General features: G+C 34.6%; 5 protein-coding genes across 5 annotated transcripts in view; 4 read left to right on the top strand and 1 right to left on the bottom strand.

Annotated features, from left to right (window-relative positions):
• The first annotated feature begins 17,506 nt into the window (after positions 1-17,506).
• Positions 17,507-18,643, top strand: LOC118739618 (D-3-phosphoglycerate dehydrogenase). Its single transcript, XM_036471049.1, has one exon. The coding sequence runs from the start codon at positions 17,621-17,623 to the stop codon at positions 18,617-18,619; it is 999 nt and encodes a 332-aa protein (XP_036326942.1). The 5' UTR covers positions 17,507-17,620; the 3' UTR covers positions 18,620-18,643.
• A 4,004-nt stretch (positions 18,644-22,647) lies between these two features.
• On the top strand, positions 22,648-23,533 carry LOC118739617. The gene is made up of 2 exons (XM_036471048.1): positions 22,648-22,783; positions 22,848-23,533. Exons 1-2 carry the CDS (start codon positions 22,648-22,650, stop codon positions 22,997-22,999), a joined length of 288 nt encoding a protein of 95 aa, XP_036326941.1. The 3' UTR covers positions 23,000-23,533.
• A 3,618-nt stretch (positions 23,534-27,151) lies between these two features.
• LOC118739615 (mediator of RNA polymerase II transcription subunit 1) lies at positions 27,152-40,298 on the bottom strand. The gene is made up of 5 exons (XM_036471047.1): positions 39,941-40,298; positions 37,633-38,813; positions 37,392-37,524; positions 35,373-37,327; positions 27,152-28,747 (listed from the first exon to the last, which is right to left on the bottom strand). Exons 1-5 carry the CDS (start codon positions 39,978-39,980, stop codon positions 27,314-27,316), a joined length of 4,743 nt encoding a protein of 1,580 aa, XP_036326940.1. The 5' UTR covers positions 39,981-40,298; the 3' UTR covers positions 27,152-27,313.
• A 1,518-nt stretch (positions 40,299-41,816) lies between these two features.
• Positions 41,817-43,741, top strand: LOC118739614 (NADH dehydrogenase [ubiquinone] 1 alpha subcomplex subunit 9, mitochondrial). The gene is made up of 4 exons (XM_036471046.1): positions 41,817-42,005; positions 42,135-42,573; positions 42,644-43,009; positions 43,062-43,741. The coding sequence occupies exons 1-4, from the start codon at positions 41,966-41,968 to the stop codon at positions 43,453-43,455; spliced, it is 1,239 nt and encodes a 412-aa protein (XP_036326939.1). The 5' UTR covers positions 41,817-41,965; the 3' UTR covers positions 43,456-43,741.
• Positions 43,742-45,681: 1,940 nt separating this feature from the next.
• Positions 45,682-72,089, top strand: part of LOC118739613 — a 37,220-nt gene continuing 10,812 nt past the window's right edge. Inside the window, exon 1 of the mRNA XM_036471044.1 lies at positions 45,682-46,176. Coding sequence (XP_036326937.1) covers positions 45,882-46,176 — 295 coding nt within the window. The 5' untranslated portion in view covers positions 45,682-45,881. The remainder of the gene's footprint in view (positions 46,177-72,089) is intronic.

Raw genomic sequence — 72,089 nt, 5'->3', positions numbered from 1 at the left:
GGGTTGTTTATTTTTTTTAGTTTTTAATACACTTTTAAGAGTTTGCTATAAATTATCCTGAGATTATTCGTTTCTAAAATTATCATACTCTTGTAAGGCAAAAAAGGCTCATCAGATAATGGTTTGTCGGGGGAAGAAGATCGCCCTGAAACTCAGAACTACAATATTATGAAATGCGCGAGGTAGAAAAGAACAAGAAGGCTAACACACTGATTCTGCACTGCAATGAATTTTTTGATAAATGTATTTTGTAGATATTTTATATTTACATAGAAAATTGTCAATGAGCAACTTTGTTGAATTTAATATTTGGCAGTATTTACATTACTTTTATTAAAAAAATACTGTACTGTAAAACTTGCTTTTTTCGCAGCAATACCAACACAGCGCACTAAGGGTAATTCGCTCATTTTCGTGGCTAAAATTAATTATGACCAAACAGGTCTTTTTAACGTTTTAACCCCTTGACGACCGAGGGGTCAAATGCGATCACTTTTTAGTTTGCGGTTTTATTGAACAAATTTGAATGCAGTTTTTTTTCAGTTTTAAAAATGAGTTACCTCATTTGTCTGCTGAAAAGTTAAAAGGAGCAGCCTTTTCAGGAACAAAGTGGTAAACAGCCTTCTGTTTCCTCTTTTAATTTAGTTCTGCCCTTCACTATTGACCTACAAAAATAGATATTTCTCGGAAAACGCAACACTCATCATTTTACATGTTCTTGATAGTCTAAACACCGCCAATTACGGCCAACATTTCAAAATCTTATTAAAAAAAAGATTCTACAAAAAAACGTTATAGATCTTAAAGGAAGTTACTTTTCTCTTTAGTCTCTAAATTTTTGTTAATTTTAAATATTTTAAATAGCTAAACAAAGAGAACACAAAATCAATTCCAAGCACCTGCTAAGCAGTTGTCGTTGGTTTAAAGTTATTTTTATCAAATACCAAAGACAATAAATTTTTTTTTTTTTTGTTTTGTAAATACGAATAGCGAACTTTGCCCACATAAACTGATCAAATTACCCATAGTGCACTGGTTTGTCCGAAAAAAGATACGAGCGTAACGTATGAATAAAGATATATACATTTTTATAAGGATCAATAAAGCCAAAAAAAAATTGGAGAACTTTGGTCAGAATTTTTCTTTTTTCATATAATAAACTTCTTCTGCAAAGGAAAAAATAATATAAACAAAATTTCCAGAGTTCAAACTTTCACAATTTTCTGGCTTTTACAAGTTTATTTATTGAATTAGTTACAAAAAATGGGTCTGGTGTCGATTTAAACGTAATATTTATGGGGTATTAAAAAAATAATAATTTTAATATAATTTTTCATTACATTTTAAATTGAAAATATTTTTCATGACTAATCTTATTCGTACTTTTTGACTATAAAAATTATAGTTATTTTTCATTACTCTTCTACATCACATAACTTTTATGGGATTTCAATCATTATAACGACTAAACGAAACAATTTAATTTGTACAAACACACAAAAAATCGGTTAATCTTTTTGATTGCTTCGAGTAAAACATCACAAATTCGTTTTATTATTTTTTTATTGGACTGCGTTCAAAATTAAGCACATACATACATACATAAATATATGTATATGTATATATGTACGATTAGATGTACTTGTATCTATATCTTATAAATTCCACTGCTCAATTTTCAATTGGCCAATTGAATGTTTCTGCTTAAATGACAAAGCAGCATAGCAAAGACAAATTGTTGTCAGTTAGACATACTTCCCGTAAATGTCTTTAGTCGATATTGCCCACTGAATTGTGTCTAAGTATGCGGCGCATTGTTGTCTTTGAATGGACTTTGACTCTTCAACTCTCAACTTCAAATTAGAGCTTCTTACCATCATCACTACATAGCATTCGCCGCATTATTTCCTCAGTCAATCCAGCAGTTACCTTGTTCATCACAGTTCCAGCTCTTTGTATTGTTTTCGAATTGAGCCACAGCAACTAGTGTAAGTGGTTGCTTTTGTTCCAGCCAGCATTGTGTTAAGCAGTTGACTGTCTTCTACATATATGTACATACATACTTATGTGTATGTGCGTGTGATATTTAGATATGATTGTCCGCTGCAATTGCTCTCGACTTTCCAAGAGTTAACAAGCAAAACAGCTTCTGTCTACCACAAACTCTTTCGGTCTGGCTGTTTATCTGTCTGTAAAATGCTGGTATTGTAGTGGGAACTTTTTCGGTCTTCTTGTTTTCTCACTACTCTTGTAGCGTTATTTTCACTCACTGTCAACTTTTTTCACACAAACTTTTTTTTTCTTTTGCCCTCAATTTGTAGTTGAAGTGATGCCTTCGCCTCTTTGCGGCGTTGGTTGTGGCGTATACGTAATTTTATTTTAATTGTATTCCCTTTTAATTTTATTTAACACTTATTCTTTATATATACTTTTTCAAAGTTAAACACCAGGACGCGGTGGCTGCTTGAGTTTGTTTAATCGGGTTTATGTAAGGCATTTTTCGTGCTTCATTTGCGCGCCTCTCCTTGGGACTTTGGGAGACTCCTTCACTTGCGTGTTTAAATATACGCACACACATACATATGTATGCATATACAGAGATAATATATGTATTTTTGGATGCTTTGGCTTTGGTGATTTGTTTAACTTTAATTTAATTAAAATAAGTTGAGTTGCTGCTGATGTGGGCGAGATTAATTACTGAGGGTATTGTAGTGGCTTTTTTCTTAATTATGCACCATTTGGAGTGGAGAAATTTAATAACGGAAAATTACCGAAATCAACGATTAAGCAGCTCATCAACAAAGCAAAATGTTGGTTCCCCAATCGTTTTTTTTTTTTAATTTGAATTTGTTGGTATAAGGCACTTCTTAAATCTTGCTAGTGATTGATAACATAATTGTGGTGGCACTTTATATCAATTTCCACACTGAAATGGTGATGTGGTAGTTGTTGTACTCAATTTTTAATAGCCAGTTGCAGGGCCGGCCAAATAACCAGAGGCGTTTGAAAAAGTATTTTTTATCCATACAACTTATAATTTCTTTTTTCGCCGCTTCGGCTTTCATGTTGCATATTTTTAGGCAAAACAATTTTTTATTTAGCAATAAAAAGGTCAAATTCGCTGATGTCAGAGGTGGACAAGCCCTAGCAATTTACCAATGCACCAAAGAGCAAAGAAAAAGGTGTTAGGCATTTAAGAAGTAAAAGAAGAAGTACATAAAACCACACTCTAAAAGTCGCTCCTAGTGGTTGTAACATGCTTGGATCGTAAGTAACGGATATTGACAACATCCAATCAGGCTGTCCTCGAAGTAATCGAGAGAAAGAGTTTGTGGAAGATTTATGGGCCTTTCATATAAAATTGATTTATGTGAGCTTTGCAACAGCTTAGACGTAGTGCAGCGTATTAAAATACAACGGCTACGCTGGATTGCCCATAACCAGTGTTGCCACAGTTTATGCAAATGTAACGAAGGGATTTTTGGAAAATTAAGGTATTTTCAAACTTAATTTCGCGACCCAGCCTAAGGTATAGATATATGCATGTACATATGTATGCACGTATATGTATTTCTCCTTCAAAGAGATGAGGCGTAGGTCTTGACTGATTATTTCTAATCATAAATACGTAAGTATCAACACCTTTTCAATTCCGATATTTCCCAATAACGACTTCATTGTAGGAATTTAAGTAGGAAGAAAGTTAAGGACGAGTTTTAGAATTCAGCCTATCCTCTATTTTCGTCAGTTATTTAAAATCGGAAAGTGTTAAACGAAATTTATTTCTCTCTGATTATACGCATCCAGAAGATAATTTAAGTGGGAATTTTTAAATAAAGCCATCTTAATGGTTTACCCAAGGAATACTTCCATTAATGTCTTATGGAAGCCTTTTTGTAGATAGCGCAAGCAGAAGACTTTAAATTTGTGCTATTCTAAACAAAATGGAAAGGAGTAATTAAGGCAGAAAGGAAGGCCGTTGTACGGACTTTTGGCACCTAAAATTATCGACTGGGCAGCTCATGAGTATGTAGTGATAGTGGATATGAAAAGCCGCGGGCTAGGAGTCTTTATAATGCACTTATAATGAACCTTTAAGGAAGTCTAACTAATTTGTTCCAAACTTTGATTAATGCAACAAAGTTGTACGATGACAATTTTTTGAATTTGTTTGAAGTGTCTACAAAGTTTCGTTGATTTTTGAAGATTTTTATTTTTTTTTTGCTGACGGTGTCAGGTATTTTCTTCTATGAAAGTTCCCATGATTCAATAATACAAGGTTGTGTAATTTGTGACAGCTAAAATTTGACACTCCTTTATCTAGATTTGTATTTTGGAAGTAGGAGAAAGGGGAATAGTGTGATCGCCTTTTGAAAAAACGGTAGTAGAAAGGTACTACAAAAAGTACGCAAGGTATACAATTAGAAGTAAAGGTGTATTATTAATTCTATGCGAATTTGCAATATATTTGGTGTTTTAATGGAAATACTAAACAATACATAAAAATATACATTTTTGATTTAAGTTATTCGTCATTTCCGGGAAAAAATCTAGAATACCGACCGTTCAGCTATGCAAAAACGAAAAATGCAGATCTATAGAACTTTTTATGCTCACTTCAACCATGCCAAAATTATTTGGCGCAAGTGAAAAGTGAATACGTTCTAGAAGGTTAAATTTCAGTTCTTAGATTTTTTAAATATTAATATCTTATGAACTATATAACCGATTAAAAACTTAGTGACGTCACCACCAAGATAATTGATTTGTCTTTCAGCTGATGCACATAATTTTGTAGCTTTTTGTATTTTTAAACCAAAACCACTAAAAAACGAACAAATGTTATTTTTTCATGAAATAACCTTTTTTGAAAAAACTGCATAATTAATGGTAAAGAAATTAATATTATTTAGAAAGTACAAGTTATTACCTTTATTTCGATATTACATGTTTTGTCACTATCTACTTTTGGGTTTCAACAATTTAGTGATAATAAAAAATACAAATAAATAAAGCAAATAAACCTCTTATATCTTCTTTATTTATTACCTGCGCCGAATAAATTTGGTATCGTTCAAATCAGCGTAAAAAGTTCTATCAATCGGTATATTTTGTTATTTTATAGCTAAACGGTCGCTATACTACACTTGTTTTAGAAAATTACGCAAACGAAGGTGATGCTCAAGAATATTTAGTATGAAGAATTTTTGGTTTTACTACTAATATCATTAGAAACTGTAGAGTAAGCAACATTCTGCACAAGTAAAGGAGCCGATTTTATGTGTGCAAGCGAGAAGACTGTTTTATTACAAAACCTTTCTATTATTGAATCATGGAATGTTCCTATGTTCGACAATTTTTATTTTTATTTTTGTATGGAAGAAAATAATAACAGTGTGGGCAAACAAAAATTATAGAAAATCAACGCGAATTACTAGCGGCTTGAAACTTGCACTTTATTATATAAGGATTTAATGGGCTACCAAACTGCGTACATATAATTTTTCTTAAAATTATCAACAATTTTTTTTTGTGCGTATGAATGTAAAAACAAAATGTATTACTTAATTGTTACTAAAAATGATCTCAATACTAAGTATTTTTGTTTCGTTTTCATTGTTATTCAGTTATTTCATAAGGTTTTTAAATTTTTTTAAAGCTTTGGCAACTTTTGTTAATACAATGTAAAAATCTTGCTAAGGAAAACTTCAAATTAAGACTTTCTTCTCTTTAAAAAAAAAGTTGCGCAACAAACGTTTTTAGTGAATAGAAATTCTGCCAAAATCCACAATAAAACCTAAATTTTTTAACTTTGGTCCAAAATTTTATAAGCCCATTTCTAGAAAATTCCTCAACTCTAAATCAATGTTGCAGAGCAAATGTTGTTGGCGAGGGGATATTCTGCCAAAATCGCCACGCCCATTTCTAGGGGTTTGTGGCCTTAAGTAAAAATTTTCACGAGGAAAAATTTTCCAAAAACCGTCACGCCCATTTCTAGGGGTTTGTCGCCTTAAGAAAAAATGTTCGGTAATAAACATTTTCACTGGATGGGTATTCTACCGGAATACACAATAAAATTTACATTTTTACAAAAACACGGTTTTTGGCACCTTGCTAATTGCACTTAATAAAAATCATGACTATATAAAGAATTCAAAAAAAATATGGCTCGCTCAAATAATGATGGATTTCCACCTGGCATTAAATGGCATAATGACAAACTTGGGCATTAAAAAAATATTCGTGTCATTACTTTAAAAAAATTGTTGGTCATTTCAATGCCTAGTGGAAATTCGGCATAAGCGTATTTTATCAGACGAAAATGTTAATTTATGAGTGTTTTTCCTAAAAATTATGTATATATGTATGTATGTATGTATGTACTTATGTAGGTCATGATAATACCTATGCAAGTATAAATATTTATGCCTCGCTATCAAAATATTCCAAATTTTAATACATATCCAATAAGTAGCTCTTGTAGAATTTCCAATATTTAATTTTCCCCATTCATGTACGCATTTATGTTTGTATGCACTCACATTAACTTCCACCTACATTTTTATAATAAAAAAATTCAGCTTTCACAGCACTTTCACGCTGCCAATTTCAATAAAGACACATCCACCCAACTAAAAACCACTCATTTCAATCTGGCAACTGTGTCAACACAATCTAACCGCCTCTTTGCCAAAATATCAACACAGGCGTCGCTGTGCTACGCTGAATTGATTTAAATGCTAATGCATTTTGCTGGCAATGCATTGATTTGCAAGTACGCGTTTGCATTGCGCGCGTAAATATTTTCCTGCTTCTATGTGTACTTATAAATCTGTTTATTTATGCACACATAAATTCATATATTTTGAACTACATAACTATACACATACTACATTTGTAAAAGTGCATAAAATTAGTTTTTTGCAAAAAAAAAAAACAAAAAAGAGAACCGTGTCACTCGTTATCATTAAAGTAAACTTGCTGATGTCGGATTATTTGCAATGCACTATTGCATATGCCGTGGCGCAAAAGCGTATTCAACAAGCAATAATTAAAAGCGTTAAATGTTATTATTTTGTTTTTCGACTAAGCGTTGTTAAATTTTTTTTCCTTCGAAGATTTAATGAAGACGTCTATCCTTCAAGGCTGAGAGATTTTCTTAACATTTCAAGATTTTAATTATTTATAAATACATTCTTAAAAAATATCTATATGTATGTGTAGCTGGCACGAAAAAGTTAACAGCTGGTAGTGATGCCCCATTTTATTTAACGTAGCGCTGCCATATTAGGAGTACCGTCCTACAGTGCGTATGAGCAACATGAGACTTAGCAGTAAAAGAGGCAACGCTAAAAATAACTTTGGGCACTGTTAAAACATCGCATGAGCGCAGTAAGTTCGATTTGAGTGAAAATTTTTGTGAGAGGCAACAAGCAAGGGAAAATTATTCACTCATTTTTAAAAGATAAGCGAAGCTGTTAGCAAGTACCGAATCTAAAAAAAAAACATAAAAAATTAAGACAAGTTTTTATTAGTGGTTAATAAAAAAAGGAAAAAAAACCCGACGCCGCACCATCGAACGGCTAAATTTTTTGTAGTGTTATTTCTTTCAATTCGTGTAATATACGTTCTAAATATTAACCATGTTGGGGTTTCCAAATATCTCAACTCCTGCGCCACCTATCGGGGAAATTTTTTAGAGGTTTAATTCATACTTCACATTGCATTTTCATCTGGTTCTGAGCTAAGTTTCAAGTCTCTAGCTCATCGTGAAGTTGATCCGAAATCGATTGAAAAATTTGATTAAAAACAAGTGAATCGTACTAAAAGATTGTAAGAAGAACTTCTAAGCATTGACTCTATAAATACATATAGTACATACATATATATGGGTCATTCCATGTAAAAGAGGAAAACGACATAAATTTAAAATACCTTAATTTTCCCAATCTCTTAATAAAATGATTGCATTTTATTAATCTGTTGCAAGACATTACAAAAAATATAAAAAGCTGTAATTTTTGTACAAGCAACGGTCCCACCGGTCACAACTTTAAATATTTTTGAAGTGAAACTTCTTTAGCGGCGGTTGGTTTGTTGGGAGTAAATTGGCAAATTCAATGGAAATTGCACATGGAAATTGTGCAACGGAAATGGCTGGGGCTGAAACAAGGGCTTCTTGAGTGTATGAACATGGTATGCATTTAGCATGCATAATAAAAGGTTAAAGAATAATAAATATAAAGAAAGATGTGAGGATGAGGATACCGATAAAAGTAAAGATAAAGATAGAAGAAGAAGGAAAATAAAGGTAATTATAGAGAAAAGGATATGGATAGAGTCACAGTGACTCAATCTGGGAACTATTTTGGGATTTTAGAGATTTTCGGGTTTCTCGGTATTCTCGTGACTTATCGATATTTTCGGAACTTATCAATACAATAATCGATTTTTTTATCGAAAATTTTATCTATTTTGCTATCGATATTTTCGGATCGAATACACACTCAGCTACGGCCGTTCTGTAAATTTATCCTCAAATGTCAGCTTCCGATTGTGACAAAAATGAAGTAAAAGTGTCAAAAAATCGCGCTTTTTGCAATAAGGAGTAAAATTACGCCCACATTTTACATAACGGTAAATTTCAGAAATACCGAAACTTCGATATTTCGAAATTTAAGGACGCTAATTTACTTAAGGTTTTTACGCACAATCTCTTAAAAGAAATAAAATTATTATGGAATTTTGGAAAATAAGCGTGGCATTGCCAATTTATGACTACAGAAGTTTATCTCGTTAAGTCAAACTAAGATGTTTGAAATGGAGGTACCATGTAACGGTAGCTTTCGGAAATATGAAAATACTACATATATTAAATACGTGCGCTGGACATTTAATGTTCGGCTTTGCCAGAACTTAGACTTCTTTACTTGTTTATTTGAAGTTAGCCTTCCGAAAAACCATTTACCGGTATCACAATTGACAATTAATAAATATCAATGTTTGTCTCTTCCAGGCTGACAGGTAACCTAACCTAACCTTAGAGTAATAGTGACACAGCACAGACGTATGTACATCACTCTGATGAAAATTAAATGCTTCCAATTAGTAGTTCAACTGCCTTAAAACTATGTGAATACAATTTCCCACAACAGTTGATTTCCCGCTTGCTTTTTTTGCGACACGTGCGACAAGCTTAGAGATACAAACATGTAGTGGATTTACTTATGAAGGCATGAACGTACATAAATGTTCACATGTCAACTTGATAAATGTGCATTAGGACATTTCTATAGCTACAAATACATACATATGTATCTACGGTTTTAGCGACAAAAGCACTTATACATACGTATATGGTAATGTATGTATGTATTTATACTCGTATATAAGCAATAGATATTTCCATTACAACTGTCAGAACTGTCCAAACTAAGCTGTGGGAGTCTTTCGAATTCACTGCTGAGAAGGGTTGGCCAAAAGGAATTTATACCTATGACACGTGTTTTTTGACGCACTACGCAAATGTACGCTGATTTAAGTAGCTGGTGGTTAGGGGATTTTTCTCTTCTTATTTATGCCTACCTTCCGCGGAGGCTAACCAAAATATTTATAGGTAGTTGAATTCTTGAGAATCTCAGCAAGTGATTTTGGTATTTAAAATTCCCTAAAAGTGGGTGAACGCGCTGACGCACAGACACATAGTAATATTTATGTGTAGTACTTATGTATGTGTCTTAATTTGTTACCATTCAGAAAATATGCAAAATAAATAAAAAGCTTGGGTTGTTCTACATGCGCTTAAAATTTATGGAATGACGAAATTTACTTATTCGAGAGTTGATGAAAAGATTGTTAAAAATGCTTGGAAGCAAACCACAAACATACATAGTAAGTGCATATGTACACACTGGAGAAGAGAAGCTTTATACGCATACAGGTTAAAACACGGAAACGGTAGCCACTTGCGAAAAAAATTATAGTTAGTTAGTATAGAAATAGTTTGAAAAGGGTTTATTTCTCAACTACATGTAGGAGGGTTGCCACTTATTTAAAGAATTATATACAACTTGAATAAGGTGAGTTAGGTAAATAAAATATGTGTCTCAATATGAGTGTGAGACGAAATAGGTTTAAGAAAGTTGTAATTGGAAAATATTTTGGTCAGGGTTGCCACGTGGTTAAAAAGTGAAATTCAAATTACTTAATAGCTTTAATGAGCTATTCAAATATGGGTATCAATCGAATTGGTTTTAAAAATACTTCATTTTTAAACTACTTTAAAGAGGGTTACCACCTTTTTAAAAATTTAAATTGAGCTTCAATTAAAATAATTAGGTAATTGAAACATGTGTTACAATGGCTGTCAGGCGAAGAAGGTTTCAGCTTACAATATTTTGAACAGGGTTGCCATCTGCTTGAAAAGTCGAATTTAATTGAAATTCGAGTTGCCGCCTGTTTAAAAAATAAAATTCAAATTACTTAATAAGTTAAATGAATTTTGAAAAGGCTCCATTTCTAAATTAAATGCAAAAGAGTTGCCACCTGCTAAAAAGTCAAACTCAACTTGAATTAAGGGTCTCGCGTAATTGAAATACATATGTATCACATTATCGGTGTAAGCCGAAAGAGGTTTAAAAAGGCTAAACGAGAGAGGGCAAACTAGTGCTGTACATATAGGTGCAAATTAACCCGTAGACACATTTTCAGTTTTAGCTTATTTCTGTCATTCAGTTTGAATTTTCAGCTTTGGTGTATTCAGATACTTATAGCAGAATCCTACGACATACATACATATATTTTTTTAAACATTTCAACCCGCTATAGTTCTGTTTTAAGCAAATTTTTTTGTTATTCAGGCTGTTACAAACAAGCGTTATGTGAATAACGTTATAATACCCTTGTGCACAAGTGCGCTCTGATATTAAAAGTAATATTAAGTATACCGGTCAATGAAGTGGGAACTAAAACGGTATATGAGGCAGGCATGGGAAGTGATGAAATAAGAACATAGAGTCCGAGGTACGTGAGTGCCAAGGGCTTGTGATGTTGACCAACAGGACCGAAATATGCAATGGCTGGAGTGCTTAAACGGAGACAAGAAACTGAAGTCCTTAGGCGAAAAGGTAATGTATCAACCAATGACAATGAATGTATTTAGTTGTTTTTCTTTTTAGAAAATTTTTATCAGCACTTGGGCACCCAGGTATATAAACAAAAGGTCAAAGCCAACTAGGTAGTCATTTTAACAGCAAAAGTCATTGAGCATTAAACAAAAACTGTTTATTTGTTCTTTTGTACATTTATTTTTGAACTTGTATTTCCGAAACGATTTTCTTCTCAAAAAAAAAAACAAAACATACTAACAGAAATGTGTCCTTTGGACAACGCAGAAAGATATTTTGCTAAGGTGCGCGCCAAATATCGTGGAATAGATAAGTTCCTCATTGAAGTCTTAGCCAACAGCCGAACTCCAGAGGACGCTCTAAGCCTGGGAGATGTGAAAGGTGTGTATTCAAAAAAATTACAAAAATGGTAAATTTAAATGTTGTACTATCGTAAACAGTAAATTAAAAATACAAATTAATTACAGTTGAACTTTCCTGAAGTTAACTTCTATACAATGAAGCCCTCTCCATTATAAATTGATTTGAAGAACACCGCCTTTTCGTTCTACTTTGTGTGTATTTTAGTCTCCTTATAATAAATTTCTATATAGTGAAGTTTTCTCTACAGTGGGTAAAAGTGGACGAAATGACCAATCACAATCGGCACGGGCTAATACAGATTTTAATTTCTTTGAATTGCGCTGATATTTTTTAATCATTCCAACCAAACCAACAAAACCAAAAAAATATTAAAAAAAAAACACACAAAGTAATCAATTTACTCACTAGGGGAAACTAGGGGCCAAGTATGGTAAAATTGCGCTTTGAGTTTTTCTCTCGATAGGAAAGTTCGACTGTATTAGTTTTTCTTCAGTGTGGCAATTGCTAAAATTTATTTCCCTTTTGCAGACATGTACAGAATTTATGCGGAAATTAAATTTCCACCTGGCATGTGCATAATACGAGCGCGAGAATTTCTGTTGACTATACCATATATTGCATGCTATTCTAATGAAGATGGAGTTCCATTCTTTTATAGCATGCGCTAGTTATGTATGTATTTAAAGATATTTTTGCTACTAAATTTATTGAATATTTTTGTACTATCCTTTAATATATTTATTTAAGCTATTAAACATTTACATGTTACTAAAATATATCAGACTGTTGGAATTTATATGGGTATTCATGGAAACCCGTAAATGCCTCGTATCCGCGTAAAACTCGTAAATAATTCGATTTTTCATGCAAAATTAAGTAAGTTTACGAGCTTTACATGAATACGAGGCATTTTTGCGTTTTGATTAATTTCCGTTATATAAAATCTGTCGTATGTGTGAATTCAAAACCGAAGCAGTTATGTGAATCGTTATTAAGAATTATCCAATGGTTAAAAATTTTCCAGAGTGGTTGATGGCCTTCAGCCTTTAATATGAACCCACAGACATTTCGTCGAAAATCAAAAGCTCCGTATCGTGACGTTTCTGCCTTAACGTCGTAGGTGCAATTGAGTGAGTCTAGAAAAAAAAATCTTATTTTCTTCCACCAGAATATAATAACGCATTTTTTTACTTCATATTTCCGGTTCTACTACTACTAATTACCACCCACATTAAGTTTTTGTTTTATTTTCAAATAGTCTGACGCTTAAACTGTGGTTATAAGCAGAAATCGTTTCTCTTCTGTGCCAACTGACCCCAATTGGAATGCTAAGTCCTTCTCTATCTGGTCTTACCAGCATTGCGACCCGCATTGGATACATTCCCAACTGGAGCGACTCTGTCCGTTCGAACGACATAATCTAGCAAGCGTAGCCGATGGATTTTAATTCGCTGGCCTATATCTATATCCATTTTATTATGTTTTTAATTTTAATTTTTAGATTTTATTGTTTTAAAAAGGAAAATATATATTTGTTTAAATTAATTTTCTTCAAATTTTTACATTTTATTTTTTAACTTAATTTAATTTTTTGAGAATTCAATATTTTTTCTTTTTATTTTTAGACTTTCTTGTTAAAAAAAGAAATAAAATAAAATTCAATTAAATTTAGTTTTTAGAAATTTATTAAAATGTTTCCCTTTTTAACTTAATGTTCTTTTAATTTTTAGATTTTATCGTTTTAAAAAGAAAAATACCTTTTTTAATTTAATTTAATTTTTATATACTTATTTACTTTTTATTTTTCATTTTATTTTTCCCTTATTTAATTTCTCTCGGCCGCTGTGGTTTAGTGGTAAGCAGTGCGCGCTTCCACTCCGCTGCGCCTGGGTTCAAGCCCTGGTCAAAGCAACATCGAAAAAAATATATAGAAAAAAGGTTTTTTCTTAACAGCGGTCGTCCCTCGGCAGGCAATGGCAAACCTCCGAGTGTATTTCTGCCATGAAAAACAGCTTCTCATAAAAATACAATCGCCATTAGGAGTCGGCGTAAAACTGTAGGTCCCGTAGGCGCACGCCACAAATCGGAGGAGAAGCTCGGCTAAAACTAACATATGTGTAAGCGCCAATCTATTATTTTTATTATTATTTAATTTCTCTTTAAATTTTAGATTTTATTGTTTCATGAGGAAATTTTTTTTTTTAATTTCATTTAATTTTTTAATTTTAGATTTAGTTAAATTTTTTTATTTTCTATTTTTTAGATTTTATTGTTTTAGAAAGAGAAATAATTTGTTTACTTTGATTTTATTGCTTTATAAAGAAAAATATATTTTTGTAATTTTAAAAATCTTATTTTATTTATTGTTTTAAAATGTAAAAAGATTTTTTAAATAAATTTAGTTTTTACTTAATAAACTTTACATTTTTAATTTAATTTTCTTTTGATTTTCAGATTTTATTGTTTAAAAAAAAAATTATTTTTTAATTAAATTTACTTTTTAGAAATTCATTTAACTTTTTACTGTCTTTCTTAGTTAAATTTTCTTCAATTTTTTAGATTTTATTGTTTTAAAGAGAAAAATATTTTTTTATTTAATTTAATTTTTAGTCATTTTTTACATTTTAATTTTATTTTCCTCTTTTTAAATTTCTTTTTAAATTTAAGATTTTATTATTTTTAACCAATATTTTTATTCTTTAGAAAAATTTGCGTTAGTTTAATTTAATTTTGAACATATTTTTTCATTTTCTCCTTTTTAATTTTTTTTTTTTAATTTGTAAATTTTATTGTTATAAAGGAAGTATATATAATATCATTTCTTTTTTAGAAGCTAACATAATTTTTTTTCTTTTTAATTTTTTTAGATATTATTTTATTGACGCACATATGTAAAGATAATTAAAAATCGATTTAGGATTAGCAAATTTTTCTATTCATTTTATTTTTGTACTTTATAATTACTATTTTACTACTAAATAACTTTTACAGCCAATTTCACGAAAGCAATTTTTTGTGAAAAATTATTTTAATTTTGTGAATTTCATATGGAAATTGACAGAAAATAAAAAATCATTTTCCATTTAAGTTGCTGATGAAACCGGCAGTTGGATCTTATTTCCCTATAAATTTGTTTGTTAAATGAAGGGACAACAAAGAAATTAAATTGGTCACCGGGTTTGATATTCGCAAACAACATACAGAAAATCTTCGGTAATCCTAAGGTTAAGCTGTGAAGATCTTGGTGCCATCTGTGTATGCCCCTTATGGAAAAATAGCGCAAATGATAATTCCCTATATAAAAACACAAAAGCATTACTTGCTAAAGCCTCTACGCTTTATCGAGCACGCTTAGCATACAGAGGTAAATATTTTATTTACTCGTCTATATGTACATATGTATATATACAATATAGTTGCAGCTTACATTCTCGCTCTCTAATTTCGCTCGCAAATCATTAAATAATTTATTCAATATTCTTTGTCGCTTTCCTCTCCAATGATTTTTACACAGTAGTTATTAGCATGGGCTTCCATTTACGCTCGCAGTATGTATGTACTAGCATTTTTAGTATCTACCTAATAAACATACCTCTCATTTTTGTGTAGTGGATTTTTGAGTGCTAAGAGTATAATCTCGTCAAAAACCCGTTAAGTATTTATTTATGTATACAAAGTGGAGCGCATCTGCTTTGTCTGTATGTCCAACTAAATATGAATGTATGTATGGAGGCACATTAGACCATACCAGAAAAATAAGTTCGCCATACATCTTCGAATCCAAAGTAATTTTGCAAGAAAATTTACATTTTTCGACGAATCTTCGGCATTTACAGTCGCGATATTAAAGTATGATAAATCGATGTTTTCGACTCGAGCAGAACCTTTTTTTTTTTTGTTCAAAAGTTTATTGACCTCAAGTAACCCGTACTAGTACAGATCTCACTTCTTATCATCCGAACGTACCAGCCTAATATCAGGAAAATGAAGCTTGGCAAAAATCATTAAACTTTTGCTAAGGTATTTCGTTTATTCCAGTAAAACTATTTCAAACGAATTGTTTTATTATCGAATGTAGGTGTCACAGAAAAATATAAAAATACTACCCCCAGGTTCGACTAAAACATAGATACATTTTTTTTCGAAATCTATTTATGTACTTGCAAAAATACTTTAGTGTGGAAGGTGTACGGTGATCTCTTTTTTGCCTTTAAGGTGGTACGGACTAATATTTGTACATACGTATGTACATACTCGTAGCTACAACTTTGTGCATAAGCTCAATTAATAAAATTCCTGTTTGAGGTGAATATGTTCACTGAATCTCTTGCGCTTCTTGCATTAAGATTTTTATTAATTATGTACATACATATAACAAGCTGACCGCACGAGCTATTTTTTATGGCTTAATATAAGGTCAGTCATATTTTTTCTGAACAAGCCTACCACGGCGAGACTGATTTTAGAAAAAAAAAAACAAGTAAGAGCAGCGCTGTGCCGAAGACTTCATACCTTTCATGAGCATCTGAAAACTTTACTTTAACAGATTACTGCATTTGAATAAATTTATATATTCACAGCAGGCATAGATAGAGGAGATACATATATAAAAAATCATATCTAAACAATCAGAGGAAGATATACCTTATATAGCACCAATCTAAGTGATTTTCACTACTGTGTGATCGGTACGTAAACCGGTAACACAATTTAATGAGTTTAGCTTCCTACCTAAAGGAGATGCATATATCGCAAAAACTGGTATCTGAACAATCAGTGGTACAAGAGATTATGATTATACAGCATAGATTTTGACGATTTTCTCAGTAGACTTTGTATTATTATTTAAAAAATAGCTTACGAAATTTATCGGTTTTAGCTGTTCAAATAAAGGAGTTTTACAGTAAAACCCCATATCTGAACAATCAGTTGTATGGGGGCAATAAACAGGTTATAGTGACCCGATCTTTGTTAATTTTATTGTAAACTTTCTGTTGATAATGAGTGAAAATAGGGCGAAATTTCATGTTTCGAGCTACATAGATGGAGTAGTTATAACAAAAAATCGCATATCTGAACAATCAGTTGTATGGGAGCTATATGTAAAAGTGACCCGATCTCTGTTATTTTCACTGTATATTCTGTTGTTAATGGGTGGAAGTATTGCAAAATTTCATGTTCATAGGTGCATAAATGGAGGAGTTATAACGAAAATTCTCATAACTGAATAATCGGTTGTATCGGTATAGCGACCCGATCTTCGCCATTTTCACTGTAAGCATGTTTTGGATATTGAATATTGCGGAATGCCATGTTCCCAGCTGCATAAATGGAGAAGTTATAACGAAAAATCTCATATCTGAACAATCAGTTGTATGGGAGCTATATGTTATAGTGGTCCGATTCTTCCGGTTCCGACAAATGATTAATGCATTATAAAAATACACCCACCTATCAAATTTGATCCGGATATCTCGAAAACTGAGAGACTAGATTGCATACAAACAGACGGACAGACAGACAGACAGACGGACAGACGGACATGGCTAAATCGACTCAGCTCGCCGTTCTGATCATTTAAGTATACATTTTAATGGGTCTATCTCTTCTTATTCTGGTACTTACAAACATCGGACCAAAGTTAATAATACCATTTCATGCTCATGAAAGGTATAAAAATTGGATATTGGGCGTATCGGAAATCGAACCTGGATCTTACTGATGTGTGAACTGGGGTAAAGCGTTCAGAGTTTTTCAAACTTATATGACATCTCTTCGAATGACTTTGATAAAGGTAGGCGTATAATCGAAAAATCACGAATGGTTGCGAATGATCTTTCTATTAAATAAATTAAGACGGGAAGGCCAATAAAACTGTTTGCTGTTTTGGATAAAATTCACTTCACTTTAGCATATCAATTCTAATAGGAAATATGTTCAGTGGAGATCGCATGTGAAATAAACCTGCATTTTTCTCGCCACTAACATCGTCTTATAAAGCGAATGTAACTTAACAGTGGTCTTCAGTTGTAAGCCGCGCTCTGAGCTGGACAGTCACTCGCATATTTCACAGTCTTATCAATCGTTTTTCGCACAAACAACCGCAGAGATTATTTCATTTCAACAAAATGTCTATTGATATCAAAAATGTTTTGATTTGTGATGCGGTTGATAAAGCCTGCGTCGAATTGCTACAGAGTAATGGCATCAGTGTGGACACTAAACTTAAGCTACCCGTTAACGAACTGGTTCGCGTGGTGAAAGCTTACGATGCTGTTATTGTACGTTCCGACACTAAAATAACTGCTGAGGTTATCAAGGCGGGTGCAGAGGGCGGCAAACTAAAAGTGGTGGGTCGCGCTGGCGCTGGCGTTGACAACATTGATGTGACTGCAGCTACACAACATGGTGTTGTTGTACTCAATACACCCGGAGGAAATTCCATTTCAGCATGCGAATTGACTTGCCTATTAATTGGTGCACTGGCGCGTCCAATTGTGCCGGCAGCGCAAAGTTTGAAGGAGGGACGTTGGGATCGCAAGCTGTACAGTGGTTTTGAATTGTATGGCAAGACGCTCGCTATAATCGGTTTGGGACGCATCGGCCGCGAAGTGGCTATACGTATGAAGGCATGGGGTATGCGTACAATTGGCTATGATCCCATAACGACCGAGGAGGAGGCACGTGCCGCCGGCATTGAAAAACTGGAATTGGACAGTATTTGGCCATTGGCCGACTATATTACCGTTCATACGCCACTTATACCGCAAACTAGGAATTTGATTTCTGCACAGACACTGGCAAAGTGTAAGCGTGGCGTGAAAGTGGTGAATGTGGCTCGTGGCGGTATTGTGGACGAGCAAGCTGTTATCGATGCGTTGGAGAGTGGTATTTGTGCTGGCGCTGCTTTTGATGTTTACCCCGAAGAGCCACCAAAGTCGACAGTTACTAAGGCGTTGATAGCACATCCCAAAGTTGTGGCTACTCCACACTTGGGTGCGAGCACCGCTGAGGCACAGGTGCGTGTAGCTGTTGAAGTTGCTGAGCAATTCATCGCATTGACCGGAAAGTCACAAAAATATACAACCTATGCTGGAGTTATTAATAAGGATGTACTAAAAGCTTAATAATAAAATATTTGTATGACAAAAATTTGTTTATTAATCTATGGGCAAAAGCTTGGCAGGAAAATTTAGGAAATAAATTCGTATCTGTTTCATGTGGAAATCTAACAACCCAAATATAACAAGTAACTTTTAAGCAAAAAACAAAGCCGACTTCAATTCTCATATACAAATTTAAGATTATTGTTAATTTCTTCATGATCCAATGATCGGATTTAGATTAAGTATGGGACCACCTGTGACCACCTTTCCTTTAAAAAAGAATTATAGAAATCGGTTAACGTGATCCAAAGTTATGCGGCAACAACATACATAAAAAAAAAATAAAATAAAAAACATTTCGGTTTGAAGTCGGTTAAAAAATTTACTACCTGGTTTCGATTTACTAATGAAAGAAGTATGTAAATATTTGTTAATTTCAATTAATTCCTATCATTTGAAAAGTACACGGCTGAAAAAGCTGTGTTCGTAATCGGAACGGAGTTGACACTACCGTCGATATAGGAAATCCGCCAGTGACTCCCACAAAGAAATTGAAGCGTATGTTGAAGAAAGTCAGAATAAGCATAAATATGCGTGTACGCCCTATTTTGTATGCCACCTAAAATAATTTAAAAAATTTATTATAGTCGAAATGCAACCGTGGATGCCAGCTGGCACTGAAGCTTGCAAATTCCTTTTCGCGCTAAACTTTCTAAGTTTCTCTCTTTGGGAGAGTAAGATACCTTATTCTCATACTGGATTTTGCATAGCGAACAGAACTAATGAGTGGTGGGAATTTCCGTACAAACGAGTACAGTTTTAAATCTTCTTCAAACGTACACTGGGTTTTTATGAGAAGCATTTTGGGGCAAATATAGCGTTTTAAGGTTCCTTATTGCCTTCTGAGTGGTGACTGCTATTCGAAAAAAACGGGAGCATGTACATAAGGGTGGTCCAAAATATGTGCGGGGGAAAAATTTAAAAAATGTTAAGCTCACACCCCCTAGGATTTTTCTAAATGGAAAAAGGATTTTTTGTTAAAAAAAATGTATTTAGGACTGCCTCAAAGCCCATGAAGTTTTCCATGTTTTCTATGTGGGGAAAAAATATTTTTTTGTAGAAATGGTACAGAATTCTGGAAAACAAATATTTTTCGATCGGAAAACTCTGTTTCTCTTTAGGAGACTTCCAATAACAACACCAAATTTTTTATTTTACCATTTCTTAATACTACCGATTTTCATGGGTGTATTTTTCGGGCTTTTGTAGGTCCCCATAAAAAATATTTAATCAAACAAATAAAGAAGTCAAAATTCGTGCTCCGAACGACAGATGGAGGTGGAGGCCTTCTCCGGCTGCTGCCTACTATATTGGATGCAAACAGCCACTTCAAGCAAAACCTGAAAGGAAGATACTGCAAGCTCGGTTCTTGATGGAACACGTACCCTATTCAATGAATCGATGTGTTCATCAGAAGCACAAATTAGCAAAATATTCACAAAGATTGCTAAGAATATGTGAGAGAGGCAGATGGGAGTATATTTGTCGGACCAGAATTTAAAACTGGGTTCTTTTGGATGCATACAGTCACTTCCTCATGAGAATTGAAGTCGGTTTGATTTTTTGCTTAAACTTAACTTGTTATAGATCAGTCTACATTTTTCTTGAGCTGCTTAATCAGAATGTGAAGTAGCTCAGAAATTTGTTTACTCGAAAGCAAGTGAACTGTAAATACCCCGACCGTTATCACCACTCAGGCTCGTAAAATTAAAAATACAATAATTCATTACATTTTTCTTTTTACTACCGGGTCTAGCTTGCCTGTATTGCCCGGCAACAGACTGGCATTCCAACTGCAAAAAAAGACAAATGTAAATATTACTTAGAGGCGCGACAAAACAAATTTGTTGACGTTTATACATACATACATACATATATCGCATACATCCTTCAAAAGCGCTTAACTCAAAATTTGTTACTTTTGATATTATGTTATAAGAGTGTTCCGAGTTAATAAGTATTTATATTGTGTACACCATCCGGTTAAAGTTGAAGCAATAATCTGTTGTAATTTGATGCGAAAAACAGCAAGCAATCTGGTTATACATATGATAAGCGCTCACTTAGAGACAGTTCTTCACGTTTTCTGATAAGTGAAAAATTTTGAGTTAATAAATTTGTTAAGAATATGTCCGATATATTCATAGCTCATGTTAATCAGTACAGTCTTGCATGTCAGCTATTGCGAGCACAGCGAGATCAATGCATGGTGTCTACTACATATTTATGCACATACATATATATCGGGATAGGCTCTTTTCCTTTTAAAGCAACATTTTATTGGGTTCCGAAACAATGTTTTAACGATTAACTAGCTATATTTGTAGTTCAAAATGTTTTTTTTTAAGCTTAGTAAAAATATAAAAGTTTTCAAGTAAAACTAATTTTTTTTTTCAAAGTCAAACCATCTAAAGTCATTTAAGCTATTTTAATTGAACGGCACAGATGCATTTCTGTTACCCAGCAAAACGCATTCTTCACTTCACTTACAAAATTGTCAATAAAAATAAAATGCATTACCATATTAGCGATATTCATATGGTATTCTTTGGGTAACATATGTATCTTCGCCCATATGCCAGAAACATGAATGTGTAAAAATTTAAATTTTTGGGAAATCAAGTTTGAAATTGTGGTTTCGTACACAGATCCCCAGAATATCGGACTTTTACCACTTTGTGGTAGATCTACAACTTTTTTGAGCATCTACCACACAAGGTCTGAGCTTCATGTTCTTGAAACGAAAAAGGTTTTGGTTTCTGAAACAAATCAGCGTATTGAAGGTCAAAGAGGACGCAACTCGACAGGCTGCAGACGCAATTCGAAGAAACGCAGTTACAACTTAAAGGGCAGACGCAACGTGAACCAGATACTCTAAGCGAAAGCATTCTATGATAGACGAACTAGGTACGCACACGTCATCCTGTCCAGTTAAATCGCGCTTGCCGCCATGCCTTGCTTTGGGCCATGTTTTATGACAGCGTCGCTCAAGAGCGGGTACTGACGAACGTCGAGAAGTTCGAACACTTGATGTCATGCCTAACTGGTATCGCATTGGATGTTATCCGCTCGTTGTAAATTAATGCGGAAAACTACGAAAAGGCGATAAAATTATTAAAGGTACTACATGGCTTTAAGGGAGGCTCACATCAAAGATATTTTCGAGTTGAAGAAGGCGCCGGTCGGCTCTGCCGTTTACTTGCGGAAGCTCAAAGACAAGACCAGCTGCGTGCTTCACAAACTATTACCACAAATAAGCTCTTCGAACTCACGATATTCGGGCTCTCCCTTTTTTTCTTGGTATGTATCACAGACCTTTTGAGCTCCCTATATTAAAACTACCGAACGCGCGCCACGCTCGATCGCAGTTTGGCTCTGTGGCCGGCATCTCATTTTTGCAGCTTCGTGACATTATTCAACGTAACAGTTTTTCTTTCGGGCTTGCTAAAATGCGACTATTTTTTCGACGGTGAGGAATTTTCATATGATGGCCACAGAGATTGCGTCCTGTCCACTCTTGCCTGATGGTCAAGCACGACTTTTATTTATACCGTGACTGGGTCAGTTCTCATAGGTGTGCTCGATGCGCTCATTGAATAGGTATTTAGACTGCTCGACCTTCCGTCGAGGCGTGGACCCAAACGAACGATGCGCATTGTAGCGAGACTCTCGTCCACCGTGGTGAACGACAGTACTTGGCGACGAATTCTATTCCTCGGCACAAATCCTACACTGAATTTGGGCTCCTTTACATGGCAGCTGTAGTAAACTTCGCATATGTTGGATGGCGGGGATGTTAGCCTTAATCTTCGTAAGCACTGTCGGAGACGAAATAGAATAATTAGTAAAAAAAAAAGAAATTACAAATAATATGGCCAAGGAAACTCTGAAGTCAAACCGTCAAACATAAGTCAAGGAGCGTTGGACAAAAATTATTTATTTTTTTACATACATACATATTTCTCAACAGAAAAAGAAAAATAATTTAAATGGTATACTCTGCGAAAGTGAAACTTTACTTCATTAGACTTCGAAAGCGATTTCCAGAAATCGATGAGGAGATTAGAGAAGTCCTGACTGAGCACACATCGCCCGAAACAAGTATAAGCCTGCGACAGTTTGTGGGTAAGTACTGTTTTGAGGAAATTTTAATTCTTTTAATAAATTTGTTGCATTCCTTCCTATTTAGAAAAGTATACAATACGCACTGGAAAGATTTTTCCATTGCATGTGTGCGCCATAAGATCAACAGAATTCCTCTTGAGCGTACCATTTGTTGTGGGATATCGTAGCAAATCTGGAACATTGTACTTCTTTTACTTGACAAGCGGTGTACATTGAATGATATTTTGATTGATTGTGCCTTTTTATGGATACATGTGTATAAGTAGTTGCTTACATTTATGTTATTCGCCCTGTTTATATATTATTTATTATGTACTTTATGTATATACTACTATTTATCGAATAATAACCGGTGAAACATCCCCAGGATGCACAATACGATTAAAAAGCCATTTGATGAAAGCATCAAAATTAATGGAAGTATCAGCCTCGGAAAGACCTGGTGCTCAGTAGCTTATACATATGTACTTTTGTTCAAAGTAACTTTAACTCAAAAGCAAAGACAAAGCCACTCAGAAGTTTCTTAACCAACTAGCATACAAAAAAACTATTTTCCTGTTAGGGCGAAACCCTGTTCCAAAGATGTTGCAGCTTTTTCTCGGAACTCCCAAAAGTATGCCATAGTCTTCAAATTAAGCCGAAAATCTTTTCCTAACTAGTCATTCCTTCATGTTTGGTCTTCGGTCCAAAATAAAAAAAAAAAAACAAAAAAACCTCCCGAGTGTATTTCTGCCATGAAAAATTGCTTCTCATAAAAATACTACAATCGCCGTTCGGAGTCGGCGTAAAACTGTAGGTTCCTTCCCCTTGTGTGACATCAAGGCGCACGCAACACACTAAATATGTGTAAGCGCCTATCTACTATTATTATTAACTAATCGTGGGACAGTTCTATATTTATCAGTTACCCATGGTATCATTAATGAAGCTATTGATTGCCCCTATTTGCTAGATAGGATTAGCTTAAATATCCCTTCTATGGGGAGTGCTATACGGGATTTTAATCTATTTGCTAACTCGGTGGCTCTTGACTTCCCATTCATTGGTTTCACCCATGATTCAATAATTATGAATCATGGGTTTAACCTGCGCTTTAAATGAAAAATTATTTTTTATTTTCTGTGAATTTCCATATAAAATTTGAAAAATTTAATCATTTTTCAATTAAATGGCTTTCATGAAATTGCTCTTTGGGGTGAGGGTGCCATTTTCTAGTAAATTTTTGTCATCTTTTATTTATAATTTTATTTTATACTTACGTTATTTGCTAGTCTGTAAAAACTATGTCCACAGACATTAAATAAAAAAAAATAAAATAATATCTGCAAGAATTTTAAAAGGGTTTTAATTACATTTTATTACATTAATATTTTGCTTATAAATTATCTTATTTCTCAACAACACTATTTCATTTGCCTTTATTGTAACGAATATACATACATACTTATAGTAGTATGTTTTAAATATAAAATTCGAGTTACGAATTATGCATATTTTACAATTGGTTTCATATAAATAGACACTCAGTTTATGAATTTGATGTAATTTATTAATTTCATTTTGGTTTTTTTTTTGTACTAAATATTGTAAGCCCAGCCGTTTCAGTCCAAATATGTTAATAAATTTGTCACATAACTATTTACTTTTTTTTTTTAATTTTTCAAATTAAGATTTATTTTTCGGCTCGTTAGGCGTAATGTAGCCAAATTCAGTTTAAATAAAGTACATACATATTTTTGAAATGCTTATTACAGTTAGATAAAAACTTTGGGTAAATATCATTTATTAGAGCGTTTAGAGCCAGTTTATTTTATTTCCTTAATAATTTAAGTACATGCGCAATATGTATTGTTTACGAAATATGTAAATATGTATGTATGTACATATTAACAAAATTTTGCAATATTGACTTACAGATACCGCAAAATTTTCCACAATTTTTTTTATAAAAACCGGGGTATATTTGATATTTTTGATCATACAGTGTACCTTCATCTTATCAAGCAATCGACTTACATACATAAATGTACGACTATTTATTAATACAATAAACTTGTGCTCACATAATTACCTCATCAATAACATGTTTTATATTAACACCCCCTTATCTTAACAGCAGTTATTTTTAAACTATTCAAGTTTAACTTGAGTATGAGTAACTTGTTAATAAAGGATCGGTCATATTAAGAGGTTTTGTTGTATTAAAATAAATATTTAAAAAACTACTCACAAAATATAATTGTCAAGCATACTTTATATGGAAGAAAATCATCATCAACATCGTCAGCTAAAAAAATTATTAAAAATCAACACGATTTCCTACCAAAAATTTTTCTAAAAGAAAAGTTAAAAAATTGTGGGCTGCAACTGTAAAATTTTTTTTAATTTTTATAATTTTTTCACGAAGTTTGAAATGTGGAGTAATGTAGTGAGAGTTATGTAATGTGCTAGACTTTTATAAAAAAAAAAAACTGCAAACATTAAATAGACATAAGAAAAATAGCCAAAACCGGTCAAAATAAAAAATAAAAATAATAAAATGATAAAAATTCAACAAATTTTCACCAAAATTTCAAATTTCTTATTCAAAATTGGGGTATGCAGTTTTATACCCATTCATGAAGTCATAAATATTAAAACCTTGGAAATTATGAATTACTAAAAATACCTTTAGCTTTTATAAAATGTATGACATTGTGAAAATATGTCTAGTTATGACACCTTGTAGATTTCCCAATAGTTATCTGAAAGTACAATGCTCTAAAGTTGTTTTAAAAAAATTACATTACTTAATTATGTATTTATACGAGCACAAGTGTATGTATGTACATAAACAAAAAAGTTACCGGCAACGCAATAACTTATCGACAAATTTTCAACTGTAATAATAAAAACTAAACTAAACTCAAATACAATTGTTCCGATGGTTTCACTACTAAAGCATATAATAAATCTCAGTAACTCGATACGTATTGCTAAAATATTTATCATGCATGTAGGATTATTTATTAAATCAAATTCAAATGATTCAGTTAAAGCGTGGCGAGTGGGAAGTTAGTACTCGATAAATAAATCGAGCAAGGAACCTAACGTTTTTCCCAACATACATATGTATGTATATCCCAACTCCATCAGTTTTATTTACTTTACTGAACTGAATATAACGGTTGTAAGACGTAGCAAATAGTTTATGTAGTGAAGATATTTTTACCAATCGTGTACTAAAAACATAAGATAATTTAAGAGAAAACGATTTAGCTCTGTTCAAAAGCAGCTAAATCATTCACCGCTTCAATAAAAAAAACAACAACGATTACGATTACAAGTTTATGTTTTCAGTACAGTATTCATTAGAAGTACTGTATGCGTATAACATGAACCACCTGATATGACAGTCGGTTTAATTTCATAGAACCTAAGTCAAGGGCACTTTCCAGTATCCAACTCTTTTTGGGATGCACTAACCGTTATTTACATCAAAATAACGACTCAGGAGGGAGCGACATGTACATTTTTTTTAAAACTTATCATGTTTTCTCTTTTCTTAAAATGTTAGTTCCACCCCCTCGAGCAAATGTAATCAAAGTTTAAGAACATAACTGGCAACATTTCGTATGTCAAGGGGAATAATCGTGACATTCCAATGCTTTTGGCTCACGCGCTTTCAGAGACAAATGGATATTCACTGCTGATATGGTATACGAGTATATCGGTATAAAGGTCGGTCTCCTCAAGCGCACACAATAATAATTAATGGGGGGAACTGCCAAATGTAAGACATAAAAGGCGAAGTAAACGTAGAGATTTTCAGTGGTTACCTGATATGTCAAATCTATAAGAAACATCTTCATATATGTTAAGTAAGAATTTGCAATCAAAAGTGTTTATAGATTAAGAATAGTACCAAGTGAAAAAATAGACTGAATCTTAAGAGAGAGAGAGAGAGGGAGCGTGGCACATACTATATTTTAGCCTGTAAGAGGGAAGATTACTCAAAATACCTCTTTTGTGATTAGAAAACAAGTTTTAAGCATCCTGGAGCAAAAGATCTTAATTCTTTTGATAACTCTTGTCAGAGTGTAAATGCTAAGATAATAATATTTTAGGATGCTGATTACATATTCTAGTAGTAAATACGTTCCATCAAAATGTTAAGTAAAATAGTAAAATATGCCGAACCCCAATAATCCTAGACAAATGGCAACTATCCAATACAAATACTCTTAAGTAGTAATATATTGTTTTCTTGAAAGAATGCCTCAAGCTGCATACTTTTTATAGCGAGTAATAAAAGTACTTTGAAAGTCTCAGTTGTTGCATACTTTCAGATGCACAATATCGAACTTACAATCGCGAAACCCACTGTCCTTTATAAATCAGAAATGCGCGAAACTTAAAAATACCAACGGATTTGCTTTCTAGTAGCTTCAACCTGCCCCCAAACATAAAAAATTATTAGGACAATATTAAACTTAAATACTTATCAAATATAAATATATGTATGTATAGGACGAAAATTAGCAATGTATGTCATTTACCGGCGAGTCCAGTCGACGCCGCAGCGGCAGCGGCAGCAGCAGCATCGCTGGATCTAAACGCTGTCTCCTCCCCAATTTGAGTGCGCGCGCGAGCGACAGCGCTTACTTGATGATAATCAACCGCCACTGTCGGCTGTTCTGGCGCTTGCGGTTGATAGTGTGATTGTTGTTGGTGGAAATGCTGTTGCTGCTGCTGCTGCTGCTGTAGCTGGCGATGATGATTTGCGGGGGTGTATTGCCGTGATTGCATTGCTTGCATACCTTCCGTTTTTTGTTGTGAGTAGTAATTTGCATTCGATTGCATAGCGTTAGCAGCAGTTTGTTGGAAACCAATTGGTGGCGATGACGATGTGCCATAATAATGTAACGGAGACGAGCGCATAGTAGAGGCCGAATTGTTAAGCTGATTTTGCGCTGGTGGCTGTTGTAAGGTTTCATTGACATGGTTATTACCCTTTGTACTGATTGTGTTACTAACACCACCCCTACTGTCAGCTAAGCCGGCAGTAGCGCTTAACGTTGGCGACAGCACAGTGGGTGTTGTGGGTGCCGATTGTGTGCCGTTTGCGGCTGTGTTTGTGTTTGTGCCGCGTTGCGAAAGTTTAGGTATTTGAAATTTGCTGTTAAGTCCCTTCATGAAGCCCTCCATATTGGCTGCCATTGCAGGTGAGGCAAACTGTAATATTTTCAACATATCCGCCTGATGATCCATGCGCGTCACTTGCTGTGTGACGGTTGGTGTTGTGCTACTATAAGCGCCGCTGGCAGACTTTTTCATCGATTTTCGTGAAGACCCACTGGTGCTGCCAACCAAATCCCCAAATGAATTTGTGCTAAAGCTCTTTGTCAAACCGCTACCACCAACCACTGAGGTGCTGGACGATTTTGTTGATAAGCTGCCTGAAGAATTGGACTTCTGGAATGGATGTTTAGTGGTGGTGGCACTTTTCTTGAAAGGCGACTTTGCTGCCAACAACTTTTTTGAGGCCGGGCCGCTATTGACGCCTGGTTTGAGGCCAGTGTGTTGTTTCTTGCCAGTTGCATTTGTAGCGCTAGTGACGCTGCTTGATTTGGCACCCTTCGTTGTGGTTGTTTCAGAAGAAAACGTACTAGTGCTGCTGCCTGCTGAAATGCCACCACCCAGACTGCTATTGCAACCGCTGTTAGCGTTGCTACTACTGCCACCTATGCTAGATTTGCCACCACCGCTGCTTGTCTTGTTGATAGTGAGCTTTAAGCCCTCTTGACTACTCGTCTTCACCATATATTCAGAAGAACTGGATTGCTGCAGTGTTGACTCGGCCTGTTCTTCGCAAACTTTGGACTCACTGCTGCCAATGGCCAGCGGCGAGTGTGGCGCCACTGCCGGGGCCGCTTGTGTTGCTGTTGTTGGTTCGACTGATGTCATTGACACCATCGAACTAACCTGACAAAAGAATTTCGTATCATAGAGGGTGTGTGTGTGTGGGTAATTACGCGTCGATAGCGTGAAAGGAAAGTGAAGTGCGCGTGCGCGTGTGTAAGAATGTAAATGTGAGAAAAAAGAAGAGCAGAGAAAGTGGAAAGAAATTAGATAGAAAATTGGAAAAAGTTTTGGGAAGTGGAAGTGCGAAAACTGTTAGTAAATGTTAATAGAGTACTTGGAATTTTTAATTTAATTTTTTTTAAGAAAACTTCTGTGTTTTATTTACCATATTTTTTATGTATTACTGTTTTTTGTAATATTTTAAAATTTTTTCTCATTCATATTTTTACATATTTTATATTAAAATAAAAACAAACAAATTTTGTAGGTAAAATTACCTTTGTTAGTTTCAATATTTGCTATTTTTTAGTTTATATACCTTCTTTGTAGTTTATATTGTTTTTATTTAATTTTACTTTTTTTTTGCCAACGAATCATTGTTGATGTTGTTGTAACAGCACACGAATTCCCCAAAGAGTTTTTGGGGAGTGTGATTGTCGTGTCGAATCATCAAAGCTGTCGCTACGGCAAGGTTATGTCCGGTGACTAAAACATTCCTCCACACTGACTTTTGGGAACCGTCACCCACCCTGCGACCACCTGCATATCGCATATTGGCGCTCCGTATTTCTCAAAACTACATACTTAGTTGGTCTTTGATGCAACCGGGTCCGTACCCTCGGGACGCCCCAACTGGTATCATCGTGATCATTCGTCCGAGGTGGAATCATTTAAGATGCATATTCCATTTTGTTTAGGTGCTTCTTGAAGTACGGGATAAACGGTAAAACTTGGAAGCATTGTATAGTTTTCGGCGATTTTGCTCGTTTACTTATTTCATTACGACAGTAGACAATGCCACTGTTGTCGGGTCGTACAATTTAGCCTAATTTACGACTTATGCAATGAGGCTATATATATATCTGTTGTCATAAGCAATAATCGCCTAAGTCCAAAAACCTGAATTCGAGAAAAAACGTTTTAAACATTTGGATTGTAATTTTTTCCTTATGGGGAAAGCAAAATATTTTCGCCTATAACTTTTTAAGTAGTCTAGCTGGCGAAACGAGGATTTCACAAACGCATGGAATAGTGGTTGAAGAATACGATAGCATATACAACTCCATTCTTTCTTAAGTCGACTTAGGCGGTTATTGCTTGTGACCACAGATATTGCTACCTAAAGGTGAAAAGGTTCCATATTTCCTTTTTGTCAAAATTTAGTTCTAGACATGATACAAAAAAGAAGGTAGTTCCATTTAATGACATTCGTTGTTGTTGCTAACCATTTGACTTTTAATAAAATTATGACATTTCATAAAATTCATGCTACCTGATCACCAGAGATAATATTTTTTTTTTTTTGTAAAAGTAAACAAAAATGTATGAAAATGAGTGAAGTTTAGTGAAGTTGTTGAACATATATGAAAGGAGGGCTGCATGACCATCCGTCACCTCTCGAATTCAAGTACAGTTTTCGATCATACCTTCTAGGTAATTTTTTAACCACTTAAAGAAATTATTGTTGTTGTCATAAAGATTCTAAAATGTATGAACTTTATTAGGGCGAAACGAAACTATTTTGAGCACGGAAACAAATGTTGAGTCTTCAAGTGAAGTAATGTTAAAATTTGAAGAGGAGTTGCTCAGTGAAAATGTTTTCAAGCCACTTAACGATATTGAAATATCCGCAGAAGAAGAACTCGAGGTAAACTCCTTACCCTTTCGTTTTTATTTGATTTCTAATTTTTTTAAGTAGCTCGCAGAAGAGCATGAAGCAGAAGATTTCATCAGTCCACTCAAAGATGTGGAATATGATGGACTTGAAAATTTTGCCGGCTACATAATTTCGAAAATGGGGTTGACAAAACTAGGCTTCAGGACGCATGTAGAAAGTGATCAAAATTATACGTATGTTAATTGTTTATCGGAGGGCGGTCTGTACAAGCCTAATCCAAGTTTTTTGCATACATTGGAAATTTTGAATTCAAAATTTGTTGAAATTAATGGTGATTCGCTAACCACAAAGCCAAAATTTTTGCAAAATCTGATGAGAAATTTAAAAGTAAATTTGGACCAAAATATTATAAAAAGATTTTATTTGGGAACATTCTTTAGAATTCGATTTTTAAATCGCAAGATTAAAGAAACGAAAATTGTATATCAAAATAAGAAAATGAAAAAAATAACAACATAATGCACTAATGGTTTTTATTATAAAATAAAAAGAATAATTACAATGTAACAGTTTACATTTTATATATTTTTAATAAAAGAGGGGCAAACCACGTAAGTAAAAAAATGTCAAGTACTGATTGTGAGTTTTGATTTGAAATATACTCACATTGGTAAAAATATGGGAAAGAAAATACTCCGATGTATTGTTTTAATATTATCAAAGTGGCAAGGCCGTTGATAATACTGACAATTTATGAAACTTCAAAAAATTTTATTATCCGTCAAAAGTTGTTTATTGAAACTACCTTCTTTTTTGTATCATGGTTCTAGATACACAATGACAGATAATGCGAAACGATTTTTTGTCTTTTCACCTTTAGGTAACGATATACATATGTACATATGTATATATTCCGACGAATTGTTGACCTCCTCCTTTTTTGAAGTCGGCTAAAAACAATGGAGCCCCACCTGTGTTTGATACTCTTTTTATAAAATTTTTTGCTTCTCCTATAAAATACTAAATTTGTTGGTTAGGGCGTTTGTGAATTAAGGTAACGATATGTAACTTTAACTAATATTGTACGGTACGGTGACCATATTCATGACAGCTGAATAAGGGACAAATAATAATTTGCCAATTTTTTCCACAAAAGCCAGAGTATTGGAAAATCTTTTTCCATGATCCTAAATTTATTAGCCCTGTAACGGCATCTTTATTTAGCATATATTTTTCGATCTTTTATGAAAGCAGCACATAAATATTCAGTTGCAACATCACACATTTCTAGAATATTTTTCCATGGTGCTCGGGATTTTCGCCCCGTAAAATTTTTTACAAAAGCATTCCTAGGCAGGGAAATATGTGATAAAAAAAATATCCAACTACTTTTGAAACAAAAGTGGCATTCAACGGATTATTTACAGAGTCGGATTTCGGCCAGGCACAATGCAGTGATAGCATCCGGAACAAGCTGAATTGCAAAACGTACCTTCGAAGGGTTCCTTTTCCCTTCCATCTTTCGAGAATTTCTTTACTTTTACAACATTCTCATAGTAGCCTTATATGGAGTTTCTCATGTTGAAGATACAATCCCCCATACAATGAGCAAACATTTTTTTTGACGTAGTTTCGCCTAATGAAGATATTCTCCTTTTACAAAATTTGAAAATTGACTCCACGCCACGGCTCAATGGAAAGGTAATAGTACCCGAGAAAAAAAAGCAAGCCGCGTGCAATTTCTTGTTGGTTTTTGAATCCATATACGCAAACAAAGTTTAAAGATTTAGAGTAAAATTTAAACAAAACTGACAATTTAAAGACAAAATTAGCGACAAAAGTAAAATCAGCTGCTCTACTGCTGCTACCTTTTCAATATGCTTTGCTCCACACAGAATATTCAACGTGAAATGCATTGATAAAAACCTTTGAAAAGCTAAATACTACTGCAATTTCATTTAAATATTTCAACAACAGTCATTAACGTCTAATCCCTATTCATACCCACAAATACCCAGTTTTCCTACGCAAAATTATAACTTCAGAAACCATCCACATATGTGCTCCTCGATTCGAATCATAAGCGTCCAGATTTAAAAAAGAAACTGGTTCTTAGACACGTCATTTTAAGGCGCCAAAATACCGAATACGGGACAAATACGGGACATTAAAAGAAATGTATTTGGCGTCCCGTATGAAATAAATAAATTACCGGGGCAATTGACGAAAATACAGGACTGTCCCGTATAATACAGGACGGATGGTCACCGTACCTATGGGTGATAGGCTTTAAGTTTCATTTTATTTAAAAACAAGTAAGAGCAGCGCTGTCTTCGGCTATGCCGAAGGCTTCATACCATTCATGAACATCGGCAAATTTTAGTTTGACAGATTACTGATTTTGAATACATCTGCATACATCGATAGAGGAGTTACATACTTATATAAAAAATCGCATCTAAACAATCAGCCCTACAAGACAGCTGAGTATCATATGAGTACTCATATTATCATTATCCCTAATCACAAAAGTGCTTATCAAAGTCATCATTTTCGTTCAGGCCATGGGAAAAAATTGAGTACTTTCCCCTCAATGTTGTCATCAGAAAGTCCTCAGTGCTAATAGTCAAACTACTAATTTATGCCGTACTACAAAAACAAAAGTGTAAATGTGTGAGAATTTTTGCCTAAAGTGCTCAGCAATGTCTTGTAGGGAGAGGTATGGAAGATATACTTAATATGGCACCAATCTAAGTGATTTTCACTGCTATGTGATCGGTATGTAAACCGGTAACACAATTAATTGGGTTTAGTTTCCTACATAAAGGAGATAAATCGCAAAAACTGGTATCTGAACAATCAGTGCTATAGGAGATAAAGCTTATACAGCATAGACTTTGACGATTTTCTCAGTAGACTTTGTATTATTATTTATAAAATATCTTACGAAATTTATCGGTTTTAGCTGTTCAAATAAAGGAGTTTTACAGTAAAATCCCATATCTGAACAATCAGATGTATGGAAGTTATATGTTGTAGTCACCCGATCCTTGTTATTTTCACTGTAAATATTCTGTTAATAATGAGTGAAAATGGTGCGAAATTTCATGTTCCTAGCTGCATAAATGGAGGAGATATGATAAAAGACCTCATATCTGAACAATCAGTTGTATGGGAGCTATAGGTTATAGTGACCCGATCTTTGTAATTTTCACTGTAAGCATTCTGTTGATAATGGGTGCAAGTGCTGCAAAATTTCATGTTGGTAGCTGCATAAATGGAGAAGTTATAACGAAAAATCTCATATCTGAACAATCAGTTGTATGGGAGCTATATGTTATAGTGGTCCGATTCTTCGGGTTCCGACAAATGATTAATACATTATAAAAATACACCCACCTACCAAATTTGATCCGGATATTTCGAAAACTGAGAGACTAGATTGCATACAAACAGACGGACAGACGGACATGGATAAATCGACTCAGCTCGACGTTCTGATCATAAAAGTATACATTTTAATGGGTCTATCTCTTTTTGTTCTGGTACTTACAAACATCGGACCAAAGTTATAATACCATTTCATGCTCATGAAAGGTATAATTAGCATTTGTAACCGACTTCCAAAAAAGGAGGAGGTTATCAGTTCGTCGGAATATTTTTATGTATGTCCGCATAACTTTGGACCACGTCAACCGATTTCGATAATTCTCTTTGCATCGGAAAGATAGTGTCTCAGAGGTAGTCCCATACTAATCTGGTTTAGATCCGATCATTGGATCATGAAATATATATATATATTTTTTCAAGTCGGTTTTATGCTAAAAATTACTTGTTTACTTTTATTGTTTTATTTAATTTCTTTAATCTTTTATTTTTAAGTTTTTTATTTTCAAAATTTTATTTTTTTTTAATATTTTTTCGTTTTATTTATTTTTTTCTAATTTTTTTATTATTTCTTTAATTATTTAGTTGTTTTATTATTTCTCTAATTGTTTAATTTTTCACTTATTAGTTTCATTTTATTTTTATTTGTAATTAAATTTTATTTGTGTGTATTTTTGTTGATCTACTTATTTTTAGGTTTTTATAGTTCTAATTAGTTACTTATTTTTTATTTGCGTTTTTATGATTTTTTTACGTTTTTCAATAGTTCCTTTTTTTTTGTTTTTTTGTTATTTTTAAATAAATTTTTACTATTTTAATCAGTTTTTTCTATTAGCATGCACCCTTTTCGAAGATAAAAATTGCAAAATAAAAATAAAAAGCAAATATGAAATTAAAATAAAAAACAAGCGTATTTTTATTTTTTTATTTATTTAAAAATTTTAATTTTAACACTTCAAAAGCGAACATATTAGTACATACTGAAATATTGAAAATCCACATTTCAAAAATCCGACAAATCATTAAAATTTAAATTATGCAAATCAAAAAGTAGAACAAATAGATAGTTTGAATACTACTATGAAAACGTATTTTTGTGGCCTTACTGTAACTAAAAGATTTGCGAATCGAAGAAAATATACTTAGGAAATTCCGTCCAGAAAAGCTTCTATATTTCAGTTAAGGCATACAAGCCCAAATTATCACCGAGCCAATTATTTTTACAGATTAGGCAAAAAATATGATTATGAATATCAAAAATTTCCAATTTCGTACAATTTCTTATCAGAAAAACTTTGTAATGAAAGCTTTCACTGTTTAATTTTTCACCACTCCATTCAAAAGTATATCAGTATGCTCAATTTTACAAACAATACTTGCACTACTTTTCCAGAAGATGTGTTAATTTCAAGCAACTTTTTTTTTATTAAAAAAACGTCCAACCCATTACAGAAAATTGTAATACAAACTTAACTAATTAAAATTTGAAAGTTGGATCTACTGAAAGTTATATGAACTTACCGCGCCGCCGACTACTTTGCGCATAGCTGCCGCCTGAGATGCTGCCGTATTCATATCCATGCCGCTTCCCGTCCCATTACCGCCCATCAACGGGCCGACACCACTGCCAACCCCAACACCACTGCTGCCACTCACATTGCCAGTCATATTCGAAACTCCGCCATAGACACCGGAGGCGGCATTCATGCCCGTTGGGGCAGATAAATGATTCATTGTCTTCATCTGTTGCATCCCCACCATGCCCACGCCAACGCCCATGGCAGACTTCACTGCATTTGCGGCCGCTACACCTGCCGCAGCTGCCGCTGAAAGTCCTACTGCAGAGCCAACTAAACTACTGCCGCTGCCACAACCGCTTTTGTCACCTTTCGGACTTAGACTGGTTGCAGTGGCACTTTTTAGTGTGGACATACTTGGCTTGCCCGATGAACCATGCTTCGGCGAGTGTGTGCCGAATGGTGACTTCGGGCTATTCGATGCGGTATTTGTGTGCTTCGGACTGCTATAGACGGGCGAATGTTTCGGGCTGGGGCGTGTGGAGAGCAAGGCAGCATTGCCGGCAGCTACCAGGGTGGCAGCTGCACTGCCACTACCTAGCATGCCACCGCCACTGCCACCTTTGGGTGAAGAGGAAGGCGATGAAAATTTACGCGCCACTACTGTTGCGGTGGCGTCACTAGTGGCAGCCGGTGAGTTTTGTCGCGAATACACTTTTTCTGGCGGTCCCATCGGCGAATCGTCACGCTTCTTTTTGCGCTTCTTCTCCTTTTGCGAATCGGTGGGGGATGGTCCATCCAATTGGCGTTTGTTGGTGGCGATCGCCGACATTCCGGTGCTTGAGGTTAAGCCGCTGGCGCAAACTACGGAGGTACCGCTGTTGGATTTCTTATCTTTTCCAGCAATGCTGTTGTTGCCAGCAGCATTTATGGGCGTTATAGTAATGGTGGATGAGGTGTTTACGGCGCATTGGGGTATAGTTGGAGCGCTGGAGAGTGTTGCAGTACCGCCACTGCCATTCCCGCCATTTCCAGCACTCCCTTGTGTCGTTAAAGGTATGATTTCAATGCCTACTGCGCGTTTTACGTCTACACCCTGCTGCTGTTGCTGTGCGCCTCTACTATTACTATCCGGCGAAATTGGTGTTATGCTAACGCAATTCTTTAGGTTCGTCGTCTTATCCATCCAAATGTTCTTGTACTTATCGGCGATTTCTATCTCCGATTGCTTACCGGCACCTATTTGGTCATGCAACGTTGCTTGTTGTTGATGTTGCAGCTGCAACTGAGATTGCTGCAAGTGGTGTAAGCCGCCCAAAGAGCTGCTCTCAACAGCATGCAGCGCTAAGCTATTTTGCATTTGACTCTTTGGGCTGTCATGAAAATCCTCTTGCTTTACTTCAGTTTTATATTGCAGAAAGCCTGCAATGCCAGCAGCATTGCTACAAGCTGCGCCACCACCACCACCACTTAATGGTGTCGATGCAGAAGCCATAGTAGGCATTTGCTGCTGCCTTGTATTAGGTTCCATTTTCACGGCATTACCGCCCCGCACTCCACTACCACCGCCCGAGTCGTTGTGTCCTACAATCATACTAAAATTTCCATAACCACCAGCGGCTGTACCACCGCAAGCGCCTGTGCCACCCAAACCGCCTATTCCACCCCCGACGCCACCGCCCATGCTGCGTTGAAACATTTTCATCGTTTCTTGATCCCAGAACTTTAGTAGCGCACGTATAGTCACCGGTATGGACAAGCACTTTTCCACAATCTTCGTGAGTTTCAATGACAGCAAGTCGTAGTTGTTAGTGAGTGAGTATATTGTACACTTTACATCGCCATCGCGCAAATCGAACTCCACGGTAGCCATAGATTCCTCGTAAGGGTGTTGTAGCGAGACGCTAATCTGCTGGAAGGAGATTGCATTCACCTCGAGTATTGTAGTGGATTCCATGTCTGAAGGGGAAAAATATAAAATTATTTTCAAAAACTATTTAGCAAAAGTTCACGAAAAGCTCACCATTTCCCATTTTTGACTGTGTACGCACACAACTAGCCAGAAGCGTATAGAAGAGGGCCTGCCGTTTGAGAAAATCTAAGATTTTTGGTACTTGCATGGGCTCGGTATAGGGAATGGATGAAACTAAAGTAGCCTGCGAAAACAAATCGAGGGGTTAAAATAAGGTGAAGCATATGAAAGTCTACAAAGAATTAAAAATATTTTGACTCTATGGGCCCAAACTGTAAAATGCAATACCCACCTGCAATTGTTTGTTTTCAGTGAAGAAATAGCAGTGTGTCTGATCAGGCAAATTCACAAACAATCCCTTCTGTGAATTTTTCAGCTGTTGCTCGGAGGCCGTCTGTACCACCAAATTCATAATGGGTAAAATAACAATTTCCTTTTTGTTGGGCGATTCAATGCCACTGGTGGTATCTGAAGCAACACCCAACGGGATCCCTAGTGCTCTCAAAGAAGCATGACATACTGGTAGTGGTTTATTTAGCCGCAGCACAAATGTTGCAGGGAAAAGCATTGAGTTTTGTTGTGTAAGTGGCGCATATATAGGTACTTCGAGACCAGTCTGTGGGTCGTTTGTAACGCTCACAATTGGCAATATTTGTAACTTATTCGCTGACGAAGCCTCCAAATTCACTGTCACACTTAGGCCGACATCTTTGCCTGTAATCAATTCAGTGGTGAGCTGTTGTACTGATTTAGACTCCAGCGATATAAGATCGTAAGGTGAGACGAAATATATGAGTTTCATGGGATGACCACCACGCCTCTTCAACACCAAGCCCACTGAGGATGCCTTGACCAGATGCTGTGAGTCTTTTGTGAAGTTTTGCATTTGAAAAAGATTATACAAATCTGTTTCCATCGCTTGCAATGCAACAAAGGCCTTTGTTTTGACTTTTGGTTCCGCATTCAATTGATAGATCGAGGACAGACCCTCCAGTTGCACCGTAAAATCAGCAAAGTCACCACGATTTAAACAGTTCACTAACTCACTGCAGGACTGTTGCTCAATTTTACACTCATGATGCACTTTCACATCGGTGAGTGCGCCATTCGTATCTAACATGATTTCCAAAAAGAACATATCAGTCGAAATAAATAATCCTGAAGTGTCTTCCATGAATTTAAGCCCCAACTGTCGTGATAAGCTTTCGAGGCGTTCAACTAGACCCTGTCTTGATGTTACTTTAATGCAATGCTGCATGCTATCGAGACATTTTTGCAAATTAGCCTTTTCCACAGCGTCGAGGGCATATCGTTTCTCCAGCATGGACATACGCATGGCTTTTGATAATTCGGCAAATGATTTGTGTTGATTGGATCGCGAACGTATACGCTCCATAAGCAGTTCTCGCTGCCATTGCTTATTTTTCTCAGCTGCACTGGGCGCAGAGCTGAGCAACTGAGCAGCTGTAGTGTCTAAAAAATTATTTAAACAAAAATTTATTAAATTATTGATACCTATAAATAAGTATACAAAAGTAAGATAGATTGGAAATACACGATGTGAATCCGTGAAGGAGCTTTTAATTCGGCCAAATCATGTCTAAATTATATTTCAATAACTAATTACTATTCTAATATGAATAAATGAATGGAAAGCTACTCAAATAGGTTGATAAAAGTTTACTTGGTTAGGACAGCGGCTTAGGAGAAAAACATCGACGTCCCGGAAGACAGATACTTATGTAGCTAAAATTATTGCCGCAATGATTAATATTCATCATTATTTGATACTGTCCGAAAGATGTTCTCATCTGCACTCTTTCACTGGAAATGCAGCTAAATCGAAAGGAAAGCAAAATCTAAGTAGCGAATTCTGTGAACATTTGACGGACAACTTAAGTCTGTCTTTCACGGACAAACAAAATAGCATATCTCGACAAAACATATTTTACCGTCAAAGAGAAAGGTGTTGCAATTCGAGAGAAATATTAAATTATTTTAACGCAATTCACAACCTTCAAAAATATTTATGATTGCAACAAAAGCATGTTTTCGTTTAAATAAAATTGATTGCTCTGACGGTAAGGCCATAATCTATCGTCGTAATGAATCTCATGAGCGTAAACTTAATTTTAAAACCAAATTTCCTTTTTTTTTTGTCACTAAATTATTAATAAATTCGGCTTGAAATATGTCCTTTTTTGTGAATTTATTTATTTATTTATTCAGTAGGATTTCTGTGCAAAAATACTATGGATCGCCTAGACGGAGTTGAACGGATGAGGGTATTCCGAGTCTACAATTTCTGTGCTAAATGCTAATTTTACCCCATTCAAATGATTCCCAAGGTCTGAGGAAGGGGTGAAGGAGTCAGGTATGACTCATTACAAAGTTTGAACCGTGCTCTTGCTAGTGGGTGGAGTATCAAGAGCCACGCCTCCTCCCCCTCTAGCCGGTAATCTAACAAACAGTTGGTTAATAACTAAAGATTACCAAAATATATTCCAAATACCTACCAACAATCATAATGCAGTGCTAGTTATTAAGCTTGTAATAAAATTAACATGTGTAATAAAAAAGGAATAGAATTTTACACTCACTCGTTGTTGCAACCGCAGGCTTTCCAATGGCGGAACTCATTTTAGTTTACAAGTCGTATAGTAGCATGCAGCAAAGCCGGTGAGCGTAGCAGCGCTATGTGCGTTTCGACAGGCAGCCAATTGTGGTCGCAACAGCGCTCTTCAGATGCAAAAAACTTTTCGAGATTCCCTGCTTTAACTTGCTATTGTGGACTTGCAACTTCTTGTAGTTTACAAATCCATATTGAAATTTCTTTGCAAAAGAAATTTGCTTTATGCGTTTTTGTATAGTTTACACAGTAAAAACCTTTTTTTCCACAGCACAAATTTCTTTTCCGTGGCTGCTGTTTTAACACTTTTATAAAGATGTAGCCCATTTATCGATTTTTACAAAATCTTTAGTTTATCGAGCAAAGAAATTTGTCATCGTCGAACATGTATCTTAACGCGAACCATGATTCAATAATACTAGGTTCGATAAACTGACAGTTGTCTCTCTCGCACCGCTCCCTTAGCTGTGGCACCGTGTTGCTTCTTTGTACTTTTACATGGAAACAGTGTAGCTGTGGTGTGAAATAGAAGTATGAGCGTTTGTGCAATATGTTTATTTGTATATGCATATGAAGCATATTTAACTGATGAAAACATAAACTGTTTTTAAATTGGATGTTTACATCAATCTCATAGTAGTCTTATTTTAATTTTGAGTCATTTTGCAATTTTTATACAGCTAAATAGCACATAAATTACGTAATTCACATAGATACATCAGTATTACGTTCAACATTTCGTTTAAAATGCCAGATTTCCTGCAAATACTTTAGAATTTACAAAAGAAATTTTACTACTAATTGCCTACATTGCGTATTTTTCTACTACCATTTTTGCACCAAGAGATTTCATTCCTTCCCTTTTCTCCGTCCTTTGTAAATGCAACCTTTTGTAAGGGAGTGTCAAACCGCCGCTGTCAATAATTATCTAACCTTGTATTATTGAATCATGAACGCGAACAACGCGAATTGATACAAGGTGGCCAAGGCGAATTTATACAAGGTGGTGTTATGGAAAATTAGATTTTCTCCTTGAAGTCGAATTTATATTACAAGAAACACATCATTTTGACATTCATAAGGACTGCGGGAAAAATCTAAATTCGGCAGTAACACCACCAAGGCGAATTTATACAATTTATTTCTTTATGAATTCACCATGTTTACAACATCATTTTGACATTAGGAAGTACCGCGGCAAAAATCTAAATTCGCCATCAACACCACCTTGTACAAATTCGCCTTGAACACCACCTTGTATAAATTCTGCTTGGGGGCGACAAAGAACGTTGAAGAGAATTGAATTAATGCTGCAGGAGGTTCAAAGATAAGGGCACAGTTAATTGCCTATACGATATCATAAAAATATATTAATTGTACATCTGAAATTTTCATTTAGTGTTGGCAATAGCCATGAAAACCATAATGAACGTGCAACCCTGTGCCAAACTCGACATAAACACCTCCGAGCAAACTAAGCAGCCGCCATTTAATTTGGCAAACAAAAGTTTGTCTGCATAACACCGACCTAACAAAAAAAAGATGGCCGCGACTTTTTCGCCGCGCACATTTTCAAAGTAACGAGCGTTCCGTTCTTATAAATTTACCTTTGCTATTACGAGGTTGTTGTTTTGTTTCCAATGCAATGTTAGCAAACCACCCCACAAACGACGAACATTCACCCCAAGCATGAACATGCCCGCGCACATTGTCGTCGTATTTGACCAGGGTAATTCACTGCGTATGTAGGGCCTTTAATTTGTCTGCGGTGTATCGTTTCTTTCCCATGTTCCTATGTTCAAAGTATCACCTTGTACTTCCGGTAGTGCATGAATTCAGCGGATGACACTTGAAAACAAAAACAAAACAGACGTCAGAAGTGTTTCGTTTCGGGGGTGTTTTTATATACGACTTGGTCGCGAATTTTTCTTGGGGTATCAAAATTTCGACGGCTTTAGGGGATTTAATTCCAAACCAAATAGTGAAATAATTCGAAATGTCCTCATTAATTTTGCTGCGCAATGGCCAGTTAGCAAGTAAGTTGCAATGGAGTATACTAAAAGTATTATGACGAGTATGTATAAAACTTATGTAACTTACGTTTAGCTCTGAAATATTTCCAATAATTTGGTGTGATTATGCAGAGTTCCTTCTTTCTATTTCAGAGCAACAGGGCAGTGCCGCATTGAGTGTATTTTGCGTGCGCCACTCGTCGAGCTCTTCCGATGCGCCCCGCCCACTGAAGTCAACCAATCTCGGCACGATGCGTCGCGGTACCGGCGGACGCAGCAGTTTCAATGGTATTGTTGCAACCGTATTTGGATGTACAGGTTTTGTGGGGCGCTATGTTTGCAATAAACTGGGCAAAACTGGCACCCAAATGATTCTTCCCTATCGTGCTGATTTCGGTGAGGCTATTCGTCTAAAGGTATGCGGCGATTTGGGCCAAGTGCTATTCCAGTTTTTCGATTTAAGAGACGAAAAGGCTATTCGCAATGCTGTGAAGTACTCTAACGTTGTCATCAATTTAATCGGTCGCGAATTCGAGACGAAGAACTTCAAGTTCAACGATGTGCATGTAGAAGGTGCTCGCCGTATTGCTAGGTATGCCAAAAACTAAATTATGGTATAGGTTTGGTTCATATACAAATATTTATTCGTATCTCTTTTACAGAATCAGCAAAGAAGCTGGCGTTGAACGGTTGATTCACTTGTCTGCACTGAATGCTAGTCCCGAACCCATGAGCTTTGTTCTCGAGGGTGGGAGTAATTTTTTGAAGAGTAAATACTGGGGTGAATGCGCGGTACGCGATGAATTCCCTGATGCAACCATTATCAGACCAGCAGATATCTATGGTTCTGAGGATCGTTTCCTCCGCTATTATGCTCACATTTGGCGTCGTCAATTCCGCGCGATGCCACTATGGTTCGCCGGAGAGCGTACTGTAAAACAACCGGTTTATGTGTCGGATGTAGCGCAAGCCATTATCAATTGCGCTAAGGATCCAGATACCGCCGGTCAAGTTTACCAAGCTGTGGGGTAAGTGTCATAAAATATTATATCACATTTTTTAAAAATCTAATTTTTACAGCCCCAAGCGCTATCAGCTGAGTGAATTGGTCGACTGGTTCCATCGCGTTATGCGCAAGGACGAAAAATGGTGGGGCTATCATCGCTATGACATGCGTTGGGACCCTACTTTCCTTCTCAAAGCCAAATTCACAGAACTTATCTGTCCAGGCCAACCCATAGGCGAAGTACATGTGGAGCGTATTGAACGCGAATGTGTTACCGATGTCGTGCGTTCGGACATACCATGTCTGGAGGATTTAGGTGTACAACTAACTGCCATGGAGGATCAAGTACCATGGGAATTGCGGCCATATCGTGCAGCGCAATATTATGATGCCGAATTGGGAGAATGGGAGGAACCATCACCACCTAAACCAATAGCGCATCGTGATGAATTGCGTATGTTTGCATAAAAATACGGCCAAGGCAACAACGCTGACAACGAGAAAAGTTATGAAAGTTATAGGCAAGGTAAATCAAACGATAGTTGGTGGCGTTGGTGGCCAGGCAGTGATTTGAATAAGAAACATTTACAAATACGCGAATTACTGTTCGTTGTACTTGTTGTGCGTTCTCTGTGGTACGGAGTAACATCTAGTGAAATATGGTCGATTATGAATGATTTTGGTGTAGTAATTGATGAAACTTTGAAAGGCAAATAAAATAAATAAATTGCAAAATTAAACATTTTCTAAAAATCGATAGGTGTTATTCATGTATATTTTTTACATGTTTGGATGGATGGCCCTCTATAAGTTTAAATATTTCCCACGTTTGCTTGTACTTTGCTTAATTTTTCCTGAACCGATTCTATCCTAAGAGTCTCGTAGACAATTGATGAGTTTATTATCATTAAATAATATAAGATCATTTCTGTCCGTTTCATTCCTTCTTGACACCCTCGTGTAAAATTGACTGCTCGTCCATTCTTGTGTTGATAGATTTCAGACGCTCCAATTAACAGGGCTTTCGAAATATTTAGATCTTGTCGGAATCATAATCAATTATTTGCAATCCATTGCAGAGCTACTTATTGTGTAATCATTTAAAATATCGTTTATTGTATCTACTCTTTAAGTACATTGCACTGTGTAATTGTAATATTTCATAATGTCTGTACCATATTCGACTTTTGCCATCAAAATGAATTAATTTACTATTTAATATTTTACTGGATTCATTCGGTAAATTATAGATACGTATGTATTAATGGGCCATATGAATAAAAAATAAGCAATTGCTTCTTCTTAAATATCAGACATTTTACTCGATTTATTCAAACAAAATTGAAGTAAACGGTATGAAATTTTAAGAAAAAGCAATTGCTTAGTTATTCATACGGCCCAATATTTATTTATAAATGTTTCTTTTTTGTTAATAATTTTTTATCGTAATATCGATATCTTAATGCATTGCTGTGAACACTGCCACCATGCAGCGGCCAGCAGCTGTCGTATCCAATCGGAAGTTGCCATATCACCGCTTATTAGAATTCAATTAGCACACACCTGAGCAGCTGATCAAAGCTTCATCGACAGAGTTATCGATTCTTTTGTTTGATCAACAGGAAATTTTCTGAAGTCTGCTCGCCTCGAAATATATGCTATTAAAAACAGGTTTAAAAGCCGGTTAAAATAAGAAAAGTTAATAAATTTACATATATTTACGTGTGTGTGTGTATGGCAACTCCTGCGTTTGGTATTGCTGCAAATAGAACCCGGAAAAAAGACGAAGAAACAGAAGCGTTTTCCTCATCGTGAGCCTTTCGTTTCGGTTGGCATTTGTATACATCGTTGTTCGGTTCGTTGCCCGTAAGCCTTGTGAAATTTCTGGATGTTTTAATTGAAAGAAAAAGTTAAATACATGTGTACATATATTGTGGAAAACAGCCGGTGCATAGTGTAATTTCTTTGGCTTGTGGAAATTCTGTAGGAAGAGCGCGAGTGTGCGAACTACTAAATATTTATTTACTTTGTACGTGTGTATAGTGCGCGAAATGAAAAACTTGCAATTTAAATCACCACGCTTGGATTATTAAATGATTTGATTTTGTTCTAGCAACGTATATCATATGTACATATATCGCGTATAGCGATTTTTCAGAGTTTTCAAGTGTATCGTTTAAGATTCTTCTATAAAACAAGTAAAAGTGTCACGCCCATTGAAGCAGCCCATATTGGCATCAATATATAAGTACAACAGCAATACCGAAACGTCCAGGAAAAATCGAAATCCTACGAAGAGTAGTATAGTGAGAAATAGTGGAAAAACGCCCAAGAACAGGTGCAACCTAAGAAGATATATGTTGTGAGAGCTTCGAAGCTGCCTCTAGTTTATGTATGTATAAAATTGTTGTACAAAAGCAAAAACAAGCAGACTATCCCTGTGAAAATATTGGACCAGAGAGAAGGGATTGCACTCATTTCTGATTCAACAGTACCAACAAGTATACAAGCTGCAGTGAGCGCAAGAGTCTTTCGCTATTCTTAGATTTTTGCAATCGTGTGAGCCCAGTAAAATTTCCGTTGCACCCAAAGCAAATTGCAAAATAATTGTTTTATCGCGATTTCTGTGTGTTACAACATTCACACACATTCTATACTCGTAACACCGCTTAGTGGGTAAATAGTTGTTGAGCAGTGCTCACATAAGTTTACCGGGTGTTCGATTATTCCGCAAATACACCAGCGACTACAACAGTGGTTGCCTTTTTCAGCATATACCAGAAGTTTATGCTCTCCACCGCAACGGCGGCGTCAAAGGTGTACAGCCGAAGGAGTCGTTACAGTTACAGCAGCAGCAGCAGCTGAAGACAGGAGAAATCCAGCTACGCTTCAGAATGCTATTTGCAGCTTGCACCACAGCAGCGCCCAAAACGCTGCAGCATACTGCGCATGCCGCCAAAAACTTGGGGCAGCAGCAGTTGACGACGCTGCAACAGCTGAAGGATCAGCATGCGTTGTCCTTATCACCGTCGTCATCGTCGCCATCGTCATCATCAGCACCGTCATCGGGTTTGCCAACACCGTTGCAAATGTCACCTCAACATCATCAAGGGGCAGCAACGGGAAATGCAGTTGCTGCAGCAGCGGTAGCAGTGGCAGCGGCTGCGCGTGCAAACGACGAGGCAAAAGGTGAGTAAAGGCGGAAGAATTAAACAGGGAACCAGCAACATTTATTAAATTTAAAATACGTATATGTTACTGCCAATGTATACAATTAACAAACGATTCTAAAGAAATTATCTAAGGTAAGTTGTCCACAAAATAATAGGAGTGGAATATTTTAACCTGTTTTGGCTATTTGTCTTTAGTTTATTTAATGTTTCGTATTTTTTTGTAAAAGCCTAGCTGGTAATACAACAAACACCATATAAATTTACATTTTCAAGTTTGTACAAAAATTATAAAAATTCTGCAAATTTTCACCAAAATTTCAAACTATTTAACCAGAATCTTTAAAAAATATGTTGGTATGCAGTTTTGTAGCCCATTCAATTCTAGTCTGAAGAAGTGCAAGTTTCAAGCTGCTAAAAAATTCCGTTGATTTTTGAGAATTTTTTCGGTTGAAGGTGTTTCACGTTTTTTCCATTCAAAGTATGTTCGACAATTTTCTTTTATATGGGGACAGTGCCAGCAAAAAAAATTGCCAAAAATCAACGGAATTTTTTAGCAGCTTGAAACTTGCACTTCTTCAGACTAGAATTGAATGGGCTATAAAACTGCATACCAGAATTTTCTCTGAAGATTCTGATTAAAAAGTTTGATATTTTGGTGAAAATTTACAGAATTTTAATAATTTTTGTACAAAGGTTGAAATCTGAATTTATTCGCTGTTTGTTGTATACCCAGCTTGACTTTTGTATAAAAATAATAAACATTAAATAAACAAAAGACAAATAGCAAAAACTGACCAAAATAACGTACTCCTATTATTTTGTGGACCACTGTATATACTATATACGTACTACGTACAATATTAGGTGCGTTCGTTTAAAATCTCCAACAGAAACCAACCAACTGCCAAATTCCGGCGAAATGTCATCTATTCGCTCACAAGAGAGAAATATCCAAAATAGTACGCGAACAGAAAATTTGCAGAAACTTGCAAGTTAGACGAACAGCTGATATAATTTTTGTTTACATTCAAAAGTGTAAAATTTAAAACGTACGAAAACTCATTACAAAGTGGCATCCTGGCACAGTTTATTGATTAAACAAATAACTACTTACTTCTTACAAGTTTAATTAGTCGCATTTTGTAATTTTTAACTTCCAAACCATCAAATTCAATTTTGTGATTTGCGTAAATGCCAACCAGCTGTTTTTGATCAGCTGTTTTCCTGTTGGCAAATTGCTGTTGGCAAAAATTTTTCCAGCAGAATCCAGCAGCTTCCCCTCAAAATGAAATGTCACTTTGCTCTCTCAATTTCCCCTACTTTGCAAGTTTTTTGCGTACGCGAACGCAAAAAACTTGTAAGTTTTGGTTAAACATGAACAATTAACAGCTACGCGAACGAACCTATTATATATTTACATATCCACAAAATATGAACACTGAAAAGCGTTGCTGAACGAAAGTGACAATGGCCTTTCATTTGCAAATGTTTTGCTTTTTTATCTTTGGTACTCATCACTGGACTAAAAACTTGATTTTATAATATACATACGAGTATGCCTTATTTATTATTGCTTTTTTTTGCGTTGGCTTGCCGGCAATGCTTGAGTACGCTTCAACCATTATGCAATCAGAGAATCGCATATGTACTTGTAGTATAGGAATGTGTTCGCACACGGTATTAACACTGCCAGTCTCAAAAGAAACACTAATTTTGAAAAATACCATAGGCAGCCGTTTTTTAAATATTTAAAACAGTGCAATAACGATAAGTTAAGGGGGATCGAGCATTAGAATAAAGAAAGAATATCGAACTTGAATGGTTCTCGAAATATGTTCAGCGGAGGTGTGTAGTTCAACGTTTGTCTGAAGATTCACAGCAAAATTGCCTGCCGGGAATACTTTTAATTGCACATATGTATGTATTAGGGATGTTGCAAATGTAATATAAATGGTTGAATATAAATGGTATTTCTATTTAAAAATACTTAATAAAAGAGAAAAACACACTTTTCGCCTCCTTTTGTGGCGCGTGTTAACCTTTAACAGACTGCTAATTACACCAATTTATTTTAAAACCCCTTGGCTATTGGGCGATCGCCAATGCCAAAAAAATATAAAGTTAATTCATCTACCGTAGGGAGCACACCTCGTTCATTTTTTTTCTCAAAATTCTTAGATACTATCTACACACCTATCTCTCAAGGAAAACCAAGTTAGTATAGAAAAACGCGCAAGAAATGAAAAAAGAAATTTATTCTTCTACAATTTCCTAAACCAATATGCAGCTTTAAAGAAATTTCGTACGTTTAATACTACACTTTGCTAAAATATTTTTTCCTCTTGCTTGCTATTGATTGGGCCGTATGAATAAAATATAAATAATTGCTTTTTGTTAACATTTCAGACCTTATACTCAATTTTTTCAAATTAATATAAGTAAATGGTCTAAAATCACAAGAAATGGCAATTATTTAACTCTTATGCATACGCGCCATTATTTCAAGTAACAAAAATAATGTGTGTATGTATTTATACTTCTAAAGATATATCACCAGAAAATACTGAAAATATGCTCTTAAAAATACATTTGTGCAAGTTTTATGTACAGTATGTAATAAATAAATAAACTTTTTAAAGTCTCATAAATTGCACTTTATTTATATAAAATTAAAAAAGAACTCAACAATTTTTAATCGTCTTCAAAAAAAGGAGGTTATTAATTCGTCGGAATATTTTTTCTTTCTTTACTTATGTTCCAGATGCTCACGATATTCACGATTTGCAGGTTTTTTACAGGAAAGCGTTCCAAGTGCCAAAAAACCTCACAGTCAGATGTTGCAGGTTGCAGGTTTTAGTCCGAAGTTTTTCTTCCTGCAAGTTCATGAAAAGTGTCAAACGATAGGCAAAAACAGAACGGCGGGAAAGCAAAGAACCTTACATTTGTTTAAAAAATATTTAAGTAGTTGCAGGAAACGTGGTTTTTTGCGTTCCAGGTAACATTTACAGTTTCGCTCTCGCTTTTCCCTTTCAAGATAGTAATGTTGTTATTTGACAGTTACAGGTTTTTACACGAAGTTTACTTTTACGTATGCTACCGCATAATTTTGGACCACGTAAACGGATTTCCATAACTTTTTTTTATCGGAAAGATGGTACCTCAAGGGTCGTCCCTTAACTTGGTTGAGATCTGATCATTGGATCATGAAAAAATTAACGGTACTCCTAAATTTGTATATGAGAATTGAAGTTGGCTGAGCTTTTTACTTAAAAATTACTCGTTTAATACAAAGTTCTATAAACACAAGATGCGCTCATCTTTCAAAAGTAATAACAAATGTTAAAAAAGAGTTTTAATATTCATTTTCCCCGATTTTTGGTTTCTGATTTTTGATGGAGATGGTGATTGTTCACTATTACCTACTTTTTTTTAATATTTCGAATACCGAAAAAATCAACTGAACTTTTTCAACTTTAACATAAAACGCAGTAGATTTTTATATATACATATGCAACTAGTTTTGTAGACAAGGGGTACCTTTCACATGTACTTTAGAAATGCAGCCTTTCCAAAAACCATTTCGATTGATACCCGTATTGCAGTACATAATTCATTTAACTTAATTGAATTTAACTTTTTAGCATGCGGCAACATAGAGCATATCGATGTCACACTACCATAATACATGATTTAATTTAGACTAAATAAATAAATACATGAGTAATCGAAGTTAATTATTGTAGCCGGTGCAACCTTCTTTAAAATATTTTGGAAAGTGAGCTTTCTTAAATCTCTTTCGTTTGACACCCATATTGTAATAACTCTTTTATCTAATCAAGTTAATGGAATCTAGTTATTCAAACAGGTGGCAACCCTTTCAAGAAGTTTTTTTTTGTGATTAGCTTTCTTAAACCCTTTGCCTTTGATAACCGTATTGCGATATTTGAATAATGCCATTAATTTAATTTAATTTTTAGCATTTGAAAACTCTCTTTAAACCTAGCTATGTATAAAAGTCCTCCACGAGACGAATACGTGGATATGCATCCTTCTAGAATCGGACCGCGACAGTATAGAGTATATCGACTTCAAACTTTAAGCAGCTGCTCTTTTATATACAGGTGTGGAAAAATAAATAGGGACACGACATTTTAACAAATTTTTGCTATTTTTATTTTATTTATTTAATATTTATTTTTTTTTTTATAAAAGTATAGCTCATTATCTAACAAAAACCATATAAATTCATTTTTCAAATTTTGTGCAAAAATTATAAAAATTCTGCAAAATTGCATCTAAATTTTCAACTTTTTAACTCGATTTTTTAGAATTTTGTTGTTGTTTAGTTGTCATGGCAACAGTACCTTTTTTATAAAAATCACCAATATTTTTGCCAGTTTCACAGCGATCCAGTAGCGCATTTCAAGGTCACTGAGTACCCTGTATTGGTTGCGGTCAGAGCTGGGTAAATGCAATTACATTACAATTACAATTACATTCCTCAGTAATTGTAATTAGGATTCAATTCCTTTAGTTCACTGCAAAGGAATCGATTACTTTTTCAATTCCTTGAAGTAATTTCAAATGGAATTGTTTTTTTCTTTAATTCCATTACAAGGAATTTCATATTGTAATTGGAATAAATTACGTGCTAGTAATGTAATTTCTTTTATATCAATTCCTTTGAAAGGAATTGAAAATGTAATTGATTTTTTTTCCAATTCCATTCCTCAAAGTAATTTAAAAAGTAATCGAAAAATTTATAAAAAAAAATTTTTACTGTTGAATTGCAATAGCTTTGTTAAATTTCCTGCTAGTATTTCATACAAACAAGTAAGAAAGTCTAAGTTCGGGCTGAGCCGAACATTAAATACCCGGCGCAAGTATTAAATATATGTTTTTTCACCTTTCCGAAACCTTCCGCTAGATGGTAAGCCGGGGTGTATCAATTTTGAGTAAATTAGCGTCCTTCGATTTCGAAATATTGAAGTTTCAAGCATTTCTGAAATTTACCGTTATATGAGAAGCGGCCGTTATTTTAGTGCGATTTCAATAATTTTCAAAGTTTTGCTTATATGTGGCAAGCACAATAACCACACCGAGTTTGGTACAAATTGGTAGAACGGTTACCGATATACTAATATGTGATCATATGTGGGCGGTGCCACGCCCATTTTCCAAAATTTTACCATAAACGTATTTCTTGGTAAAGAATTGTTGCAAGTATCAATTTTGAATAAATTAGCTTCAATATTTACTGATTTATCGAAGATTTTGTATTTCTCTAAATTACCGTTATATGGGATGTGGGCGTGGTTATTGTCCGATTTTAAAAAGTTTCGGCGATTTTTTATGCTGTACCAAGGCCAACAACTGTGCCAAGTTTGGAAGAAATTGGTGCAGCAGTTACCAAGATATACACATGTAACCATAAGTGGGCGTGGCTACGCCCATTTTCCAAAAATGTATAATATTTTTATTTTTTGACTAAAAATTATTGTAAATATCAATTTTGAGTGAATAATCTCCAGTAGTTACTAAAATATCGCAGTTTTCGTATTTCTGAAAATTACCGTTATATGGGAAGTAGGCGTGGTTAAAGTCCGATTTCGCCCATTTTCAATACCAACCTACCTTGGATTAAGGGAAACCTACATACCAAATTTCGTTGAGATATCTCAATTTTTGCTCGAGTTATCGTGTACACGGACAGACGGACAGACGGACAGACGGACGGACAGACAGACATGGCTTAATCGATTTCTTTTTTCATCCTGATCATTTATGTATACATTTGTCTATATCTATCTCGATTCGTTTTGGCTGTTACAAACAACCGTTATGTGAACAAAATTAATATACCCTTGTGCACAAGTGCGCTCGGGTATAAAAATTATTGCACTTTCACTTAACCCTTGCAAACTTGTTTATTTATCCATCGATTTTCATCGGTAGTAGTGTTTTAACCCGCAAAACAAGCAGAGTTTGGCTAGTCTATACTAATATATATTTTGAAAGGCGTTTTTTTCTGTTCGCAAAGCTCGAGAAAGGCCGTACCGATTTTTTTAAAATTTCGGAATCTACTGCAGACTTTCCAAGGATGGTTATAGCTAAAAAAAGTTTCGATATAGAAAGGGGGCGTGGCACCTCCCATACAAACCGAATTTTTCAAACTGCATATATTTGTGGTAGAGGACTAGAACTGGGTATGGTGATATCTATATACATATATAAGACCAATTCCATACTCATGGAGAAAATGGCGTGTGGCACCTCCCATATAAACCGAACTTTTCATATTGCATATTTCTGGAAGTGTTCATGGTAGACTGTAAGCCTTTTTAAAACTCTTTAGTTTGACACCCACATGCCAACATTGCATTTACTTTATCAATTTAACTGAGTTACAATTTCCAAATAGGTGGCAGCCCCCTCAAAAATATTTCCAACAGTTATCTTTCTCAAACCTTTTTAATTTGATACCCATATTGTAATATTTTATTTATTTTATCAATGTAATTTAGTTAAATTTTCAAACAGATGGCAACCCTCCTCAAACATATTTTCGGCAGTAAGCCTTCTTAAAACTCTTTAGTTTGACACCCACATGGCAATATTTCATTTTTTTTAACAATTTGACTGAGTTTAAATTTTCAAATAGGAGGCCACCCTCGTCAAAAATACTTCCAGCAGCTATCTTTCTTAAACCTCTTTAACTTAATACCCATATTGTAATAATTCATTGATTTTAAGTTAATTAAATTTTAAAATAGGTGGCAACCCACCAAATTTTAGCGATATCATTGGTTCTGGTATTATACCGAATAATAAAAAAAATATTATTCAAATCGGTTCAGCCGTTCTCGGGTTTTGATGACCGTGACATACGAACACAACATTTTTATATATATATAGATATACATAGAAGATGTCCAATGTGTGCTTTCGATTTTAATCTTTGACCACAACAAAAATTCCACATTGTATATTCGTGAATGAACTTTCAGTTTCTTGATTACTTTTACAATTTGAGTAATTGGAAAAACTAAAGTACTCTTGCTATTCCAGGTAATGGAATTGAAAAAAAATCAATTACATTTTCGATTCCTTTCAAAGGAATTGGAAAAAAAAAAATTACATTACTAGCACGTAATTTATTCCAATTACAATATGAAATTCCTTGTAATGGAATTAAAGAAAAACCCAATTACATTTGAAATTACTTCAAGGAATTGAAAAAGTAATCGATTCCTTTGCTGTGGACTGAAGGAATTGATTCCTAATTACAATTCCTTGTAATCTGTAATTGGGAGTAATTTAATTCCAAAAGGAATCATTACGACCCAGCTCTGGTTGCGGTAGACAACTGAATGTTGCTATAGATATTACAAATATAAAAAGTGGGTGCCCGGCTTTCTAGGATGAAATTTTTTTCCCCCATACAAAAATCAGACCAGATTGATATATGTACATGCATATCTACCTAATAAATTATAATTAAGTATCTGATTGTTTAATTTAAAACGTATCACCAGCCGGCCTATAGAATAACATTCGATTTAAAAGTTACATATGCATGTGTCTACTCTTGTGCAAATGTATACGTATGTATATACATATGTACATAGTATGTGATTGCACCGAATTTCAAGCGTATTAACAACTGCATAAGTACATAAGTACATATGTATCTACTTTCGGATATATCCTCTATCGATCACAGCTGAACAATATTGGCAAAAAAATTATTTTTAGTACAAACATATGTACATACGGCGAAAAATATTTTATGCATATCTATTCTGCGGAGTATGAGCATGTACTTTCAAGCCAATCGCAAAAAATCTAGATAAGTATTGGTTTGACAAAAACTATGCGAGCATACCAACCTGCATACAGAAATATTCATTTAAATTTTCATCCCCACCATTGAAACTAAGAATGTTTAAGCTAATTGCTTATCTATTTTATAGACAACGTTCGTGACCACCCATACACAAATATTTAAAGCTACTTAAAATGTGTACATACTTAAGGAGTAAAACATAAATAAATTATCTATTAGTCATTTCTGCCATGCTTGAAAGGTTTACAAATCAAATAGGAGCGTACTTTTCTACATACATATGTATGTATGTATGTTTCATAATTTACATAACAATAACTGCCAAAAAGTCGGCATTCTCACATTAAAAATTCCTATATTCATCTTGGGAACTTAAAGCTTTTATGCTACCTCTTTTATTTCTTTCTTTGTTTAGCCATTGTATCCCTCGGTTCTTAAGTATGCTTTTTTCTAAACAGTTTTAGTAATTTTTTCTTTCTTTTCTGCTTTGTGTATCATTTTTTGTTTTGGTTTTATTTAATTTCGTTACCCTCTGCATTGTGATAGTTCGCACTTAGAAAAAAATGTGAAAATTTTCCATTGCGGCGTTTGTTTGTCTACATATTGATGGTCTTCCGGAATAACGACACAACTCAAAACTCAAAACAAAGCCCTTACTATTGAACAGTCTAATACTTACTAAACCTTTATGATTGTTTTATAAACATTAAGTAAGGATTAGACCAGGATTAGGGGGTAGTAAGGGTTTTTTTTTTTAATTTTTTGGGTTGTGTCTTTATTGTACGTACATACATATGTGCATAGGTAAAGGCATGCAAAGTACATAAATGTAAAAATTTTGTTTATTTTTATTGCGACCGTAGGGTAAAACAAAAACGCTTCTGGCTTTTGTGATAAACACGAGAAATTGTGTTGTAAAGACGACTACATAAATATTCATTAACTGACACTACACAACGGTTTGTACTTGCGTATACAGCTGCATAACGTCAGCGGAAAATTTTATTATGAACCACATGGAATATATATACAGTAACTGCAACAAATTACCATTAATTTTTTTAAATATTCGTAATGTTTTTCGAGCTAAATTTTTTTGTTATTTTTCTATAAAAATACCGTCAATGTTTTATCCAAAAACATATAAATCACATTTTCAAACTTTATAAAAAATTGAGTCTTCAACCGGCTAAAAAATTATGTTGGTTTTTTAGAATTTTTTTAAGATTTCTTTTTCGGTTTTTTTTTTATAACAAGTGCAGTTTACAAAACTGGCGTTGATTTTTTGAAATTTGGTTGCTAACGGTCTCCCGAGTTTTATTTCATAAGAAAATAATGCTTAGTTTTTTCCATAGTGCCGTTTGAAACCTGCACTTCATTAGACTAAAATTGCATGGGCATTCCCGAAAATGTTTCAAACAATAAAAAGTGTGAATTTTGATGAAAATTTGTTGAATTTTCCAAAATTTTGTATACAGTCTGAAACTGTGATTTATACGGTTTTGGTTAAAGCTTGGACGTTATTTTTATAGAAAAACAACAACAAAAAATTAGTTCGAAAAACATTGCGAACATTTAAAAAAAAAACACCACGTGGTCATTGTTTGAGTCACTGTATATGAATAGATTAATGAAATACTTATGTATGTGGTCAAATTCTCATAAGTAAGACAATCTTAGAATTACATATGTTTAGTTTTTTTGTTCAAGTATCATTTATTATCCGGATGAAATCGCTTCAGTCAGAAGAAGCAGAAGCAATTATCATAGAAGCATTGTGCCATATTCATACTCGAAATAAAGTCGATTCTTAAGTTAGTTCCAGTGAAAATTATCACAAAAAGCTGCAACTAACTTTAGTTTCGCCTTTATTTTGACTATGAATACGCTCCATTGTGTTTAATATCGACAAAAAATTACAAAAAAAAAGTTTGTCATTTTGCTTTACTGAAAAAATCTTTGACTCGTCGCTTTCAGATAAGACGAAGTGGTCCTCTACGATGATGTCCTCTCTCCTTCCACCGCTAGCTGGAGTTATTCTAAGTCACTTACTTCGCCGACTGTACTATTTTGGCGACGACAGTTTCTAGGAGGAGATAACTGGCAATCTCTCCGACCTTGTGGATTCTTTAAAGTCAGGATCCTCTACAGTTCTAGAGTGAAATATCCAACTCTTCACAATGTGGACAAAGAGGATTAGGCTAAACCTCACCGTGAACGACGACGCCGCCAGTAATCCGGCGGTCAATCATCCCAAAATACTGGAACAGCCCTCTATCCTTTTCCACGCATCCCTTATCATTCATAATAAGCTTGGCGCAAGGAATATGTTCACTCACTGACAGCTTTTGGGGTGCGCACAAAGAAACAAGGCGATTGGCCACACACTGTAAAACAAAACCTACACTAAACAAGTAAAAAAATCGAAGTACGGGCGGAGCCGAACATTATATACCCGGCGCAAGTATCAAATAGGGATGTGCCGGATATAGATTTTTAGATAACCAAAAAACGGCCGGATAGGCCGGATTCCGGATATCTACCGGATACCCGGCACATCCCTAGTATCAAATATAGTTTTTTCGCCTTTCCGAAAACTACCGCTACATGGTTAGCAGGGGTGCATCCCTATTTCAAACATATTCACGCCCATTTTCAAAAATTCCATAAAAATGCTACTTATTTTCAAGGGATTGTGGTTAGTATCAATTTTGTGTAAATTAGCGTCCTTAAATTTTGAAATATCGAAGTTTCAAGCATATCTGAAATCTACCCGTTATATAAAAAGTGGGCGTAATTTTAGTCCGATTTCAATAATTTTTAGCCTTTTGGTTTTATGTGGCAAGCACAATAATCATACCGAGTTTGGTACATATTGGTCGAACGGTTATCGACATACGTATATGTGATCATAAATAGGCGGTGGTACGCCAATTTTCCAAACATTCATCATAAACGTATTTTATGCCAAAGAATTATTGCAAACATTAATTTTGAATAAATTAGCATCGGTATTTAGTGATTTATCGAAGATTTCGTATTTCTCTAAATTAGGATTATATGGGATGTGTGCGTGGTTATTGTCCGATTTTAAAAATTGTCACCCATTGGGTATGTTGTACCAAGACCAACAACCGTACCAAGGGAGAAATTGGTGGAGCGGTTCCCAAGATATACACGTGTAATCATAAGTGGGCGTGACTGCGCCCATTTTCCAAGAATTTATATTATTCTTATTTTTCGCGTAAAAATGATTGTAAATATCAATTTTGAGTGAATAAGCTTCAGTAGTTTGTGAAATATCGCAGTTTTCGTATTTCTGAAAATTACCGTTATATGGGAGGTAGGCGTGGTTATTGTCCGATTTTGCTCATTTTCAATACCATCCGTCCTACGCCGAAAAGAAGTCCACATACCAAATTTCGTTAAGATATCTAAATTTTTACTTGAGTTATCGTGTGCACATACGGACGGACGGACAGACAGACAGACAGACAGACAGACAGTCACCGCTTCATCGACTTCTGTTTTCATTTTGATAATTTATGTATACATTTGTCTATATTTATCTCGATTGGTTTTGCCTGTTACAAACAACCGTTATGTGAACAAAGTTATAATACCCTTGTGCACAAGTGCGCTCGGGTATAAAAATCGGAATTCAACGAAATTACGTACCACCCCGCAATTGTGTGCATTTACCTTACATATGTATATGTACCTATGTATGTTAACTTTAAGTTATTAAATGCCGGACATAAACAACTGTAGCGCATCACATTGAGTTACTTATTATGTACTTACATACATACTTGTAAATGCTAGAAAATAAAATGTGTGGTTTTAAAAAAAACAAAAAAACAATTATGAAAGACGACGCTCATCTACATTAATTCACAATATACATCCAGTGTTGCCGTTGAGAATTTTCAGAAAGTCGCAAAAAAGGGCTAATTGACGAAAAAAAGGTCACTATATTATTATTACGCTTCTTTTTACTCGTAAAAAAATTAATCTGAGAGCTCAAGTCAAAATGAAATTAACGTGTATTATAAAGAGTTTTCGCTGCTAGAACGTTCCGCTGTTAAATTTAGGAAGAAGCACATGCTTTAAACAAAACATAGAAATCGAGTTGCTGCAAGGAGAAGAGTTGCATTTCTTTTAAGTTTTAAGTGGTGCATTTTTTCGTACTTACAGGAGGAAATATTGTTCTCTTAACATTTCCTAAAACAAAATCAGCGAAAATGGGCAAAAGTCGCACATCATTTTGGAAAAGGGTCAAAAATTCAAAATTTTCAAAAAGTCGTGTCAAAGGGTATTGGCGCCTAAAAGGGGTAAAATTGCCCCTTTATTCGCACAACGGAAACACTGTATGCATCCATAATATGGATTCCATATGTATGTGTATACATACATGTACATATACGGTTTATAGAATTCTTACGAGTCTTCGCTCTCTTCTCCGCTCTCTGCTTTTTACTATATATGTATGTAGTTCGCCGGGGGTTTCGTTTTTATTTATATATACAGTGGCGGTCAAAATAATAACAGCAAAATTCAAAATGATGATGTTGGCAACTTTTCTTTATTGATTTATTTATTGTTAATAATTTTCGTTTAAAATATTGGTCGACCTATATCAGATACCACATAAATAAGAATTTCAAAGCTTGCACAAAGTTCATAAAAACTAATTACACTTAAAAATGTTCATGAAAATTTTGATTTTTTTAATTAGATTTTCTAGAAAGATTTCGAGTATGCAGTCTTATAGCCCATTCGATTTTAGTATAACAAAAAGCAAGTTTCAAGTCGCTAAAAATTACCGTTTTTTTTTTATTTTTTTAATTTTGTTTGCGGAGGGTGTTGCGCATTTTCTTCCATATAACGCATGGCAAAACTTGCTTTTATACGTACGGTGACCATCCGTCCTATATTATACGGGACAGTCCTCTTTTTCGACCATTGTCCTGGCAATTTATTTGTTTTATACGGGACGCCAAATGTTCTGTATTTCTTTTAACGTCAATGTATTTGTCCCGTATGGGCGAGTATGATCGCAATTTTCTCCATAAATAGTTATTATTTTCTAATCTGAATGCCTGTGATTCGAATCAAGGAATACCTACATACAGTGACCAAAATAGAAATCAGGACTTGACATTTTAGTAGGTTTTGGCTATTTTTCCATAGTTTATTATTTATTTTATGAAAGTAAAGCTCTTTCCCTAACAAAAACCATATAATACCAAATTTGCAACTTTGTGCAAAAAACTATAAAACTTAATTTTTCAATGTTTCACCAAAATTTCAAACTTTACAATTAGAATCTTTAGAAAAATATTTTGTTAGCAGTTTTGTAACTCATTATAATTGAGTATATAAAGTGCGAGTGGAGAGTGCTGCTCATTCGCTTCTGTTTCAAAAAATTGGTCCAACATACTTACTTTGTACTATACTAAAATTTAACGATTTTTTTTAAAACAAATTGTACGGTGTAAAAATCTTGAGAAAATAATCTTACAAATTTATGATGTTACTAAAAGGATATTGTTTCAAGTCTAATACATCTAGGATCATTGAAGAAAGGTTTAAGATCTGTAAGCTGCTGAGAAAAAAATTGCAAAATTATTTTTTGTCCCGTATTCGGCTCTTATAAATATGGTTACCGTACTTATACGGAAGAAAATGAGCAACACCCTCCATAAAACAAAATTTCTAAAAAATCAACGGTAATTTTTAGCGACTTGAAACTTGCATTTTATGGGCTATAAAACTGCATTCACGAAATGTTTCTATGAAATCTAATTGAAAAACCGAAATTTGTATGACTTTTTTTAAGTTTAACTAGTTTTTGTTAGCTTTGCGCAAGATTTGAAACTATTATTTTGTACGCTACTGTACATACATATGTATGTATTTATTTAAATAAATTTGTATTAAACCCACAGTCCGCCACTTGTGTTGTAATCAGTATTGCCACAGGCAAAATTTTTTTCCTACCAAAATTTCCTACCATAACTAACACTAACTAGTTTTTAATATTTTTATTTTTTTCAATGTCAAATTTATTTAAAACATAGATAACATAATATTTAGTAAAATTAAAACACAGCTAGTACAATAAAAACAGACTAACTGCGTATATAAATTCATTTTACAGTACAGGCTTATCCAAAGTATGTCCTTTACACACAGCGAGGAAGACGCGTAAAAAAATTTCGGCGAAGAAAGACTCTTAGCATAGGCGACGGCAAAGAAAGACGCATAAACTTATTTTCGCAGTCAACTACGTTTACGAGTGCAACAGTTTACTAATTCCCCAAAGAGTTTTTCTAGAATGATGTTGAATCCATGTATGCGCGTCTTCCTTCGCCGGAAACTCGTCAAGCGCATTTTTTCGTAAAAAAGTCAATCGTTATCCAAGGTGTATCAAACTACGATTCATGCTTCGTTTGGTTGCAGGCACATATAACATACTCTGGAGTTTCCTTCACCAGCCCACAAAACCTACAGTCCGTCTCTACAGAAACACCCTACTTAAGTCAAATGGTACGTTAACTTGCATTGCTTTGTCAGGTAGCCAGTAAGAGTATTAGGTTCAAGGTGACTTTCGGAGTTCCTGCTGGAAGGAGCTATGAATCTCTTTGATTGTCTTATTCCTTTTGACTCGCACCAGTGGCCAGCAATCTTAGATTATTCCCAGCTAACTCCTAAGTAGGTCTGCAGTGTATGCTTTAGATGTACTTAACACAGTATAGCTCGGGACCATACAAGCGCATTTGGTATTCACGCTTTGCGAGACAGTCAGCCCTTTCGTTGCTTTCAAACCCTTCATATCACGGAACCCATCATAGCGTTACGTTATTGTGGCCTTCCAGGTGGTTCAAGAGTTCACAAGTCTTGTCGCCGTTAACGCTGCCTGAATATCCGACATAATATTTATTCTGACCTCATTTGCCTTCTGCGATGACATTCGCGAACACAGATTTCGATTGCGAAGACCTCCGCTTGGAATTTGGTTGGGTGCCAGCCCATTGGCAGACCTTTCTGGAATCTTGGTCCAAGTACGCCATAAATTATATATGGATATTCATATTGTGTATTGGCAATAATAAGGGTATACGTTTGTACTTTCAGGTATATTTACATGTTTTCGGTCGCCGTCATACGAACACACCGGTGAAACATTCGTGTAAAAAAGGTTGCCATAATGTTTGGAGATACAAATTTTTCTATTTTTCGCAAATAACTATTACTCATTGGCACGAAACCTACCACAATCCAATCAATCCTACCAAGCTACCAAATGGGAAAATACCTTCCAGTTTTGGTAGAAAAAGCCCATGTGTGGCAACACTGGTTGTAATTTCCTTTGGCTTACTACAAATGTTTCTCTTTTTTTTTTTTTTTTTAAACTCGTAATACTTGATTTGCCATGCAAGTTGCGAAAATTCAAAGCAGTTTTTAGATTATGACATTGGCCTTCAATTATGCATGTGCAGATCTGTATGTACATATGTATAAGTTAGTAAATACGAGTCCATTCATACTTTCATACACCCAGCTTCATTTGAATAGGCTTATTATCGGAAAAATTAACCCCCACCAACAAACTCATTTTTTTCTTCAAAAACTGCACTTATATCTTGTAAGTATCGTTAAAGCTTTAGGTTAAAAACAGGGTGTAAACAAAGCTGATGACGAATTGCTTGCAAATCGCTAAAATACACAACATCCAAATTCTGCATCTTCGTTTCGTACAAATGCATCTATTTACTAAATAATTCACTGTTTTTTTGTGTCCATATTCTACTTCGTTTCAACTGTGTTTTTAACCTTAACGTAGGTACTTAGTCTTCTTTTGAAGATTGACGGATTTTGCAAAAAGTGGCGATAATTTGTTTTTACATACAATCCCACTCAGCACTACTACATTATCCGCAACTTGGTTTTGTAAACGCATTTTCAAAGGCAGTTCAAATCACAAACAAACGACACCATGAAAAAAATCATTGGCACTACTATTAATAATTTTTTACTTTTTTTTAAGGAGTAAAAAATATAATAATTTAATCGTTCACCAGAATAGGTTCAGAGCAAAAATTTTGATAACTTATTAAACCTTGGTCGGAACCCTGCGGCGGCGGATCATATTTGATTTGCGGCTAGAGCGTAGATTTCAAATACGCGAATATGTATAGTTGTGTTACTTAAGATAAAATTAGTCAAGAACGCAGAACTTATACTTAAACGCTGTCTGTATACGCAGAATTTTGTCTGCTTGTTACTGGCGGCCTCAGTGTTGCTTACTACAGTGTTGCCACTCATCAATACCTTTTCATAAACTTACCTTTTCAACTACAATTTTTCGTGCTATAATAGATGCTAGCTAAATATAAACTACTCATTTTCTAACAAAAAACCTTATTCGAGAGTAAATTTCTGTAATCTATAATTTATTATATTCTGTAATCTAATTTCCGTAGATTTCTGTGTTACGGGCTACAACTACAGAAAAATTCTGCGGTGTTGAGTTTTCATTTACATGGCGCTCTGGTAAGACAGATCGTATCAGCTTACGTACCGGTAGGTTTACGCACATGTTTATCGTTTGTAGCCAGCTTTAAGGCTCATAGCTCAGTTATGCATACTTGGCATTGCATGAGAGTTGTCACATGAGGGATCTGTTAAAGAGCTTTGCGTGTAGGCGGTTACCCAATGCACAGCAACTAAGCAATACCGGTTTGAAATATACTGACCGGTGAGCATGTGTGTATACATATGCATATTTTTGCATACATACATTTGTAATCGTCGTTGACATTGTAGAAAATATGTATGCATATAACCTTGATTTTTGGCTTCTATGTTGAGCATCTGCTGGGTACCGTGATACACAGGAAGCAGACAAATTATTTATAAGTGCATATGCTGCTTATTCACACATAATGCTCAATACTACTTAATTACAATTATTGAATTATGATTACTTAAAAGTGATTCCGTCTGGTAAAAGATCAACAATAAAAAAAAAACGTTCTTTTTGCTTCCACATTAGGTTGACAGAATTTTATTTAAAACTTTTCAATCATAAATCATATAACATAAAACTTTGTGCAAAACTCACGAAAATTCAGCAAATTTTAAACTTTTTAATCAGGTTGTTTTTTAATTTTTTGGAGTATGCAGATGTGCAGCCCAACCAATTTTATTACAATAAAGTACATTTTTTGGAAATTTGACTAACTCCGAACTTGCAGTTTTTTTACTAGAATTTAATGGGCTGCAAAAATGCATACTCAAAATAATTCTAAAAAATCTGATTAAAAAGTTTAAAATTTGCATGAAGATTTGCTGAATTTTCGCGAGTTTTGCACAAAGTTTAGGAATTATGTTTTTTGTTTTAGAACGAACCAAATTTTTATAAAAAATTGGCGGAAAAATATACTTAATGTGAAAAATTTGCTGTGCCAATACTTTTTGCCCGCCGTGTATATATTTGCACCTTATCAATTATTTTCGAATGTTTTCTAAATTTAAAAGTTTTTCAGCCTTATCCTGAGTTTCAACCGAAAAATTTCACCGGATAGTTGTTAACCCACCCATAGTAAATACACGGAAACAAAAAGTGAAAAGTGAACCGGTTCGGGGAAAATGAAACTCATCACAGATATGGGCAAAGACTAAGCACCAAATTCAAATTTGTATTGTTTCCAGGTTTATCACAAGCTTTTATTATGTTTCACCTGTGTGCAATCAAATCTTTCAATCTTTTTTTAACCAACTTCCCAATAAGCTAGAGACTTGAAACTTTAAACTTAGCTCAGAACCTGATGACAATGCAATTTGAAGGATGAATTAATTGATAAACACGTATTTATGGACTGATATGATTCATATTTGCAATGTATATTACCTACATGAAAAGGAATAATTACAAAAAATTAACCCCATAGGTGATGCATGAGTCGAGATATTTAGAAAACCCGTATTTATGGTCCGATTTGTATCATATTTAGAACATATCGCACACCTAGATCTAAAATGCGATCAACTCAAAAAAATAAAAATAAATGTATGTAATATACAGAATTATTTCAAAATTTCAATTTAGTGGGAAAACGCAATCAAAGTATGATCAATTCATACAGCTGGTACACCAAAAGACACATGGAAGGACACATATCTTCGCCAATTTTGGGAAGTTGAGTCATCTGTTAGGCTGAACATATTCTCCTCATGAAGCTGATTAATTGTATTATGAAATGTCCAAAACTGAAAATTTTGAATTACATCTTTTATATTATTAAACGTGCGGTATGTAAACTCAAAACTTTAAAGCCGTTTTTCTCGAGTTTGGTTTTTGAGTTATGGCACTATTATTGTAAATGAGCGATATGTTAAAGGAAGGAAAGGCGACAGAAAATACAAACACCCTCACGTTTTCACTCACTCACCAGCGAAACTCAAAACTTTGACAATCACACGCTATACGCAGCTGATAAAAAAAACGTCACCATATATGAATTCGCCTTGGCTTCAAGTCTATAAACTTTTTGAGATTGTACCTAAGTTTGAGTTTCGGTAGAAAATAAATTAACTCATTACAATTCCAGATTTAATTTATGGACATTAAAGCCGAAGAACCTGGTATAGGAGAGGTGCAGAACTGGTGCCTCCTCTTCCTCGTCTTGACAGCTTATGGAGTTTCTTACGTGTTGATTACGGCTGCGTCATAATTTTGCAATGAGCTCGTTTCGGCAACTTTTATTCGCTAATTTGGTATATTTTTCTGCGATCAGAATATTTCTGGATTATGAGAAATTCCTATTACATCACTTACTTATGCCCTTTCTTTGTGCAGAGTATGCCCAATTTTTCGGCTTGACAATTCCTATTTATGTCGTATTTTACATTTAGGCGAAAAAATTTGTGAAAGTTGTGATCTGCGAATTCATCGGAAGCCGCAGAATATATTAAGCGGACAATGGGCGGTGGAGATGCACCAAACACCTTCGATCTCATTTTCTGGATAGCGATCGCAGGCAATTAAAAAAAAAAATAGTTTATTAGTTCTATATGTAAATCCGCATGCTTAATTGGAATTACTGATAGCGATAAAAGCTGAAGCTAATTGATGGCATTATCTATGAAGAAGTTAAAAAAAAGGACTTTTATTTTAGACCAAAACCGTTGAATATGAATACACAAAAACCATAAGAGCCTTTTAGTATTTACTAATTAATTATAAACAAAACTCACATTTTAGACCTCCTTCCTTTTAAATTACAACTTTATTGTTGCTTCTATTATGCATCGTAATTCATTATTCAATTGAAAATACTTAGAATGTAGAAAACATTATCTCGTCATAAAATGGTGAAACATTGTCGACGTAATTGATAAGCTTGTGAACTCATCTGCCTTTTGTGTAAAACTGTACAATCTGCTTAAAGAAATGTATTTGTTGCTGTGCGAAGCTATGCTATATATTACATATGTACATACTTAAGTAATTATGCAACTGTGTTACGTCTATACTTGATAAGAATAAGTTATTGACTGAATTTTAAACTACATTACAGTTTATATGTACTTATGTATATACATGTATATATGGATTCACGTGCTATTAACTAGGATAAGTATGTATGTATGTACTTAGATTTCTAATAAGCACTTGATAAGTTAATGTGTAATTATAATTTAGGTCACGGTGATTACATACATTTTAACGCTAATTAGATCCATTTAAACTTATGACAGATGACTTAAGAGATAGGCTTTAAACTTTACAGAACCCTTAAGAGTATTCACTAGTATACTTAATTATAGGAACCCCGCAAGCTGATGTTTCCTCACGCTTTCTCTGGATCGTGGTTGTAAGTGATTTTCTACATTGACGAACTGGAGAAAAGGAGGTGGTAGGGTGATTGCCTATGCAGATGACCTGGGGAAGATTCTTCGTTACCCTTTGTGTTCTGACTCAAGATTACCTGAACTTGGTAACCGGTGGCCTCTGCAAGATGAAAACGGTCTGGTTCACTAGGAAGTGCTCCCTGATGTGGCTCTTCCCTTGATCGGAGGTGCCCGCCCGCACCTCTCTGGCAAGGTCGAGTACAAAGCCTGATCTTGGACTGGATCGTGGAAGCCAAACATTGAGGAAAGCGCAAAAAATGCGTAGATTGCTGCAATGGGCTATTGGTAAGGGATGTGGTCTCTCGCTTAAAATAATTTGTGGGCTTTATCTAACCATAGCTAGGCATAAATATAATGGAGGCTATAGGAGGCCGTTGGAGCGCATACTTACAATGCGCTGCCCTACTTGGTCTTATTGTTGGCAGAACTAGCGCAGCACAAACAGCTTTAAAACTTAGGAAAACCAGGTGGGTAGCAGGCTCGAGGGCAGGAGAATCCTGTGTTTTGATTTATTCCCTGATCAAACAGATTACTGCGTTTCCGAAATGCCCTACTGGAAGCCTCTTCTCCGATTGCAGTCGGTTAAGACGTTTTCATAGGGTAATCCGAACTTTGACCCCTGCGCGAGTAGCCTTAACCGCCTCCAATCGGGGTCATCATTTATATGTGATATCTTCGACTAAAGTTGTATCGATTTTCGGTTTTTATAAGATGAAAAAAATATTTTAATTTTTCGATTCTCCACAGAGGAATCTGAACTTTGCACCCCTGTGTGGTGATATGGCGCGCGCACTGCGCGAACGCGGACCACCGTGGTGTTATGCACTTTTAAAGCTGTATACTACTAGGTGCTCATAGCATGTAGCATGTTAGAAGTGCATTTTGTCAATATTTTTTTAATAGAGCAATAACGTCCATGGATTTTACTGCGCTTTCGATCGATGCTTTTCGACGATAAGAAATAGTGTCCATGGATGTTACTTATATCCGCTGCGCCTTGTTACACGTCACCGTAAAGTTTGTATGTTTTTTAACATTTCTGACATTAATTCACTTTTAAATTGTGTATTAATGTCAGTGACTTTAATTCCATTGGCATTATTGCACGTCACCAAAAAATTTCCTACCTACATTTAAAGACCACCCTACTGTTTATAAGTGAATTTTACAATGAATTCTTATGAAACACTTTCAAAACTCGTGGGGATACGAGAATTTTTCCCCCTGCTATATGGTATTCTTGCAGGGCCGTCATGATAAAACCCCAACCCTCCAAAAAAAAATAATTTGTGTTAATTTTTTTATCAAATTTATCAACTTAACAAAATATTTGTATGGTCGAACTTAGTTTCCGAAGAATCCGATCCCCTGAAAACTCCGGTCCCAGGGGAAACACCCTGACCCCGTCACTATCTAGTCGTGCCTGTATGCTTGTATATCGTCACCTTAATTTACAAAGGCCTTAACCAAAAAATTTTTAATTTTACAGGAGAAGCAAAAATCATTTATAAAATGAGTATCAAAAACAGGTAGGGATTTTTAAAAAGTGACATGTAACTCCGCGATTTTTGGTACTAAATTTTCGAAATTTTTATTGAAGGTGTATTTTAATACATCCTACTAGAATCTGTGAAAAACGCAGTTTCGAAAAAAGTGTTGGTTAGGGCCTTTGCGAATTAAGGTAACAATATGTATATACACATATGTATATGTATATGCATAAATGCTGAATGCCTTTCACGAGACGTACTTCAAAACACAATATAAATAGCTTAGGAAGAGTACTTAATCATATAATTATCTCTCAACTAATAGAGTGGTCGACAGCTTTGTTTTTTTTTTCGTCGGATTCAAATTATCCCTAGTTTTAGTGGCGAAATTTCATACCGGAAACCTGTTGCTAGCCACAGCCACTAATTTACACATAAAATGTACACAGATATCATCTGTGTGTTTTTTTTTTAATTCTTCCCCAATCAGTTTTGAAAGGTCGCACATTGAACTTAAATTTTCGAATTGACAACTTATGTATACCAAGACAAAAGAAAAACTGTATAGCGATTCTCAAAGAAGAGGACTACAGAAAGAACTGAAAAAATCTTTAATTCTATTGGGAATATTCGAAAGATTCAAAGTTCACGCTGTGTTAATCATAAATCGGACTATTTTTATAAACGATACATATGCCATTTATATAGACAGCGAGATAAGACTGCCAGGAGACAAAGTTGCTACTTACTCAGCATAGAACGTTATTTATATTCTGTCAAATAATTGTCGTCACAATTTAAACTAAAGTGTGTCGATAACTTTCCAATTTTTGTAGTAGTAACCCACCAAACATAAAAAAAAAAAAAAATATTTCTACAACCTTTGAGAAATTTATTGTTCTTAAATTGATATTTAACATCGTTCTCCAATCGTTCCCCATGTCCTTGAATAATGAAACTATAAAAATAAAATAAGCCCTACTTAATAAATCGGCGGTTCGGTTCAAAATCCTATCTCTGCTAATTTTTCTTCTTCGACGTAAATTAATCGCCCATAGTTAACGGAAATTAACGAACTCTTTACCTTCGTGCTTCTAGACATTTTTAGTGTGAAGTACGGTAAGGAACTTATTTCGCAGAGTGTTTATTGTAAAGCTGTTCTATGTAAGCTCTGTTGTCGCCTTGGTTTTTGTTTTTCAAAGCAAATCCGCAGTATGTTGGGCACGTGTAGATGTTTCATAAGTGAACATTGGGTTTATTAGATTGTTAATGTTTAGCTTATTTACTATATTTCAATGGAGAAGTGTTATAGTAATTAGCAAATACAAAAAACAGTACAATTCTTTAAAAAGTATTTACTTGATCTATAATACACGAAAAAACTGTGTCATCAGCTTAACGGGCATAAGTCGTCTATATATTTGTATGTTTTAATGATTTCACTTACGTTCCCAGGGTATGGTAGAAGCTAGGAAATAGTTTTCGGGACTTATTCAGTTCTTTAAACCTCTTTTATGGCCTTTTTTAAGTTTTTCATCGGAAGAGCTTACTAGCCATCTATCAACTATGTGTATTTTATTGAATTCTACATCCTTCAAAAGGCCGTATATAAAGTTTTAAATGCGAATTTTCTTGCTTTCGTTATTTTTACAACTCCAGCTTAACAAAATTCAATCAGCTCTTGAATAAGTACTACATCGGAAATCCAAATTTTCATACCAGAAAAATCAAAAACGACAGTTTTCTATCCCTGTCTAAAGGCCATACGCAAATACCCGAGCAATAATATTTTCCGTTATTTGTTTGAATTCGTCCAATTGCGCTTACGAACAATTAGTCTGTTCGAATAGATTTCCAGTAAAAAATATCCGGCAGCAACTAGCAGGAGAGTAACGAACGATTACTTATCGCTCAAATTGGAAAATATCCCAAAAAGTACGCGAATGCAATATAAGAAAAACTTGCAAGTTTTTAGTGTAGCTGATCGAAATTTTATTCACCTACGAGAGCATGAAACTGAAAACATGAAGACAAATATAATTTTAAGGTTTGCCTAAAGCCATTTGCTAAGCAAACGTAAGTCAATGAGTATTTGCTTTATTCCGAAGCAGTTCTAATAAGTTATTTTAAACTTAAAAATCATCAAAATTAATTTCATCATTTTTATAAATTGCAAACAGATGACTTCGATCAGTAGCTCGTTTCTGTAACAATTCTCTACTGCTAATTAGTAGTAGATAATGACGTATATTCTCTACCAGTAGAGAAATAATCGGTAGAAAAGAGTTACAGAAACGAGTTACAGCTGTTTTTCTTGCTGGCAAATTGTTGCTGGTAAAAATTTTTCCAGCAGGAATAAGCTTTTATTCACCAATTCGCCCATTAAATTTTAGTAGAATAAAGTGCAGATTTCAAGACGCTAGAAAATCACGTTTATTTCTAATGATTTTTTTTTTGTGAGACGATGGTAGACATTTTCTTCCATACTTATAAACGATTTTGTCGATCATACTTTATTTTGAAGAAAATTCACAACACCGTCAGCTAAAAAAATTATTAAAAATCAACGCGATTTTCTAAAACCTAAAACCATATTGCACATCTGCAGGCTAAACACTGTAAATTGACACCTCAATTTTGAAAAACGAACGAACGATACAGATTTGATGACTTTAATATTTTACGAAAACATCTCCGAACTCGATTCAGATGTTCCACTTGAAAAAAGTTTTATTTATTTGCCGAGAACCGTCTATTAAAAAATATTAGCTAGAAGTAAGTAGTACCCCTTGATGTCTAATAGATCCGTATTTGTATAATAAATACTTATTGAATGTATGTATGTATGTACGTATCCGATGGTTCATTGGCTTCTGAAGCACCCGGGTCTAAACTATTCTCATTGCCTTATATTTGTTTTATGCAAACTTTGTTATCACCTACATACATATGTATGTATTCATTTATGTATGAACGCTTTTATAATTTATATAATGCTCAATACATGTGCTTTGCATTTACGTACATATGCGTATACGTATGTACATTAGGGCATGTGAAAAAGAAAAGTCGGAATTTTTATGCTCTCACCCCACCCCATAGGATTGTTCTCTACCGAAAAAATATATCCCTATTTTTTAATTTTGAAATTAAAAAATATTTAGAGGTCGCTCAAAGCGCCCAAAGTTTTTCATGTATTTTATATGTGGAAAAACAACTTTTCGTAGAAACGGTATATAATTATTAAAAGTCAATATTTTTTTATCGGAAAACTTTGTTTATCTGCAGGACATTCCCAATAACAATACTCAATTATTTATTTAACCATTTTTTCATCGCACCTATAATTTATAGGTCCGCCAAAAACCCATAAAAACCCCGAAAAATGCAATGGGCGGACCAATAAAAAATCGTTAGTATTAAAAAGTGGTGAAATAAACAATTGGGTATTATTATTGAAAGTCTCTTGAAGAGAACAAGAGTTTTTCGATCGAAAAATATTGATTTTCAAGAATTCTATACCATTTCTACGAAAAGTTTTTTTTTCATACAAAAATATACGGAAAACTTTGAGCGTTTTGAGCGACCTCTAAATATTTTTTGATTTAAAAATAAAAAATAGGGGTATACTTTTTTCGATATAGAACAATACTAGGGGGTGAGAGCAATAAAATTCCGACTTTACTGTTTTTGAACCACCCTAATGTACATACATAAGTGTGTGCATGCCAAGAAAATTTAGTTGTCTCCACATCTGTTTTCTCTCCCTAAATACAAAATAAATATGTTGTACTCTCTGTTCTCTTGACAACAGTGGACCTTTTGTGTAAAAGTGATAGTACAATTTTTTTTCAGATTTATTCATTGTTGAATTCGTGATGCTGTAAAATACTTCCAACTATCTACATGGTGACTTTTTGTTTGGAAATATATTTCTGTTTTTAACCGACTTCCAAAAAGGAGGAGGTTATCAGTTCGTCGGAATATTTTATTTTTTGTTTATGTATGTTACCGCATAACTTTGGACCACGTCAACCGATTTCGATAATTCTTTGCAACGGAAAGGTAGTGTCTCAGAGGTGGTCCCATACTAATTTGGTTCAGATCCAATCATTCAATCATGAAATATATAGATATATCGAGCCCTAACCGCCAAAATAACGTAAGCGAATTTTTTTTTTTTAATTTTCTTTTTGATGCAGAAATGCATCTAGATGCTCTAGGAATATTTCTGCATCAAAAAGAAAATTTTGAAAAAAAATGTCGCTTACGTTATTTTGGCGGTTAGGGCTCGATATATATATTTTTTTAAGTCAGTTTTTTTTGCTAAAAATTACTTGTATTTTACGCGCTTCCCTGTAAAAATCGCGACTACTCCATGCATGCGTGTAAAAAGTACTCCCTAAGGACCAAAGAGTACTTCAAAATTAACCACAATTCATATAAAAAATATGGTCCAATTAACATTGCGATGTCCTAGGGCAGGACCATATACTCCATCCCCGCATTACATCAGAGTAGCACAAAACTACTCCAACATATTAACAATGGCATTGTTGCTATATTTTTTCGTTTGTACACGCTTTTGTTCTTCACTTCTCAAATACTTTTTCGAAATTAATAAAAACCAAGACAAAAATTAAAAATTATATAATTCCAAATTGGAGCAAG

Source organism: Rhagoletis pomonella, unplaced genomic scaffold, assembly GCF_013731165.1.
Source record: "Rhagoletis pomonella isolate Grant_MI unplaced genomic scaffold, Rhpom_1.0 Rhpom_scaffold_00005, whole genome shotgun sequence".
In the NCBI taxonomy this organism is placed as follows: Eukaryota; Metazoa; Arthropoda; class Insecta; order Diptera; family Tephritidae; genus Rhagoletis; species Rhagoletis pomonella.
Note: the sequence above shows the minus strand (reverse complement) of the source record. Positions and strands in the feature narration are given on the sequence as shown.

Coding starts and splice junctions, on each gene's coding strand:
- LOC118739614 (XM_036471046.1), top strand. CDS start 41,966: ATGTCCTCATTAATTTTGCTGCGCAATGGCCAGTTAGCAA. Junction 42,006..42,134: donor GCGCAATGGCCAGTTAGCAA/GTAAGTTGCAAT, acceptor TTTCTATTTCAG/AGCAACAGGGCAGTGCCGCA. Junction 43,010..43,061: donor CAAGTTTACCAAGCTGTGGG/GTAAGTGTCATA, acceptor TAATTTTTACAG/CCCCAAGCGCTATCAGCTGA.
- LOC118739617 (XM_036471048.1), top strand. CDS start 22,648: ATGGTATACTCTGCGAAAGTGAAACTTTACTTCATTAGACTTCGAAAG. Junction 22,784..22,847: donor AAGCCTGCGACAGTTTGTGG/GTAAGTACTGTT, acceptor CTTCCTATTTAG/AAAAGTATACAATACGCACT.
- LOC118739618 (XM_036471049.1), top strand. CDS start 17,621: ATGTCTATTGATATCAAAAATGTTTTGATTTGTGATGCGGTTGATAAA.
- LOC118739615 (XM_036471047.1), bottom strand. CDS start 39,980: ATGAGTTCCGCCATTGGAAAGCCTGCGGTTGCAACAACGA. Junction 38,814..39,940: donor GCCTGCGGTTGCAACAACGA/GTGAGTGTAAAA, acceptor ATAATTTTTTAG/ACACTACAGCTGCTCAGTTG. Junction 28,748..35,372: donor GCAAAGTAGTCGGCGGCGCG/GTAAGTTCATAT, acceptor TTCTTTTGTCAG/GTTAGTTCGATGGTGTCAAT.